The 72,089-nt window shown below is 35.1% G+C and overlaps 1 protein-coding gene and 1 long non-coding RNA gene across 4 annotated transcripts; one reads left to right on the top strand and one right to left on the bottom strand.

Annotated features, from left to right (window-relative positions):
• Window positions 1-22,280: 22,280 nt before the first annotated feature.
• Window positions 22,281-25,185, top strand: LOC113322738 (monooxygenase 1-like). The gene is made up of 6 exons (XM_026570880.1): window positions 22,281-22,442; window positions 22,529-22,675; window positions 22,951-23,001; window positions 23,291-23,459; window positions 24,113-24,341; window positions 24,452-25,185. Exons 1-6 carry the CDS (start codon window positions 22,342-22,344, stop codon window positions 24,976-24,978), a joined length of 1,224 nt encoding a protein of 407 aa, XP_026426665.1. The 5' UTR covers window positions 22,281-22,341; the 3' UTR covers window positions 24,979-25,185.
• Window positions 25,186-26,020: 835 nt separating this feature from the next.
• On the bottom strand, window positions 26,021-30,592 carry LOC113320310. Of its 3 annotated transcripts, XR_003346028.1 has the most exons (7): window positions 30,486-30,592; window positions 29,603-29,664; window positions 29,423-29,460; window positions 29,018-29,058; window positions 28,821-28,938; window positions 28,028-28,069; window positions 26,021-26,723 (listed from the first exon to the last, which is right to left on the bottom strand). It is a non-coding gene; the product is annotated as an uncharacterized LOC113320310 (long non-coding RNA). The 3 variants fall into 3 exon arrangements; XR_003346027.1 differs by having other exon boundaries at window positions 26,021-26,206; window positions 26,678-26,723; window positions 29,018-29,664; XR_003346026.1 differs by having other exon boundaries at window positions 29,018-29,664.
• Window positions 30,593-72,089: the final 41,497 nt, after the last annotated feature.

Below are 72,089 nucleotides of genomic sequence, written 5' to 3' on the forward strand. Positions count from 1 at the left end.
AGTTCGACATTCTATTGCAGGGGTGTGAGTTGTCACACAAAATAAAACCCACTGACAGGGGATTCGTGGGTGGATAGAGTCTTACCTCCCGTACCAGACGGGCGATGAACCGTTGAAGTCGACTCAGGCCACCGACTCCGATGTCAGTGTACGAACCCGAGGGGCCGAGACAGTATCGTAACTGTCGTCCTTCCCTGCAAACAGTTTATATTTAATCTTAACCCTTCCGTAGGGTTTTAAAAAAAATAATGTCCAGTCCAAAAATAAAGTCCAAAAAGTGTCCAAAAATAAAAAGAAAAATTACAAAAACTAAAACCCTATTTACAGTTTCTAAAAATAAAACAAAATAAATATATACAAAATATTCTTCTTCACTCCTTTCAGATTCCTCTCTTCTTTCCTTCTTTGGCGATGCTTTCCTTTTATAGTACTTTTTTCTTTCCTTGTAGCTTCGCTCGAAATCTGAAAAGAATCAAAAAATACCAAAGGCGTAAAAAAGAACAAACATAAAAATAAATCTAAAATCTAAAACCTAATACAAATCCGCGTCGGCGGCGCCAAAAATTGATGTAGTTTTGAAAGTGCTAGTAAAGTTCGTTCAACTCGGATTGTGTAAAGGTTTGATTTAAGAACTAAGAATAAAAATACTAAAAATATATTCACAAGGTTGTCACGAATATCGAGAGGTACTGAAACTTAGGATTTCACCACTAATCACATTCAATTGGTTCATATGATGGCTCATAACAATTCTAGCTCTTTTGTTGACTCTTTTATTTGCCAAAAGTAGATTTTATAAAGCATTAGATGTAAATCACAAGCATGACGCATCAAAAGTTCCTAAAACCCAGCATGCGACATCAAACAAAATCACAACTAATCAAGAAAAATCATAAATCGATTAAAACAAGTGCAAAAGTCATAAAGAATCAATTATAGTTACCAAGTGATTGTGAAATATGGCTTCCTCCATCATCCCAGTGTTGGGGTTTATCTCCTCATGTCAAAAACACGCTCAAAATATTTAATCATGGCTCAAATAGGTGTTTTTATTGAAGAAGTGAATCTGTAACATATATAGAATCCACTGTTACGGAAGATGCCCTTACAAATAAATTCTAACAGGAATAGTTTTTGCAAAGATGTTACAAAGGTATTGGATTTGAAATATTAGGTAACGGTTTCTTGCTAAGTTGCGAAGTGTTCTAAGACGTTGTTCTTCAGCAGCAGAAACGTCTTCTCTGCAACCCTTGATTTTCACCTCTGCAGCTTCACCAAGCCCTCAGCTCGGTCCCCCAAAGTCTCAACTCCCTTCTATGAACTCCCAGCAACTTATATATAGCCAACAGAGCGATTTAATCTCCCCAAAACTTCTCGAAATCTCTTCTTTGCTTTTCTTGGCAGTTACGGCAATAATCTTTTCTCTAAATTGTTCCACGCGTTTCTGAGCTTTCCCGATTGTCTCAAACTCTTCCTTAGATAGATATGTACCTTTGGGAAGAGTTTTAGGTCTTTAGTCTCTCTAGAACTTCTAAAAATAATCTCAATAGGGTCCGTGTAAAAACACTTTCCCTGTTTAGCTCCAACTCGGTTTCAAGCCTAATTCGATCCAAACAAACGACTATACCAGGCTTGTTTAGTTGAATCACGTCCAACCCAATCAATTCTGGCGATTGAATCTCACTAAAACACCTTCGAAATCAATCCCCAACTCTGCCAGTTGCATGCACAAAATTTCCCGCCAATTTCAGTTTTTTAAAACGATGAAGATGACCTCCCCCTATCCTGTGCTGGTCTCCCTTTAGCAGATTCCTGGAAATGGGTCACCCCTTAGTAATTAGGTTACCCCTTATCCAAAGTGAGAGTTCGTATAATAATTTTCTCCCCGGAGCGCAAAAACCACTTTTTTAGCCAATTTCGCCGCAAAAGCTTATTTCTCCAAAAATACCTACAAGGACATAAAAATCCATAATAAATATAAAATCGAGCACTAATAATATATATAATTGATATTATATAAGACACAAAAATGTGCCTATCACCTACAGGTGGAACTCGTTTGTCTAATCCTACAGTTTATAGAAGCCTTGTTGGTGGTTGACAATATATATTGCTTACTCGTCCGGAGCTTGCTTTTCCTGTTAACAAAGTCTGCCAGTTCATGCAAAATCCTACCGACAAGCATTTACTTCTCGTAAACGGATTTTACTTTATTTTCAAGGTACATGTACCTTTGGTATTACTCTTCGGAAATCTCCTTCACTGAAACTAAATTTTCATGCATATACGGATACTGATTGGGCTGGGATCCAACTGATAGACGTTCGACGAGTGGTTGCATCTTCCTAAGATCCAATCTTATTTTTTGGAGTGCTCGAAAGCATAAAACCATATCGAAATCTAGTACAGAAACTGAGTATAGAGGTCTTGCTACTGCCACCGCCAAGCTTATGTGGGTTAAATCTTTGTTGAAAGAACTTCGCGCTCCAGTGTATACACCACCTGTTCTATGATGTGATAACCTTGGTGCTACTTACCTTACTATGAATCCCGTTTTTGATGGTCGGACAAAATTCTTCGAAATTGATTATCATTTTTTGCATGAAAGAGTTCAGCGAGGACAGCTAAGTATAAGTTTTGTATGTTCTAACGATCAACTTGATGATATTTTCACCAAACAGCTTCCCAAAAAACATTATTCTTATCTTCGCTCTAAGCTTAATGTCACTGATCATCCGCTTAGATCGAAGGAGAGTATTGGAGTGATTACGTAGACAAGGTTTCCTAGTTTATTTTTTTGGTTTCTTTCATGTATTAGTCCGTGTTATATTTTTCAATGTTTGTTGTACAAGTCTTTCTGTCTTTGTATCCAAGCTACTGTCGATGATGATATATGTATAAATATATTTTTCTCTTTTGGTTTTCTCTAAGTTGAGAAACCATACCAAAATCCTATTCTAATTAGGGACCTTGTATCTCACTGAGATAATGTTATGAATAGTAATTAATAGAGATTGACCTGAACTCGGACTTGTGCTGCGGTCTCAAGTTGTAACCATCCTTTTTGTTCTCAATAAAAATTGGGGTGTTCAAGTAAAAACAAGATATGGAATAACAGAAGAAGGAAAATTCTATTGATTAGAGATAAGTTACATGTTACATAGGTCTAAGCCTCTCTGTATATATATATAGATTAGAAGGTAAACTCTGGTTACATCTATATGGATCATATATACATGGTCCCAAGGCCTTACAACACTCCCCAAAGACTAAATATACAATTCCGAATTTTTTGAAAATTTTACAGTTTTTTTATTATTTTTTTCATTTCAGAAAAATCGTTACATACTTTAGGTTTTGTAGCTTCAATTTAGAGCTCGAGTAAGAAATGATTTCCCTGACGCATTATTATTCTCAAGGTATTTTGTGATTTCTGAGGCTTGGGTTTCCTGTTCTTGTTTTCCATTGTGTTTTGAGAAGAATAAATAAAAACCAGAAATTTGACGAAACAAAATGAAGTAATTGCTTGGTGTTCTTGATTTATAGAGAGAGATTAGTGACTAAAGAAAAGTGGGTCGGGTTAAGATAAAGAGACAACTTCTGATAATGATGGATCATTACCACCAACCAACCGAAATGAAATATCATCGGGTAACTCATCTCCACCATCTCCAAATTCTAGTAATCGATCATAAGATTCACTTCCTCCAGACTCCAAGAATACCCCATCAGATTCTTGCTCCCTCATTTCAGTCAGATTCAAACAACTCATCCCCACCACCACCAGTCATATCCAAATAGAAGAAATTCACCGCCTTCAGATTTTAATAATGATTCAACTCAGCATATGTGAATGACGAATGTGCATTTAAGAAGGACCGGATCCGGGTACATTAATAGATGCGCAGTCCTCATTCACATATGATGAGTTAAGGAAATTTCTGGGGCATCATCATATCATGTACTTCACATATAGTCCTTCAAATATAGTTCTCTCCTCGATGACCACCGTGTCTAAGTCTATTGCCTCATTAAAACCTCGCTAGAAAAACCTAGAAGGAAAAAATATGAACAAATAAAAAATAGTACAATATTAAGAAAACTTAAAACAAAGTTGAACTCGCATATGTTGCCTCGTTAAAACCTTGAAAAGGGAACACCCGGTGGGATAAAACCTTGAAAAAAGGAAAAGAGTACAACGCGATAAGTCTGAAAGTATGCCTTTGTTGAATAACAATATATAATATCTTATCTATGTTTAGAGATGCATATTTATGAATACTTAGTATTGATACGCCATAGTATTATCAATACTACTAGTTGACTTGTGACGAAAACTGTTGCAATGCAGTCCTTGCTTTGTTGTGTTGATTCTAGCAGTGGTTTCACTTGATAAACTATCGAGTTTCATTTCCTTGATTCTGATATTTTAAGCAATTATATCAATGCAATATGCATGTTTTCATCATTTATCATGCGGTTCGTGTTGTTGTGGTTGCCTCACTAGAAACCTTGTCGAGTAACAAAAACCATGTGGGAAAAACTAATCTCGATCGAAGAGAAAAAGAGTACAACACAACATCACATTTTAGAGTTAAATATGTCAACATCATATCCTTGAATCCTCCCCCTGAAGTCGGCATCTCCCTCTGATTCCATTCCGAGAAATTTCCAGAAAGTTCTTTTGATCATATGACTTAGTATATAAGTCAGTCATGTCTCCCCCTGATTACTTTCATGGGAGAAGAGATTATTATTCCTTTATAATCAACAACTTTTGCATTGTAATTCCATTAGCAGTCCTCTTTATGTCTTTGTAGGGATAAAACAAACTCATGTCAATGGTTCCTTTTTAAGTAAATGATTACATTCATTATACTGTTTTGTTGATATTGCGTCGATGTTGAGCTATATCTATCTAACAAGTTCATTGAGGATAAAATATTTGGTCGAGTACATTATACTAAGTACAACAATGCGTTTATTGCACTTAATATGGGAATTTTATCTCCCATCATCTTTGTCATATTCCTTTGGAAGAAATGGTCATTTACTTACATTTGAACCGCGACTAATCTTGGGAGTACTAGTAAGATGCATGTCCTTGTTAAATTGCATGACGATTTGGACATATGTAAACTAGTGGAATAATATACCACAATCTCGGTGTTCCATTGAGCTTTTCCCAGATTTTCATCTCAAATTCGAATTTCAAGAATCTCATAAAATCTTTTATTTCTTTGAGAGTATATATCATGTCCAGATCATCTACTTAGATAGATACAATTCCAATTCAGGAACTTTCTTTATAAGTACGCAGGGAATAATACCTTACTTGTTCATCCCTTTCCAATCAAATAGTCACTTAGAAGGGTATACCAAATCCTCCTGATTGCTTCAATCATTAAATGAGTGTTCTACTCTTATTTCAAACAGACTTTGTGGTTTAGAGTCTTTTGATTTGGGAAACAAAAGGCTACCATGCACTTCGATAAACATTTTTATCCCTCAATCCTTGTAGAGATATGTATTAACTAAATAAAAAATGTTGCACTTCAAGTCCTTTTGAAACTACCAAGCTAATTAATGAGTAGATAGCTATAACGTTCATTACAATATAGTAAACAATTCCAGGGATTTGTGAGATACCTCGTACCACAAGGCGAGTCTTTATACTTTAAGACTTCGTTTTCACTACGCTTTGTGAGAAATAATCATGCATGTTCCACATGCATTACACTTGGTTGGTTAGCAATACCACACCAAACACATGTACATTTTGTCAAAAACCAAGTTCTACCTGGATCGTGTAGGCAAAATATGCTATTTATTGATTTTACACAGTAAAAAGCATGGTTCGATCTTATCGTGCTCTATTTGCTTGAGCAACTATATATAAAAATAATGATCATTAATATCTTCGCACAATCTTTCCATTGACTCGTCTATGTTCTGATAACCCTCTAGGATTTCCTTGTTTTCTGGAATCATTAAACTTCGGAGCGTCCTCCGGATTGATTAATGGAAATAATCAAAGATAATATAACGAGGTGATTTAATTAGTGATATATTAAGTTGTTCCTTTTTCACCTACTTTCTTTCTAGGTGAGCATTGATCGAACCTGGTGGTTTCTCTATATTCCTTTACGGAGAAACGCCCTCAACCACACTTCCACCAATTGTGGTTGAAACACCTTACTCTATGGTGTACCCCATACTGAGGATTTATAACCTCGCAAGCACATTTGCAGCTGGTACGTTTGATCTTATCACTTTAGCGATACCAATGCATACAATCTGAAAATCGATAATTCTTTTTCACTTCACAATTAAACTTATAGAGAACAAATATCAATTGGAGACAAAGAGGGAACACACCACGTCAATTCATGTCATTTCGTTGGAAAAATCATTTCCTTTATCTCCCCCTAATGATGGGCAGACTGTCTCATCAAGTGACAACCCGTAATTATAGCGATTAAGAGATCGCCTGCCAAAGTTTTCAAAATGCGGATAATTATCGGTAATCCGTATCCAACAATACAGTTTAATCATTTTTATGACCCATTATAATACAATATGGAGTCGTAATGGAACATATAACACAACCAAAAATGCGTAAGAACATAAATGTCAGACTTATAATCAGTTAACAACTGGTACGCAACAATGGTTGACTAATTGTGGGTTCTAAAACGAATAAGTGAATATGCATGTAACATTTCCTATCCCCCAAGAATATATAGGAAGGTTACACATAACCTATCCTTAGACACCATCTGTAACTTTTAATGGTAGCCTCTGCGAGACCATGGGGTGTAGGATGTTATACACTTATCCTATTAAAAATGCAATACTCATCAAGTCCTTTTGATGTAAATATCTAGCATTGACAAGGTTGGTGAGACCTTAAATTGTATAATATATGCTAGTATTGTTTCAAAAACGCATAATTTCTTGTGAAAAATAATTAATACAACTCTTCAAATTATCCACCAGAGACATAAATTACTCGAATGGGTCGTATTCTTCATGGATATGTCCACAAATATCTGCTTGTTTTTTTTAAAAAATTAGTTGGTTATCATTTTCATCTTAGGATGGTCTCAATCATGTTTACAAAAGAAAGACTTTGTAAAATGAGTGACATCTTTATTACTTTAAAAGCATAATGGGAGGGGAGGCGGTGTTTCTAGTATTTTAAAAAATGTTGATTGTGAGAGATGTTGTTACTTTGCATTCTTTCAATCTTCGTAATTCCCATTTTATTGTTCACTCAAATAAAAGGATATCCGTGTGAGTTCTTTGAAAATGGAACGTCATGTAGCAACCAAGGTGTGTTAATTGTAATCTCAATTATCCGAGTATTGTTAGTGATTTACAATTTACTAGACTAATGGACTCATTATTTTCTCTAAAATATGTTTCGTTTCACATTCATTAGATGTAATATCTAGATGCATTCCTATTCTCATAATAAATTTTCCTTGCCTTGACAAATCTTGCCTCTTTGCTAATACTTGGAGCATTTGTTCCCTTATATCCCAATCCTTGTGTATCACGATGATTTTAACTTGCTCCTAGCATAGTGGTTAATTTACTTGAACTAGTATTGAACTTTTTCAAGTCATCTTACAACATCTTGATTTTATCAAGAGCAGCAGCAAAATCATCCTCAAGGCGTTTTTCTCGAGCAAGACAAGCACTTTCTCTGTCATCAAAACTAATTTGTTGAGAATTAAACCTTGCTTCAGATTTTGCAAGTTTCTCGTCCAACAGAAAGTACTTTTGATAAAGATTATCACATTCAAGTGACTTCATACGTAGGTTTTCCTCAGAATCCTTGAGGATCGATTCGTTAGAACGATTCGAAAAGTAAACACCTGCGTAACATCTTCTCAATTTCTTGTTTTCTCGACAGAGAGGAGTCAGAAGAGGTGAGACATGAGAAGTTGTAATCTTCTTCATCTTCCACGAATCCAAAAACTTAACATACTCCGAGACTTCCTCATCAACATATCTTTCAATATCTGAATCTCCTTCATCAGAAAGTTCATCCAACTGTTCTTCTAGGAGAGTTTCCCAATCAACAGTATTTACATAAAGAAAATGTTTAGATATTGACTTAGATGTGATAGTTCTCTTAGGTGAATCCAAGCTTTTAGAATCATTTGGTAATTTCTGAACTGGTACGTTATTAGAGATAAACTCGTCCATAATCAGATCACTACAAACACGGACTTATAAGGTCTTTAACGTGTTTGACTTCTCTGATACCAATTGAAAACGCAGGGGGTCTAACAACACCACCCAATATTTCGCTTACAAATCTATATGGACAAGCTCGAATATACTTTTAAGAGAATACACAAGACTCAATCAATTAAAAGTATATCAACGAATTTATATCTCTCTTCTTGATTTGATTTACTCAAGCAAGAACTGCGAGTTCTAATCAAATACAAGGAATAACTTGGATGGTACCGAAGACCAATATCCAAGGATCAATCAATATCAATCAACAACCGAAGGTCGAATTTCCAATTGATTGATTCAAACGCACAACCTATATTATTTCAATTATATAAACAAATATAATGCGGAAATAGAAATAACACAGACACCAAAAATTTTGTTAACGAGGAAACCGCAAATGCAGAAAAACCCCGGGACCTAGTCCAGATTAAACACACACTGTATTCAGCCGCTACAGACACTAGACTACTCCAAGATAACTTCGGAGCGGACTGTAGTTGAACCCAAATCAGTCTCCCACAGATCCAAGATACATTTGTACTCCCTACGCCTCTGATCCCAGCAGGATACTGCGCATTTCATTCCCTTAGCTGATCTCACCGACAACTAAGAGTTGCTACGACCCAAAGTCGAAGACATGACAATAAACAAATTTGTCTCACACAGACAAGTCTATCAAAGGATCAATCTATCTCCCATAGATAAACCCTAAAAGTTTTTGTTCCGTCTTTTGATAATAATCAAGGTGAACAGGAACCAATTGATAATCTGGTCTTATATTCTCGAAGAACATCCTAGAGTTATCAATCACCTCACAACAATCTTAATCGTATGGTAGTGAAACAAGATGTTGCGGAATTACAAACAACGAGACGAAGATGTTTGTGATTACTTTTTATATCTTGCCTATCGGAGATATCAATCTCAATCCAATCAATCTGATTGTACTCGTACAATAAAATTTACAAGATCAAATCACACAACTACGATAAAAGTAGTATCGGTCTGGCTTCACAATCCCAATGAAGTCTTTAAGTCGTTAACCTGGTTTTAGAAGAAGAAAACCGAAGGTTAATGGAGAACCGACTCTAGTATGCAAACTAGTATCACACGTGAGGTATGGGGATTAGTTTTGCACAGATTCTAGAGTTCCCCTTATATAGTCTTTCAAATAAGGGTTTGCAATTACGTTACCTTGGTAACAAAGCAATCAATATCCAGTGTTAGATGAAAACCTGATTTAGATTCAAGCTAATATTTCTCAACTGTTAGATCGAAAACTTAGCTTGTTACACACACTTGACAATGCATGCTTCTAGGTTTGTTAACCGTACCCAAAGGTATGCACTTGTTGGTTCAACAATAGTTAACCAAATGGTTAGCCATATGAGCATTCCATATCAACCACGTTCTTCTTCACCATAACTAGTTCAAATGATTTCAAATGAACTAGTTATAGAGTTGTTCAACTGCAAGGAAATCTCATGTACTACACAAGACACAATTGAAGAAAAGATGATTTGATTCACTTGAATCAGTTCCTGAACTTTTATAGACACGGTTTGCAAACTGCTGTTTGAAGGTGAAAATCTTCTGATTTTGGTAATTTCGGTTGTGTGGGTGAGAAACGAATTTAAACCCTAAACAATGTACTGCAAGGGAGTACTTTAGATTCGAGATATCAATCTGTACAAATCCGTCCTGAACCAACAAATTGCCGTTCCAGAATTGCTTCGGTCACAAAGTGAAGTAGAAGGGTTGGTTTTGGGGAGGGAAGCGAAGAAAATGTTGAGACCAGAATAGCTGATTGTGGAATAGTAGTTGTTTCACGACTTGTATCAGAAAGTGGGAAGCTAACAGATGAAAAGCTAGCAAATATTTTCTGAGTGTTGTATCCTCCTGACCTGAACTTGTTGTTCGGTGGAAATAAGTGATGCCTATTTATATAAGTCGAAGTGAAAAGTACTCTGGTATCATTAATAAATGGAAAACAGGTGAGTAAATGTGAGGAGGTGGTAACCGATAACGCTTGGAATTGATGTTCCATAATTCCATGTATTTACTAACCGCCTCATCCTTATGACACTTTCTTATAACGAGCGTAGTGTACGCCGCACGATGTAAACCGCCAAACCAATACCCAATGAGCATCCCCCAGTTTATGACACGTGTTGATGTCTCGAGTTTTTTCGTGGAAAACATGTAGCATGTTGTTGTTGTCTGGCAAGTTGAGCTTGGGAGACTTGCCGGCTCGGTGGTGAACTTCAACGGTCGAGATTTTGCATCTTAAGAGGAAGGTAACTGTTGATTATTGCAACCTTTCGTTTGTTAGCCAGTGGAATGAAAGTATGATCAATATGGATTTAATATGGCCCAGTTTAGGCGCGGCCAAAAGTTAGGGTTTTGGATTTGTTTAGGCGCGACCAAACTAGGGCCAAAGGTTGCCATGTGTTAGCTGGTTAAGATCTGCATCTTAGATGAAAAAGTGGTCGTTGATTGTTTTAGGCCTTCGTTTTGGTAGCCGCACAAGGAAGGCCTGCATGGTATGGAGCGACAAGGTGGTTGGCATGCCATTGGCACATGTGGCATGGCATGCCTTGGCGCGGTTTGGTGTAGCCAAAACTAGGGTTTTGGGCCAAAGGTTACCATCCGTGTTTGGCGACCTTGGACGACTAGGATTTTCATCTAGGATGGAAGGGTGGGCGTTGATCGTCACACGCCTTCGTTTTGGTATCCGCATGGGGAAGGCTGGCATGGTATGGCGCGACAAAGCAATTTTCAAGATGATTGAAACATATCATGACTTTCGTCACATGGTAAAGATAAACTTGGTTAAAGCGAAAAGCTTACCAACTCGTATTTCGAGATATAGATAGGCGAGGTATACTCGGGCCGAAATACCAAATGTGTATAATCAAAGTCTATATATATAGCATACGACTTCTTGTCTCAAAGAGTAAGAGATAGAGTAGATAGACTTTTGATTGATAGATAAGTTCAAGTTTTCACATACCTTTTTGTCGAGAAGTTCCACCGGTTCCTTGAGTAGTTTTTCTACTTGTATGATGAATCTCCATGAAGTCCTTGATCTCAACTACATTGACAAACATGCTTGAGATAGCAACGCAAGCGAGTTCGACCGAGCAATGCTCTAACAGAATACAACATCTAGAAATCATCTGATATATTTTCATTCAGCTAGCCAGTTCAATTTTCTGATACAAGTCACGAAACACCCACATTTCCAGAATCAACTATTCTGGTCTCAACACTTTTTTTCCTTCCCTCCCTAAGACCAACCCTTCTCCTTCACTTTGTGACCGAAGCAAGCCTGGAATGGTCATTTCTTAGTTTAGGCCAGGATTGTACAAATTGATATCTCGAATCAAAAGTACTGCCGTGAAGTACATTGTTTAGGGTTTATACTCGTTTCTCATCCACACACTAAATTACTAAAAACAGCAGAAACCGTTTTCACCCACAAACACTCGTATTGTATTCCTTAATACTATGTATATCTATAGTTTAAATATGCTTCGCAATTTTTTTTTCAATATGCACGTCTTGAAAGATACATTAGGGAATGAAACAGTTCAAGTCAAATATCACTAACCTCAAGTGGAAGGATGATTGTTGTCGTTGTAGCTCCTTGCTTCTTCACATCTTCAAGTCTTCGCATGAGTTTTCAATATGCACGCCTTGATTGTTGTGGTTGTCATATTTATAATGTCTCATATCCTAATACTTTCAAGATAACCTATACGAGGTTGACTCTAGTACATAATAAAACGACTCTTAACATGAGTTTTGATTTACAAAAATATGACAACCAAACTTGACATACCAATGCTTGGTGGGTTCAATCGAGATATGCTCTAACATCAAGCATAAACAAACTAGTGCAATCAAAGTTCAACAACCGTTAGTCAATCAAATCAATCGAAAACTAATAATAAACTGAAATTATCTAGTTTCCCCCCAAGGGTACTAATAGAGATTCTGAATCCCAAAGAAGTCTTTAAACCGAGCGGCCGTAAGAGATTTCGCCTAATTAGGTTACTTTCCTCTTCGAATTAGTTTGTTCTGAGGATTAGTTTGCTCCACCAGTAACAACACAACTAGGTAGTTTTGCTGGCTCTGAGGATTAGTTTGCTCGAAATCCAAACTTTGATATTTATAGACCAAGGAAGTTAGTACACCAAGGAATTTCAAAAACCGAAAATATTCTCAAGATATGCAATATATTTCCAAATTCGGTTTCCATAATTCCTGGAAATGCTTTGTCCAAACATTGACCGAAAATATCCAACTAGTAAATGCACATTACTAAGTTTCATTTTCCAAAATAAAATTAAAAACCTTAATTAAAAGATTCTCAATTTATTTTTAGATCCGGGATTTTCCTTTAGCTATTAAGGAATATCTTTGAACAATAAAAGATAAGCGTTACAACACATGTTCAAAGTATGTCGACATCTTTACTTTGTAAGTCCTCTTTCATACTTACAATCTTGAAACTGATTTTCCACACTTCTAAACAAGTTCATCTGACTTTCAAGAACTATGTGATTGATTAACAACACTCAATTACCAAACATGGGTTTCACGGTTCTACCAAAACAAGTTTTGGTTCTACCTCCATGTGGGTACTGAAATTAGTCACACTATCTTTCCAAAATTCGGTTGACTAGGTACTAGGATAGGTTCCCACACATATATGGTATCTAACTTGTACTTGTTGCACATGTCCATATGATCGGTTCCCAGTATCTAAAAACGTGTTGTACATGTTCATAGGATCGGTTCCCAATATCTAGAAACTTGATGCACGTCATACAAGGATCGATCCTATCTTGTGATCGGTTGCACCTCTTACTAAGATCGGTTCCCCTTTTCCTAGAGTTGGTCATACCAATTACAACAAATCGATCATACCATCTCAGGTGATTACTTAAGATCGGTTTCACAAATAAAAGTCATACAAATACAAAAGTCAGGCCTTGTGAATAATTTACTCAGAATATAAACAAGTCATGAGACGTTATACTAATTACACATATTGTTAGTTCAAAATATATGCAATGAATAACAATACCAATAAGCCTAGCGATTTCCCTTCGATTCACGAAACAAGTTCATGAATATACTTCATTTAAACGAATGTAAAACATTGTTACTTAGGATTAAATCTTGACCTCATACCCATACATAATCACAATAGCATACAAACGATTATGTCGATGTCATATATACGAAGTTCAAAAGATAAGCGTTATACTTCGTATTGTATTCCTTAATACTACGTCTAACTAGAATATAATCATTCATGCTTCGCAGTTATGTTTTCAATATGCACGACTTGAAAGATACCTTTGGGAATGCAACATTTCAAGTCAAATATTATTAACCTCAAGTGGATTGATGATGTTGTCGTTGTAGCTACTGTTACGTATGTGTTAATATACTTGATAGCATGTTTACTAGAGAAGAAAATAGACCTCTTGCAATCCAGGGATTATTCTTAATTCATGTTTATTATTGATACACAGTGGCATCACATCTCTACTTCAATATTGAATGGTTCAGTTTTAATTTATACCATTCAGTTGTGTTTTTTCTATTTATCTTTCTTTCCTGTTTATATGAACCTTGATTCTTCTGGATGCAACACAAATGTTATATCGTTACGACATGTGATGGAGACTTGAATCGAAGAATTCACAAGGTATACAGACACATTTAAGTATTGCTTCTTCTGGATGCAAGTACACTCGGGATGGTTCGTCTCCAAAGTCTCATAGCTACATCGGAAGGTATTGGGTTCTTAACCTTTATCCTTTAAAGTAGCTAGATAGCCTTCTTCTGTTTTAAGTATTATTAGTAACAAGGTTATTTGTTAGTGGGAGTGGTTAAATTTAATCGTAATCATGGTTTTGCAAGATTAAATGGTGTGCTTAATGCTGGCTAATTCTGTTTTCAGGAAATGCATTAGGCTTATGATACGTTCGTGCAAATACAAGAAGATTGGGGGAAGTCTTCTTTTGCTGATCCCTTGACTTTGTTATTAAAAATTAAGACATTTAGCTTTCTGTTCACTCAATCATGTGATATATTTTGAACTATGAAAGGACATTATCCGTTTCACCAGTTGCACTAATTTTTTTCTCAAATGCCTATTTGGTTCAGGCATAAACACTTGAAAAAGAAAGGCAAGGAGAATCATGTGACTCGGGTTTGTGTCTCTTAATTTATTTTTTTAACTATTTTTGTCACCTGAAAAAGTTTACCTAGTAAGTAGCATAATCTGCATTACTGCTTCGTCACTTATGATTATCATGCACTCAAATTAGGTCTACGGTGTTAAACTCAATCAAGATTCACAAACATATATGGTATGCTCAGATTTTCCGAGATTGCACCATGTTCAGATTACTAAGCTTGTTAGGTTTCCGTTTTTTTTAACACATTTTGTAAGCTGTTCTTGGATGTAATATTGGGTTACAAATTTATCCAGAACAACGGGGATATATCGAAGTAATAAGTATGATGTTTTTTGTATTATCTTTCTTCTTTCTTGTGTGTCCGGACAATTTTTATGGTGGGTGGTATTCTCTAAGTTGCGCGGTTAACATTTGTTCATACGTTTTCGACGTTTTGGCCTGAATTGCAGGGAACCTTGACTAGGTTAGTGTTTTGGCCTGAATCGCAGGGAACCATTGACTAAGTCAATAAAATATTTGCTTGACTTTTTTTTCAGTTGCAAAAACTTAAGCAGCGGTTCCCAACTGTTGCAAAATCTTGAACCAGAAGAACAAAACCCAATCCGGCAAAAAAAAAAAACTGTTCTAAGGTTTTTTGGTTCCAAATTTTGCAACGGCTACATGACGGTTGTGAATTATTAATTTCGCAACTGCTTGAAGCAGAAGAGACAAAAACATAGGAACAGCAGTGAGTGTAGCAAACCTATTCACAATAGTATGAAACAATTGCAAAGTCAAGAAAAAAACATTTGGCTCAACCAGAACCCATTGAGAAAACAATTTCGCATCGGCTTATAAGTTGTAGCAAAAAGAAATGCAACGCCACATTTCACAACGGTGGTCTGCCGTTACAAGTCCCTTTTGCAACTGCGCGCAGCCGTTGTTAATCCCAAAAAATGGTGTAGCGACTAAGCAAGATCTTACATTTAGTAATCCTTGGGGAATCCTACCCTATATTTAAAAGCCGTCCTTCAAGGTTTGTTAGGCTAAGTCCTATGGGATAGATATCCAACTGCTAGATTGGCCATCCACGTCAGCTAAAACAACATCCTAAGTCCTATGGGATGGCTAATATAGCAGCTAGATTAGAAGACGACGTCAGCGAGACCACCATATAGCGCTGAACAGTTAAGCGTTGAGCGCTGTTTGGTTCAGTGCTTTAAATCTCAGCCGTTAGATCATAGAATTTTCTCTCATCGCTGAATGGTTCAGCGTTTTGGTTACTTTTTGAGCGCTGAACGATTCAGCTTTTGACACTAGCTGCTAGTTGAACAACGAGAAAATGCTAGGAGAGAGAAGTAGCAGGTACATGTGTTAACTTTTTTCCCACACTTTTTTTTTTGATTTGCAACACTTTTTGGCCAATCTAGCAGCTCAATCTAACCCATAGGACTTAGCCTTAGGTCCATGGACTTCAATATGTTATTAAAGCAACATATTTGTGTTGAATCTGATATGACCACACCTACTCTACATAAAGATTAAATATCCGAGTATGAAACAATTGCAAAGTCAAGAAAAAAACATTTGGCTCAACCGGAACCCATTGAGAAAAAAAATTCGCAACGGTTTATAAGTTGTTGTAAAAAAATCAATGCCACATTTCGCAACGGCTGTCTGCCGTTAAAAGTCCCTTTTGCAACTTCGCGCTGCCGTTGATAATCCCCAAAAATGGTGTAGCGGTTAAGCAAGATCTTACACTTAGTAAGCCTTGGGGAATCCTAACCTATCTTTAGAAGTCGTCCTTCAAGGTTTGATAGGTCCATGGAATTCAATATGGTATTAAAGCAACATATTTGTGTTGAATCTGATACGGCCACACCTACTCTGCATAAAGATTGAATATCCGAGTATCAGACCCAACGAGATTACAGGTGAGAGAACGTGCATAACAGTCCCATATAGTGCAGAGAAGTTACGAGTCTACAAAGAAATGGCGTGTATCATGGTTTTTAAAAGCGTACGCTTCGCTTCAAATTTCAGCATTTCGCTCTGAAGCGGTCATGTGAAGCGCATCTTTCATGAAGCGTACGCTTCACGCTTCAGAGCATACGCTTCGCTTCAAATTTCAGCATTTCGCTCCGAAGCGGTTATGTGAAGTGTAACACCCGATTTTAGGTCCCGGATTCTGCCCCGATCCCATGCCCGAGAACCCGCAGTGTTACTTCGATACCATAGCCGAAGCCCGGCTACTAAGCCCAAGCTCGTTAAGTAATTCACTTGGGCCTAATTAATTTAGGTTCATGTTATCATTTCAATCGCAATGGAAAACTTAGAAAATTTATTTGGGAAGATCTAACCGTTGATTTAACCTAACTTTAAAGCCACCGGAAACAAAACACATTTGGTTCTCATATAAAAATATCAACCACGTTCAAATCTTAAGATTTAACTAATACCCAACGATTTCAATACTAAATTGTAAAACTGAAAACAGACAAAGGTAGATTCATGGAATTTTACTGGCTTCATACGAGTTCCAAAGTTCATGATATTTATAGGGATTGATCGAAACTGTATATACTATTAGTTATAAATTTTCCAGGATTTTTAAATGAATCTAAATATTATGTGACCTCGGTCAAACACGAAGTTGACCAGCACTACTGAAAATTAAAACTTTGATAGTCTGTTTTAGAAAATTCACATAAAATAATACACAACTCAAAATTGAACCAGGCTTAAAATTTTAGAAAGATAAAAGATAAATAAAGATCTTTATAGAAGACACCAAGATCTAAAAAATCAATGTATCATAGTTTTAAGGTAGGATGTTTATGAGGCATTTAAAAATATAGGATATTTGTTGTATTCAATACCGGTACAAAGAGTTATTTTAAAAATACGTATACCACTCAGAAAATTCTATAGTTTTTACCAAATGTTTCTTAAGATGTTTTATATTTATTCAAAAAATAATAATATCAAAACTTATCGGTAATTTAAAAAGAAAATCAGTCAACTCAACATCATACAATATTTTACTGCATTAAACAAAGATTAATTACATCTTAAAATAGAAATTTAGGCATAAATGATAACTTTAAACATCTAAAATCATTCTCTAGGCTCCATGTTGATCAACTCCTTGTCATGCATCAAATATAGAATTTTTGTCATAGTACGACGTGAGTTGTGATACCCAGTAGGAAAAGAAGCAACAAAACATTTTATGAAACATTTTTCAATTCCTTTTGAAAACCAACTAGCAGGATCAACAACACCGCAAACACATGGAAACCCATACACAATAATAAGTTCAATCAATTCGCTCGCCCCAGGGAGCCCCATGTGGATTTAGGGAAACAAAACCGTTCCCAAAGATATCTCATATCCCGTCAAAAATAATTTTAAGGATAACAACCTATGGACCGCGGCCTGACATTCATAATCAAGCTCACATCATCATCATCATCCATAATAATAAAAACTTGTAAATATGAAATTAATTAAAAAAAACATAAATAGGAAAAGATTTTTTGATTGTATTACGCCTACCCCAAATCGCAACCCAAAATAATATAAAGCACCGATGCAATGAATCATATGAACCGAACGGCAACAAAAAACAATACTATCTTTAATCTACCGCCATGAATACTCCTCCTCGAAAACAGTACCGTGGCACAAATACTAAATGAAGGATCTAAAAATTTGGTTTTTTAGTATTTTTTTCCGATTACAGAAACTGATATTCTAACGGCTCACTAGGTTTTGTTCTTTTTACTTTTGCCCTTCTTAATACGTTTTCAAAAGCATTATATACTAAAAACCTAGGAGGAGCTCGTCCCCTGGTCGACAAACTAAGTGGGTACTACTTGGTCGGCCCATGTGGATTGAATTTTTTAGTTCATTATATGTTAGGCCCATGAAAGGAAGAAATGATTAATTCTTATTAGGCCCATTAGAAAAATCCCTAGCTTTACAAACTACTCAAATGAATTATCAAGGAAGATACCTTTATATACTAAATGACAAAAATACCCTTGAAATCAGACGAATATTACATGAAGTGCGCTTTTTGACCTAGTCAACTCCTTTCCCGCCTAATTTTTAAAGCTTTTAAAAGAAAAATATGAATGTTTTAAGGAGGAATCAAACACCCCACTTCCCACTCGCCTGGAAAAAGTTGAATTGATGTGCCCACTCATTATTTTTGATAATAATTAGACTTATGTAGAATTTATATAGATATTATCTTCCTAATAAATTTATAATTACTAGTTACGACTAATTTATTTATAACAAAACATCTGCTTCAAACATCGACCATGCTTCACGCTTCAATATATGCATCGCTTCCTAAAAATGAAAAGCGCTTCACGCTCGGCTTCACCTTGGCGTGTAGAATTGTCCTACTTTAGCCAAAGAGAATTGTCCTACTTTAGCCAAAGACCCTTTAATTAATTTAGTAGTTTAAAAAAAAAAACGGAAATTCTTCGTGAATAAAAATATTCATTAATGGAATATCACTAAACCTTCGTGGAAGCAAGTAATTTTAAGGGTGTAAAACATTCCGGCCCAGCACAACCCAGCACCCAAAGTTATGTGTTCAATGTGTTGCGTGTCGTGTTCTGCTGCGCCATATTTTAAGGATTGCGTTGTGCTGGACCCGTGCTAGTTGTGCTATGCCAGAAAAATAAGTGTTTTATGTCGTTTGTGCCGTGCAACACACATTTATTCTATGTTTTGAAAGAAATTTTTTTCTAAATATTTAGGTATTATATGTTTTTCACTAAAATACATCAACATATGAAGATACAATATCAAAAATTGGTTAGAACAAAGACTCTTTGTGAAATATACACAAAATGTCATGTATTGTGTCATATTGTGTAGTTATGCACATTATGACGTACTTTGTTTACATGTTTACCCATGTTGTATGTTGTACCGTGCCACAGTGATTAATCTAGCCTAGCCATGTCCAGCCCACGAAGCTACCATGTTGTACCGTGATGGGCTGGTATCAAATTTTAGGGTGCCATGCCGGGATGTGCTCATGCTGGCACGACTCAATTTACACCTCTACATTATCTCTTTCATGGCTACACTATATTGTACATATATATATACTAATAGATATCATGGAATTGCGATATCGCAGTAGTACAATGGAAAAGTGCTTGGATAATAATATGAATAGCCTTAACAGGTGTGGAGCCATAAACCTCAGTAAGAGGGAGCAAGTAGCAAAATCCAACCACCGGGTGTAAAAAAGAATAAATGGGCTTGAAAACCCAAATCTAAAAAACAAAAATTAGGCATGGAAACCAGTTGGGCTGGGTGTACAACTTATTTTTAACTGGCTCTGTCACTAGCCTGAGTTCGAAACTAGTCAACACTTAAATTCTCTCCGGATCAAAAGAGATCAACAGAAAATCATAAAATTAAATAAAAAATGTGATGAAATTTAAGGGGAAGTGTTATGGCTCAGGGGCTTAAAGGCTAGATAAGTAGACAGGAGGAGTTTAAATCTCCTGAGGTACTTTTTTTTTTGGTTATATCTCCTAAGATTATTTTTTGGTTATATATATATATATATTTAAGGAGGATGGGTATATTGACCGGTTAATGGTCAAAAACTGGTCAAGAATCGAATATTGAAAGGATATTTCACGATTTTAGGCTTTCTAATCATGCCCAAGCTTCCTTAGCATATCCATTTACGTGGTCAGTGGTAAACAAACATATCAATATACACGCATATGCATAAATCCAGTAAGGCAAGCTTTGCTCAAAACAGAAAATAAGGCCAATTTGTATGGATGACTGCTTTTTTACAGAAACTCTGATTCAAATTTACACTTAAGAGCCGTCCATGTAATAATGCATTAAATAAGATTTATTACCTGACAGTATCTGACCACGAGTCTACCCCCTTGATTATTATCTCACTAGCAATCCAATTCCGTCCGTTTGTAATAAGTCTTAATGGCGAGTAAGACTTAATACGAACGTGCACTTACGTTGTTTACAGACATTAATGTCGGTTGCTCAATAATTTGATCCGTTGTTGGACAAATTTCATCCTTCGATCTGCTATCCATCTGGAAATTAATGTCCAGAAAAATTCATTCCAGAATTCGGACCCAGTAGAACCTACGTACATGTACACAATTACAACCACAAGTGTGCTCAACAAAAAGGAACCGTACAGATTACCTAAAAATATTGTCGCAATGCAATTTATGATGCAATCAATTGAATGGAATTAGTTACAATGTGTACGATGGTCTAGTTGAACCTGCATATGCACGTTAGAACTACAAGTCTTTTTTAACAAAAATGAACTTGGCGTTGAGAATGCCAAATGGGTCGTGACAGTTGCAATTGCTATTTAAGATGCAATCAATATATGGATGGGTTAGTTGGCATGTATACAGTGGTGCAACAAAATCATAACACTTGCAAGTTGCAACACAATTTATTTGATGCAATCAATATGCAGATAGGACATACTAATTAGCACGTATACAATGGTCCAGTCCACATTTAAACCACAAGTGTCCTTGAGAACGAAGAACCACACGTATTACCTAATACTACAGTTGCAATGCAATTTATGACGCAATCGAATGGAATTAGTTAACATGTATACAATGGTCTAGTGGAACCTGCATGTACACGTTAGAACTACCAGTCTGTTTAACAAAAATAAACTTGGCGTTGAGAATGCCAAAAGGATCATGATAGTTTTTTTTTTTACTTTGAAGCATAAGGATCATGATAGTTGTATACAGGGATGTTTTATCACGTATTTTCGAGTCCATTTTTGTGACACTCCTGGACTAGTCTACGAGTAACATTTCAATCTCCACCACTAATACAATTTAAGAAATTATGTAACGACGATCGAGATTTCAAACATAGAGAATAATGAGGTCAACAGTTAACTAATCAACCGATCAAAAGAACATTTCAAATATACACTCTTTAAAGCAGCGTGCACAAAATCGAACTCCAAATCCCCTTTAGTAAACGGATTTCGTGTAAATTATTTAAAGAGCCCACTAGACTATTATAAAGAGGGACAATCCCAAACCCCTGTAGTAGAATACACATACATATGTATTTTAACCAATGTAATCCTTAGGTATCACAAAATCTTATGAATAAGGACCCTTAGCCTCCGGAATAAGGGTTGGTCAGCTGATTCTTGCTTTCATTGGTAACACACTTAATGCTTCTTTTACACTATCTAATTGATCTTTCACTATTTGTATAGAGATAGTCTTTAGATCCTGGCTAGCAATCCCGATTTGAGAAATGTTGACACAACTCGAGTCTAAAAACTACAATCTCTTTTACTTTTTTCAACTTGTCACTATTCCTAATTGGTAATGCTGATAAAAATAACTAAATCATTCAATGACCATTTGAGAGTATCGTGTTCACCTGTGACCAGATGAAGGAAACTTAACCCGTTCCATAGGTCCGCTCATCCACTGAGCCTATCTTACGTGTGAATACTGAAAATCACTCCCAGTAGGCTCACTCAAGTTTTCGGTTTCTATATTCCGAGAGAATTTGAGAGGAATACGAGAACTTAACCGTTACAGACAAAAAGAAATATCTAAAGCGAAAATAGACCTGTAATAAAGAATCAGACAACACTAACAGAAAATAGTGAGGTAGCTGAGCTAGAAACTATTGACAAGCTGTAAGGACAGCTGTATGGATCAGAATGACTGAAGAAAAACTCCCACCTGATCAGTCCGAGCAATATTTATACAGAACATATTTGTGCAATTATATACGCAGTCCGAGAGCCTGTACGAATAAGATCAAAGAATTTTAAATTTTGAGGGAAGAAAAGAGAAGGATGTCTACTATTAGAAATAACAATTACATAGAAGCAGAGAATAAGATTGTAATAGTTGGAGGAGGAATTTGTGGACTTGCAACTGCTCTTGCACTTCACAAGTATGTATATATCTTATTCTTATCACAACACCATAAAGCATATGCGGTTATCTTTGAAACGTTACAATCATATATAAATCTTGCAGGAAGGGACTCGAGAGTATAGTGTTAGAGAGATCCGACAAACTAAGAACCACTGGAGCAACTATTCTTATCCATTCCAACGGTTGGCGCGCACTAGATCAACTTGGTGTGGGTGATCAGCTAAGAAAGATAGGCAATCTCATCACAGCGTATACCAGCATAGTCATTCCCTTATCATTTTTCTTTTTTTTTTGGACAAAATAAATTCTTTCAAAATAGAAGTTCTAAGGAAGCACTTAAAAGAAACATATAACTAGGCCAGAATTTAATAGGATAACGAATCCTTTGCCTATTACAAGATGATACTGGTTACCGTTTAAAACCCGCCAATCGTGGATGAAGTCCACAAACTTAGGTGGACGTTTAATTTGCGTTGCATTTTATTTAGATTTCTATACCATTAGTTTAATTGTGGATTGTTCAGGTACTCCGATATTTCACTCGATGATGGCAAAAAAGAAGAGGCATCACTAATGTAAGTTTGTGAGATGTTGGTAAAACTCTCTCTTAACTAAAAGTTAACTGCAAGGTGCCATTATCAATTGGTTAGAACAAAATGTAAAATGTAAAGTTAACATTTTCAAAGAGATTGTCGAGGGGTGTGCGCTTTAATTACCCTTGTTTAGATGGAACCCTCCAAATGTTTTGGAACATCTGAGGGTTCATTTGAGGGGCTAAGAGGGGTTTCGTTTCCAACCATCAATTGACGCGCCTTAGTTAATGCACCACGTAATTAGGTTTGTTTTTTTTTTTTGCTATTGCAGGGAAGAAGAACTTCGATGCTTGAAAAGGCTTGAACTTGTACAAGTCTTGGCTGATAATTTACCGCTTAATACAATTCGTTTTGGATGTCACACAGTGGCTGTCAAGATGGATCCCTTAACTTGTCAACCTATTGTACAACTAGATGATGGGACTAGCATCAAGTGTGAGGTAATTCATTTTAACCTTATTTTTGTACACAGAAACGGTTCTACAAAACTCTTCTTACATTACAAGAAGCAATTAGTTAGAAGCCAACCAACTCTCAAATCAATGACGTAACAAGTTGTATTAGTTCTGGAGAAATCAAAATAACAACAAAACTTTGGCTCTCAGATGAAATCGATTTAAGTTTTACCAAAAAAAAGTCTTCTTTTTAAAAGGATCCATATGATTTTTTCCTCCTTTTTTATTTGTAGAAGTCAAAAAAGAAACGAACTTATAAATCATTTTCAGATGCAAGTACCTATAACTTTAAATATAGCTATTAGTAATTATTTGTTAACTGGCAAATGCACAAAAGTTCGTCTCACAGGAAGACATTAAGACTTCTCGAGAATGGATACACGATCCAATTCTCAATATCCGCTTCAAATTCCTGTTGTGGGCATCCTAGTTTGCTTCAAATTCTGATCAAGCTTCCCTTGCTGCATTTTCCATTAGGAGACCCACTTTACAAAAGGGGATTCGGTGGGTGTTATGATATACATAATTTCAAATCAGTACCTTAATTCTTATTAAAGAGACATTTAGAAATTTCAGTCTTAGATAGAGAGACATTTTTTCGATGAAAAGATATGCGAGATTTGTTTTTTGGATAGTAGGTTGTGATTGGATGCGATGGAGTAAATTCAGTTGTCTCTGAGTACGTTGGATTAAAAACTCCAAGGAATTTCTCTACACGTGGAGTTAGAGGTTTCACAAGTTATCCATCTGGTCATGGATTCAGCAATGATTTTATTCGAATTCGTAAAGGCAATCGTATCTTTTGTAGAAACCCAGTCAATGAGAATCTCATGTATTGGTTTGTAGGCCTTCCATGCACATCTTGTGGTAAGTTCAAACAAAATTATTACTGTTCTTTAAAAAATCAATATTCGGATCAATATTGCTTGCTAAATGTTTTTAAGATATTACAATTCTTTGTGTACTGATAAAAACAGATTTAGGAGTCTCAAGTGAACCGGAACTCATCAAGCAAGCAACCATTAAATCGATCATGGATTTCCCACCAGACGTTATAGAATTTGTACAGAAAACTGATCTTGATTCATTGACTCTTACAAACTTAAGATACCGCCCACCATGGGATCTATCACTAGGAAATTTTCGGAAAGGAACAGTTGTTGTAGCAGGTGATGCCATGCATATTATGGGTCCATTCTTAGGCCAAGGTGGTTCCGCAGCTCTAGAAGATGCTGTTGTCTTAGCAAGAAATTTGGCAGAAAAAATGTGCGGGTCTGAAAGAAGCGGAAAACAAAGTCTGCAGGTGGAGATTGGAGTAGCGATAGATCGTTATGTGAAAGAACGTAGAATGAGGCTAATTCAGCTGTCTTCACAGACTTATCTCATCGGAATGCTGTTAGAACCATCATCTGGCAAATTCACAAAGTTATTAATTATTCTTGCCCTAGTTGTTTTCTTTAGCAATCCAAGTGGCCATGTTAAGTACAACTGTGGTCATCTCTAATTTCACAGATGCGTACACAAGGCCAAGAAATAAGTTTAAGACAGACTCACTGTATGTCAGGAGAAAAAAGGAAAAAAAAATAAAAATAAAAATACAAATTCTTCTTTGAGTCTGGTATAGTTAGTTTACATATGTATGGGTCGTCTGTAATACGCACATGTGTAGGTTGTATTAGTTGTTATTTTTGTTGTAAGCATAATTCGTTTACTACGTTGTTATTAGGTTACTAGAATTTGTGCCCGTGCTACGTATCGGGCGGATCCCAAAATCATTCACCATCATTTGGTCCATGCCTGCAACGCGTCGGGCATCTTTTTCTTTCAAACATATTTTTCATTTGATAAAGATCGGCTTCGGCTGTGGCTCGGCTTCGCCTCGTCCTGTTCTGTCACTTAGGATTTCTGATTTGGTGTAAAAACCCATTACTAAAACTTACAGGATCGTGCTATCCCGCGCTGCCGCGCAAGAAAGCTATATAAGCTGGCAGGTCGCTAGCCATTCAATTCATATTTTGCTTTTTAGATTATGCTTTTTAGATTAAAAGGTTTATTAACTGCTCCTAGCCAAGTGTCCAAAAGCAACTCTGACCAAAAAAAAAAAACAAAAAATCATCGATTATTTCGCAAACAATCTATGTTCTTCTTCTCAAATACAGATACAGTTCTTCACTACCTCCATTAATGAATCATCTAATCGGAACATTTTTACCGACTCATAATAACAGATTGGAATACTGAATCACGTTAGTTCTTGATTAAATTAATATTTCAGGAATAATCTGAAAACTACTACTCCCTTCTTTCCACTTTAGATGATGTTTTTGGAGTTTTCACGCAGATTAAGAAATGAAGAGAGTTATGGAGATTTTTCATCTATACCCTTAAGAAAAGTCTTCAAACATTAATTGTTATTAGGGAACTTAAAAATAAACCTATAGTTCCAAGACAAAATGTTAGGGTGTTATTGGAAGTTTGGTGGAAAACCTTCAAGTATTATGGAACAAAAAAATAACCCTAAAACATCATCTAAAATGGAACGGAAGGAGTATATTATAGCATGAATCATAATTACATCATAAATCATAAATTTTTCAATACCTAATCAAAAATATTTGCAATATATCTCTTCACTACCTTCATTAATGGTGGCTCTGCTAAGAACCCATCCTAGAATACTCGGCTAAGAACCCATTTAGAAATTTCAATTACAATTGCTCATGCACCACAACCTGCAAGTACATCAACAACACCATACATGTGAAATTGAAGGACTTAAAATAATTAGAAAAAAAAAATTGTGTGATGTTATATGGAGGTGCCTCTTTTGTACTCTGATTATGCTAGAGTTATGCTAATTTTTATCCTTATTCATCGGTTAATGAAAATAATCTTTGGATTTTAGTTGCGGAGGAAAAACGTTAATGCAAAAAATCACAGAAGGAAGAACAAATATACAATAAGAATAGAATAAGAAAATGTTTTGACTAAAATATTGAGATAATATCAAAAAGACTTGGTTACATTCCTATTATATAAAAATTGATGTACGACGGTCTAAATCATAGAATTGTTTGATCCAACGGCTGATGTTGGCTAGCTTATAGTGCTGCAACACACTGTCGTGCGTGGTAGCATATTACAAACTTAATTGAATTAAAAAGAAGAAAAATAAACAAAAACCTAACCTGCAACCCACACACCTTTTATATCAAAATGATGTTCGGTTCGGTTCCCCTTGATGATTCCCTGGTCATAGTAGAAATTATAGAAAATCATCAAACTGAAACTCAACCACATATACAAATATATGTCAAAACAAAATAAAAGAATTTACACGTAAAGAAAAGTCTATAGGTAAAGCAAACAATATAACGGTAGAATTGATTCTCTGTCAATCTCTACAACAGCCAAGGTTGATGAGCGCACAGATTCTTCACCCATATTATGTACTCCTTTTTCCGACACCAATAATTGAACTAGGATAATACGCTAAAATCCGTGCTATGTACCTGGCATATCAAAACTATTCTCCTTTTTTTATTTGTAAAATTCTAACTTTACAGTAAGCCCCGTCAACTGGATTTTGTTCCTTTGTCGAAAATGTCAGAAATTGCATCTAAATATTGGAGATAGTGCAACACTGTCGACAAATTAAACAAAACAAACCCACAAACAGGGCTTCACAATTCTTTATAGTCTTTGCATGTATTGTGAAGTTCAACCAATTTAACAATTAAAGGAAAGCTTCGACCTTCCAGCAATATGCATGCCAAAGATGTTTTCTTACCTGGCCTACAAAATAAAGTTTTTCCATTTTGCTGGTTATTAAGGTATGACTTTCATGCATCACAACATGAGAAATTGTCATGTTGCAGGACATAGCTATATAGTTAATTTTCATATAGTAAATCTAGGTTAATAATTACTGGTAGGAGCTATATTTTCTCTAAACAGAATTAAGGGAGGTGTTTTTTCATTAACGTGGGAAAGCTTTATAGGGGAAAGCACCAAATCTTTCTAAATCATTGATCCAAACATTAACAGTGGCATGGAAAATCAATATTAAGACTAACATATAACTGTGAGATCAATGATAATACGTGTTGCTCCATAAATCTGATTTATCTTAATCCAATAACGTCTTCATATTCACCAACAATGACGTCATTTTCGAGCCAAATTACAAAATATTCACCAACAATGACGTCATCTTCGAACCAAATACGGTGAAAAAAATATTTATCGTTAAAATTGCTTTCTGTGATGGACTGACTTTTTAGCCGGCAAATGTTTTTCCTGACGGGGATTTACCGATCACAAGATGACAAATTTTTTTCCATCATAAAAAATTTTTAGGGACAAAAGAAAAGGCTTTCGTAACAATATAATTTCTCGTTAAACATGGTTTTTTTTGTAGTGGCTTGATTTCCAGTCTTTAACTTGACTTGAGACGGAAAATAGTGACATGTTAATCCTCAGAGAAAGAAAAGGTGAGTTAATTATGTAAAAATATCATAATCTAATGATAGATAGGGAAAGCAAGAACTCACGTTACCATCACAACAGACACATCACACCATGACTGAGCAAACCTGGTACACGAAAAAATGAATGAAAACTTTGGTCCATAATACCTTGAGGCAAGGGGACTAACTATGTTGTTGGTAAATTAGCTCCAGAACAAAAAAAAAATGCTCAAGAGCCATTAACATCAAATTTGAAGTTAAAACCAATTGTTAAACCGAAGTTTTCATGTAATCAATATTTTTCTACCTAATTTTTAACCCATTAGGACTACTACCATAGTGACATAGGTAAAGGATAAATAAAGCTCTCAAGATGTGAGCAACAGTTTATAAACCTAACTCTAATTACCCCAAGATCTCGAAGCTTCCTCCTGGCTATGCAATATTTAAAAAAAAGGACATTATCAATCATTCACATATTTACAGTATAGTCAAAATATTTTTTTCTATAAACGGAACATGGAACAACTATCTAATTTCCTCAATTACTTTCCAGCAGAACAACTATAAATTGTGCTTTCAATAAACCAAGTAATTGAAATAGCTTGGTGGTAAAATTAAAAAGTGCAGTATTGTTATCATGGTGTATACATGGAGTACTTGAAAGACAACATATCCAATGACAATTTATCTTCTATCATTTTGGGGTTACACATGTACAATAAAAGAAGAATTGTCATCTGATGATGTGTACCCGTGCACTACTTAGATATGGGCGGATTTGAATGTGAAATTTTTATCTTGAGTATTTATAACCATGTGGTAGCATAATTAATCATCCGTAAATACAAATATGATTTCTGTAGGACATAAGTACCTGGCAGTTCTGGTAACCCATCTCTTTCCGGAATAATGGTGCCTTCAAAAAGAACACATGAATTCACCATAACATTGGATTAGAGTTCTTCCTTTAAAGAACTGGAAGTGTGTCACACCTATATCATATATATTTACAATTATATAAATGTAGAGCCATGCGCTTCAATCAATTTTTATTGACAACAGTATACTCACATCCAAGGGAAATAATTTTTCTTCCAGGTTCATGGAGAAGGCTGATTTGGTGAGGCAATGTGGAGTTTCCCGTGAAAATCATAAATGAATTGGTTAGTATGTATAGTGCAATCATAAAGGCCCTAAGTGCAACAAAATTAAACAAAAACATACTAAGTAAATGCAGTTATGTTACATCGCAGTTGTTGTAACATTAGCAGTAGGTTTACTCAATGGTCAGGTTTTCAATATACTGTTTAGGATATACAATGAATTAGTATGTGTGTCTACTTCTCTTACTTGCAATACCATGAAAAGAGAGCAGGTTAGCTCGTTCAAGTAAATGAAACACAAAGCAAAGTGCAATGAAGATACAAATTAATGGAAAGCTTAGACTCTCAAAGGAAAAAACAGTATCTAACTTACTTCTAAGTACAAATCAATGGAGCCCCATGTTGCACTATCTTCACTTTGATAGGGACCGAAAAGATCTCATGAGATTCTTAGTTAGCTATGTAATTTGTTTCTTAAAAATTGCAGAAATTCATCACAAAATCTGTTGGAATAATTAAATTTGAATAACGAAAATCTTTTCATTTAAGTTACCTTGTTGTTTTCAGCTTCTGCAAAATACTTGCCTTTGAAAGCATTGTGCAACAAAGCTCCAACTACAAAAAAAATTCGGTAATGGTTTTTGATTCACACCAAACCTCGGCAATTCGATATTGGGTTCCTTGTAGAATATATCTAAATTAAGGAAACCCCAATCTTCATATTAGTATCATTAAACCATAATGTTAATCAAATATGAAACACACGCATGAAAAACAACCTTAAATTTGAAAACCAATCCTAAGTGTTTAACCTCAAATCGATCCATGTTGGTGCAGCTATGAAGTGTCCGCAGTGGGAATAAAGAGAGTGTAAAATGGGATTATTATTTTACGAAAATTGCTACAAACACAACAATTTCTAGGTCACCCTATTTGCACCTAATTTTATTTGAATAAAATCCCTAGTGCAAAGAAAATCCCTGTCTTGGGTTCAATTCGAACTGAAATCAGAAATCAAAAACATGATTAAAAAAAAATCAAGCAATTAATGTTTTGTTTAATAACACCCTAAAGCAATGACCCAAACTCTTCTAAGAAAACATCGTTATAAGCAAATAAAAGAAAACCCATAGAAGAAGAGGAAGAACGAAAGCATTATGAGTACCGGAAATTTAACGGCAAAATGGGAACATATTTTACGGCAATTTTGGGTGGTCATGACTCTAAAAATCGAAATCTGAAAGGCTAAAGTCAGGTACAAAGATTCAAAGTAGTTTTATGACACACATAAACAAAAAGTTAAAAAAGAAAGTTCAGAGAAAAACAGCCACAAAGAATAAATAGTAAAAACATTGAACTGCAGAATATGAAAACCTATTGAAGCAACAACTGCAGTAAAGTATTGTGAATTTTACTAAAAGGCTGGGAAATCAAACCTTGATCTTCCCGGGTCTCTGATTTCTCTCCTAAGACTGGTGGTATTCACTGCTGAATCGTGATATATCATCATGGCCTTGATATATAACCTGTGATAAGTTTGGAGGCGCAGTCAAGTTGAATAGATCTGTAACTGTTGGGAGATATATATATTTAAAAACATAGTTCTTTAATTTATATCAAATTTAGAGAAATAGTGTGGTGGTATTATTTTGGGCTCCCACGCTAAAGTCTCACCCCATGCATTTGACTAGGTATATTTACATATTTATATTATTTATTTAAATGTGGAAGAGTGGGGCCTTGGAAGCTCTGGTGATTCAGAAACTAATTTTTTGCATATTTAACTCTTGATTTCCAAAAACGGTTTTTTCAACTTAATATTCTCCAATTAATTCTATTAATTTTTGGTAATTATATTGTTACCGTTTTGTGACTATTATGGAGGATTTTCAGTGAGCACTAATTGCAGAATTGATTTTCATTAAAACCGTATTAATTTCTTTTGAGTTATAAAAGAACAATTTCTGGGAAGATGAAACACAATTGTTTTTCATCTATTTCGAGTTCTGAGCAAGTGTAGAAAGAGTTGTTGTTGGTTCGATTTCTCACAGTGCAGAGAAATCGAACAAGAGAGTTATCAGTTTTATCCCATAGGGTTTTCGACAAGAATCGACTCCTAACACACATTCAAGAGGCAGGGTCGCGAAACACCTTAAAGATAGCGACCTAGTCCACGACTCAACTGCTTGAGATCCGCTTTGATTTTGTAAATTGTTTCCAACTATAACAAATGATGGACGCGAAATCATGTATTAATCTTCTGATTCTATGGTCATATTAGTGGCATCATATCATCACACACACACAAAAAAACAGAAAACCAAAATCAAAAAAATAGAGAGAAACCAATAAAATTCATACCTGATAAAAAAACGAAATCATGAGTACCTGTTAGAGGGGGGTTTTAAGAAGAGAAGATGTTAAACTTAGCCCCTCTGTACTCCTAGCAAGTTCTTTTTTATCGTCTAAATCATAATGTTTTTGCAACCATAAGTGGTTTTAGGTTTTGTTTTAGGATTTTTTCTCTAGGTTTAACTGATCTTTGTTTCCGTGGAAACAATTTTTTTTTCCACGGAATATTTGAAAGAAACTCGAAGCAAAAAGAAAAAATTTCTCTGCAATTTGGTGAGGAGAGAGAAATTTGGAGCAATTTGGTGAAGTGGGTGACGTTCACTTTTAACATCGAGGGAAGTTTTCGTCATCGCACGACGTGGGGCCTCATATGACTTAGGTTTTTAAAGGTGTTAGATAGATGTGTGAGATACTAAGTTTACATGATCTTATCTTATGGTTTCTAAAGAATATGTGGTTTTCTAAAAATAAAAATAAAAAGATAGGCTAGTTTCCGAGAAAATTTTAGATGAGGAAAAATACCAATGGGTGTATGGGGGACAAATAGGAATTCCACACTTGTCCCTCTTTTATTTACTGTTTTTAACTAATTAATATTTTAATTTTTTACACCCAAATTGCCCTTCCATGTAACATTGATATGTTTCGGTGTCTGAGGAGAAGTATCATCAGTTCCATTAGCTTCAGAAAATACTGGCCTTGGGCCTCCTGGCGTACAAGAAACCCATGATAACGATGAAAAAAAAATCAATAACAACTTCTCCGGTCTTCCTATCCGTATTTGGGATAATAGGATCAAAAGAAACCCTTTTATCAATTGGTTTTAACAACTCATTATCTTTATCTTCTTCTATAACTTTAATATTCTCTGGAAAAAAACTTCTCCTGGAGAAATCAATATCATTTTTGATCTTCTTTAAACAATTTTCATATTCCATCACTGAAACAAAATACACTATTTCGTCACTCACTCTAATCAACACACGACAAGAAATCCTTAAATATGCAAATCCTAGAAACAGTAAAATAAAAATAACCCATCCAATCTTCAAAATCTAACAAAAACTCCATCCTCCCAAATTAATTGATCTAATTGGTTTTGAATTTTTCTCCACAAATAATTGAGCTCTTTCACTAATCAAGGGATATTTCTAACACCACCATTTTATAATTGATTATTGTTACTATAAGAAATATGTATAATTTGATAGTCATGTTTATATTCGTTAGGTGGGTGTTTTTAAATGCTTTTCAATGGTATAAAGTTTAAACAAAAAATTGGTATAGTTTAAGAGATAAATTATTTCTAAGTTTTGATAGTTATTATCCACAAAAGTATAATTGTAAAAAATACTTAAACATACTCTCATTTTCTCCTTGCCTTCATAATTATGCAAATAATAAATATATCAATTAATTTGGGACAGAGGGAGTATATTCATCCAGCATTCCAATCAAACATAACCCAAACTAAATTGTTCCGTTTCGAAACTAAAATGACGACAAATCAATAATTTCTTGCATAAAACACTAAAAACAACAGTAGCAAAAAAACCCTAAAATTTGAAATCTTTACCAAATATAAGTCAAAAAAAAAACATCAACCCACCTTTCAATCCCCAAACTAAGATAAGTCTTTCCTTGATGTTCGAGGAGAAGAATCAACTTCAGCAATATCATCAGTTATGGCACCATTTGTCAACTGTTTGTGGAAGGGTATATAGGGTTTAGAAACAAAAGCCTTTAATTAGTTAAAAACGACAAGTATAAGAGGGACAAGTGTTAAATTCCTATTCTTCCCCCATGCCCCCATCAGTATTTGCTTTTATCAAAAAATTTCTCCTAGTTTCCATAATTGGAGACTGAAATGTCATGAGTTTATTAATCTGGCCCATGGATGGATCACTTCCATCTCTTCTTTTTCTCTCTTAACACAAATAGGGATCACTTATCTCTCATTTTTTTCCCTCTAATATCAAATGAATGGGACCAAAGATAATAAATGAATTGGACCAATGACAAATTAGGAAAGAGTATGAAAAATGGGCTATAATGATTAGTTTTCTTAATCCATTTTCACCGAACAAACCTATTTTTTTAGAAACGGAGGAAGTAGAACGTTCTTGTCTGAACAAAAATAAGTCTTGGAAATATTAATTTATACTCTCTCAGGTCCTAATATACTTTCAGGAGAATCAACTAGACAGTTAGACTGAATCTAGAGAAAATTATATCAAAGATTTTTATATCTCTATCTCTCAATTCAATCTTCAATCAGCAAATAGGAATTTGCGAGCCCGATTGAATATAAGAGAAATATCTTGAACGGTATCAACGGCCAATGTTCAAGGATCAATCAATTTCAATCAACAACCAAAGGATGGATTTTCCAATTGATAGATTCTACCCACAACCTGTCATATTTCAATTATATAACAAAATATAATGCGGAAAAGAAATAACACAGACACTAGAAATTTGTTAACGAGGGAAACCGCAAATGCATAAAAACACTAGCCTACTACAATGAACTTTGGACTGGACTTTAGTTGAACCGTAATCAATCTCACATTAATTCAAGGTACAGTTGCGTTCCTTATGTCTCTGATCCCAGCAGGATACTGCGCACTTTATTCCCTTAGCTGATCTCACCCACAACCAAAAGTTGCTACGACCCAAAGTCGACGACTTAATAAAAAAATTTGTCTCACACAGAAAAAAGTCTATATGAATAGATAAATTTGTCTCCCACAGAAATACCTACGAGTTTTGTTCCGTCTTTTGATAAATCAAGATGAACATGAACCAATTGATATACCGGACTTATATTCCCGAAGAAATTTCATCTAACCTTTCTTGTACACGTATTTTCCAGTTGTCATTAGTTTTTACATTATTAACAAGATTAATTTGTCTCTTAGAATCTCTAGAGATGATTTATTCATATATTGAATCGTAGATTCCATCATCAAGTGTTAATCCAAATCTCTTGATGTCTTGCTTTACGTTGACTGAATCATTCATTAGATTCGATTCTTATAGGTAGGATCGCACCAAACACAGATTATTAGATCTTTTCGTGTTTGCCTGCTCTGATACCAATTGAAAAGGAGAGGGTACCCAAATATACCTCAAGCTAAAACTTTTCTTACCTATAAGTCCTTTCTCCGAAAGTGATTTTCTATGGACTGAGTCGAGAAAATGCAACTAATCGGTTCACGCTTCGTGTGATCGTCTATGGATACGAGATCGAGACAATACAACAAAGAAGTATGTTTACTTGATAAAAAGGTTCGGACTTAACCAAACACAATAGGATTTCTTATCAAGTAAATAGGAATTAACGTTTGTGTAATTTACTTTAATTATAATAAAAAATGTGGAAATATAAAGTAAATGACACGGCAATATTTTTTTAACGAGGAAACCGCAAATGCAGAAAAACCCAGAGACCTTGTCAATTATTTAATACTCTCAGGATTAAGATGCTACACAAAATTAAACCAACTTCGTATAATTGAGACCAAGCAACTAAACCTATAGTTCACCTAGTTCCTTCTGTATTCCCACTCCTCCAACTTATGAATAAGCCACGTACTTGGAAGAATTCCTTTGGTTTGTATTCCAAACAGTAAAAGAACAATAAATCTGTTTGGTATCAACTCTCTTCAACCAAGTGTTATGAGTCGGACAAAGGCTCTTCTGCTTATCTTAACATAAACTCCTTCGTCAGGTTCTTAGATCTATATTATGTTCAATCACCGAAGTAATTGTTAATATTTTGCAATCAATACTTTTAATCACTAAGAATTGTATTGATGCCGATCTACACAACTAATCAATCCAATATACCACAAGGACAAACCTATTATAGTTGGATCCTCTTATACCGAAACAAGTATTGTGTACACCAAAGATTATGAACCCAAAATCATAAATCTTCAATATCTTCTTTGTCTTCAAATATTCTTAGATCTTCAATAAACACCTGCACACAATAACTTGAATATCTTGTGATCAATCAGCACAGAACGGAGTTTGTTAACAATAGATTATCGCGAGAACTTCTTTAGCACTAACAACAGTCTAAAGATCCCTGTCGAAACTTCGATCTAGTTTGAGTGAATCTTATATCATAAGATAATATTCTCAAGCATAAAGAAACTAGTTTCAATTAAAGTTCAACCACCGTTAGTCAATCAAATCAATCGAAAACACAAGATAAAGCGCAAGTATCTAGTTTCCCACCAACGTACTCGTAGAGATTCTTAATCCAAAAGAAGACTTTAAACTGAGCGTCCGTAAGAGATTTTTCCTAATTAGGTTACTCTCCTCTCAGAATAGGCGGCTACACTAGTAACAACACAACCGAGGAAGTTTGCTGTCACGAAGGATTAGTTTGCTAGAAATGAAAACTTCAAGTATTTATAGACAAGGAAGTCTGGACACCAAGGAATTTCCAAAACCGAAAATATTCTCAAAGATATTCAATGTATTCCAAATTCTTTTTTCATAATTCTTGGAAATGCTCTGTCCAAAATAATGACCGAAAATCTCTTTGGAGAATCTCCACTAGTAAATGTACATTACTAATTCTCATTTTCCAAAAATAAAATTAACAACCTTAATAAAAAGATTCTTAACTTATTTATATTTCGATCCTGGGATTTTTTTTCCTGTAGCTATTAAGGAATAACTTTGAACAATAAAAGATAAACATTATTGTACGTTTTCAAAGTATGTCGACATCCTTACTTTGTAAGTCCTCTTTCATACTTACAACCTTGAAACCAATTTTCCACACTTCCAAACAAGTTTAGAATTGGTTCATCTAACTTTCAAGAACTATGTGATTGATCAAGAAACACTCAATCACAAATCTTGGGTTTAATGGTTCTACCAAAACAAGTTTCGGTTCTACCTCCATGTGAGTACCGTGCATAGTCACACTAGCTTTCTAAAATTCGGTGGACTAGGTTCTAGGATCGGTTCCCCACATATATATGGTATATAACTTATATGTGTTGCATATGTCCATAGGATCTGTTCCCCTTTTCCTAAAAACGTGTTGCACATGTTCATATGATCGGTTCCCCTTTCTGCTAAAAAGTTGATGCACCTCATACAAGGATCGATTCCCATTTGTGATGTGTTTCACCTCTTCATAGGATCGGTTCCCCTTTACCCAGATTCGTTTCAACAAATCACAAACTCGATCATACCATGTCAGGTGATTACTTAAGATCGGTTTCACTAATAAAAGTCATACCAATACATAAGTTAGGCCTTTATGAATAGTTCTACCAAGAACACAAACAAGTCGTGAGCGGCTATACTAAAATCACACATATTGGATGTTCACAAGATATGCGATGAATAATAATCCCAATAACGCCTGGAGATTTCTTTTTCGATTCATAAACAAGTTTATGAACTTACTTCCTTAAAACACATGTAAAAACATTGTTTCCTAGGATTAAATCCTCACCTCATACTCATACATAATCACGATAGCATTTAAACGATTATGCCGATGTCTTATGTACATATTTTAATGGTTAAGAAATAAACTTCATATTGTATTCCTTAATACTATGTCTATCTAGAGTGTTCATGCTTCGCAGTTTCGTTTTCAATATGCATGACTTGAAAGATACGTTAGGGAATGAAACAGGTCTAGTCAAATATCACTAACCGCAAGTGGAAGGATGATGTTGTCGTTGTAGCTTCTTACTTCTTCACTTTTTCAAGTCTTCACAATACTTATAATGTCTCATATCCTAATACTTTCAAGCTAACCTATACGAAGTTGACTCTATTACATAATCAAGCGACTCTTAAAATGAGTTTTGATTTACTAAAATATGACAACCAAACTTGACATACCAACGCTTGGTGGGTTCAACCGAGCTATGCTCTAACAATCTCCCGCTTTGTCAATTTTAGTGACAAAACTCTTACAATCATATGGATAAACAAATTACAAGAATTCATTACACATACGCTTGATTCCCGAATTCAACAACACAATAACCTGCATTCATTTAATCCTAAAATTCCGCTGTTGACATTATAATAACAAATTTAATACTCCCCCTAAAGTTGAGATAGGTAGATTTCATCAATCTGCACGTCTTTGTTATACCAATTAATATGATATGCTATTCCCCCTTCGTCTATGCTTTCACTCTTTCGTTAGATAAACGTTTAAGCACAAATGTTCTTTTCGTTAATGATATCAATCAATATAAAATCAATACCAGTATCACTTGTTTACTCCATATATTTCTCCCTTTTTTGTCACAAAATGTCAAAGAAACGAAAAAATAAAGGACAACACGAAAAGAATCTTACAAATCTCAAAATAAACTTGCAAACCTATAGAGTTAAGCACAAAGTTTCCATACTCCATTTTTTATAACCAATATCAAAAACGAAACTACAATGCAATTTGTTTTGATATGTTATCAAGTAAACAATTTCCCGAAGCAATTTTCCAAATTTAGTTTAGCAAACCAAAAGTCAACTAAGTAACTTAGTCTCTTTCCTAAACCGATTGTACAAATACAACCGCTTCATTCGATAAGACCAAAATAAAGATAACTTTATTTTTCTCATTAGATTCTAATTATCCATATAACTTAGACCTTTCAATTTTAAACAAGACAAGTACCAGGTTAGTTAACTAGCATTTCTTGTTAAGGCATTTGATTAGACTTGAATAACGAAACCTCCACTTTGATAAGTTTAACTAAGATAAACTTAGCTTCTCTTATCCGGAATCGAATTGGACTAAACAACTCATCCCGTAAACCTTTTCTTTCGTTAAGCCATAAATAATTCATACAAACCAAATAAGTCAACTTGCAAAATTATTCACCTCAACCGGAAGAAATTGAATCAACATAAGCATTAAAACACCGCAATCGCACCGAAATTCTGTAAACCTAAACAATTGATACCACACAATAAAGAAGATAACAATAGTTTTTCTTAACCAGAACCAATTAGATCAAACACACATCCATACACACATAATGGGGGGGGGGGGGGGGGGGGGGGGTCTATCAACCACATCCAATAATTCGTTTGGCAATCTGTATGGACTAACTCCAATATACTTTCAACAGAATCAACTAGACAGTCAGACTCAATCCTAATAAAAGTATATCAAAGAGTTATATCTCAATTTCTTAATTCAATCCGCAATCAAACAAATAGGAATTTTCGAGCCTAATTGAATATAAGAAATAACTTGGACGGTATCAAAAACCAATATGCAAGTGTCAATCAATTTAATCAACAACCAAAGGTTGGATTCCCAATTGATTGAACTTACGCACAACCTGTGATATTTCAATTATAAAGATAAGAAAATATAATGTGGAAAAGAAATAACACAGACACCAGAAATTTTGTTAACGAGGAAACTGCAAATGCATAAAAACTCCGGGACCTAGTCCAGAATAAACACACACTGATTATAAGTTGTTACACCAATTTCCTGCTACGTATTCGGACTAGATGTAATACCTTGTTCAGAACTTATAGAACTCCTAGCACAAAACCAATTGTCTTTAGGAATTCTTCTCGTAAATCTTCTAGCAGAACCCAAGGCTCTCTTTAGAAGATACAACAACACGATTGATACAATTCGATATTTTGTTTGCACAAAACGCCGGTTTGATTTCCTTTTAGATATGAATCAAGGTTTTGGAAATCTTGTATTTATTTTGATAAAAACAATTACTAGGTAAAAGTAATATCAAAACAAACTTGTAGATTAGGGATTATTATACTCTTCAATAAAGAAAGAGAAACCTAATTATTCTACCACAAGAACAACTAGAATAAATTTAGAGATATCTTGTTTAAAACTTTAAAAGGATTTTTTTACGAGATACCTTAATCGAAGTTTTCTTTCTAACTTCCTATTTCGACTAACAAGTGTTGGTATACGATCGGAAACTGAAATCTATCAAAACCTAGGGTTTATGGTCAACAACTCTTGAATGGTTTTATATCAGAAGAAAAAACCTTAGAATAGACAAGAGGTGAAAAACCTAGATTACAAGTTGTATAATCAATCACGAAGATTTAATTCAACTTGGCTTTGTGATCCCCAATACAAAAACTTTTATCTCACTCTTGTTCACGAAGAACAGAAGACGTGGAAACAACTTACAAAACTTACGCCAATTTTTCAAAGGGGATGAAAACGTGTAAACTCATGAACCCTTTATTTATAGTGAAAATATTATGCATAAATAATTAATTAGCAAATATTTATTTATGTGAATAAATCACATTTTAACTTAGGCAGGAATTAAAAGTTATCACAAACACTTTAATATGGAACAAAATATGTTTGGATTAATAGCCATCTTGCCTAGACAAGGAAACATCACCAACTTGACCAAAAATAGCTTTTAGTCACGTTATTGGGCCCAAGTCCGTGAACTGTTACAAACATCCCATGGATTGTTTCCTACTAGCGAACTTCAATAAATCACTCATAACTTCATCGTTATAACTCGGAATTGAGTGATTCTTGGCTCGTTGGATTCGTAAGCTCATTCACTATAACATGAGATTCTTTATAAGGATAAAAGTTATTGTCCCCAAGGTCATGAATCAAATAACCTCGATTATATATACATACATGTACATTTACCGTCATTGGAATTGTTCCGTAGAGTGACCATTTATCTTGATAGATTAGAAAGGTAGAATTGAACAAGAATCCAAATGAAACCAATCACATACCTTTGTTGATGAAGTACTTGATGATGTCTTCTTGTAGTCTTCAATCTTCAATCTTCATCCTTTAAGGATAGCTTCGATTCAACTTCTTAGACCTAATCTAGTCCAACACTATCTTTAGTATGCTAAATCAAGAATGCATTTTGGCAACTAAAATTGACAACTAACTTGACATACCAACGCTAGTGGGTTCAACCGAACAGTGCTCTAACAATCTCCCCCTTTGTCAATTTTAGTGACAAAACCATTTTACATATGGGTTGTACTTGTTAAACTATGTGTGTGTTCATCCTGTACTTGTTGAAGATCCTTCATAGTATTATTACATAACATGAAAGTTTCATTGTATCACAACTTTGACAATAATACTACGGTGATATGTATCAATCCCCCTTAGTCAATACTCCAACTCAACATGAAAACCACTCCCCCTTACATAATGATCCGTAAACTATATGTATTTGTAGTGTGAACTATACATTAATTCTCCCCCTTTTGTCAATAAAATTGGCAAAGGTACAAGAACGGGATCCTAATGAAATTTACGAAAGAGACATTTCATGACCAAAAGAAAGCATATCATCTTATTTAGATGCAATCATACAGCCGAAGCTAAATGCATTCATCAAGGAGTCTATTAAGATACAAGATAACCCCTAAAATATTCCACAGCCGCACTCCCAACAAAGATTTGGCAATTAAGCACAAGTCCAATTAAGAACTCTCCCCCATAAACTGCCATTTCCTAAAGAACAACAAGAGTGACCTTACTCCAGGGAGAAGGATTTATACATTGGATTTTAGAAATCCTACAAGGAGATATGATTAAAGAACCAATCATTGAAAGTCTCTCATGAGATCGTGTTACTAAAAAAATTAGAACTATCTCATGGTAACAATACACAATATGTAATCATGGAGACAAAGTATTGTGATCATCTTTTCTAAGATACAAACTTGTATAAACAAGAATTGATATGCTTAGAAGGAAGAATAACCTTTTCTATAAGGATTTACAGCAAGAATGGTTACTATAATAGTATGAAAAAGATTCTTTGACAATAAAAACCCACATCCAATGGTTTTGATTATTGCTTCTAGCCTGTTATGCTTAAGAATTTCAATCACAAATCAAGTTAGGTAATTAAGAATAATATGCGTGGTATTTAACCATATTCTTCTTCGCCATAACTAGTTCAAATGACTCAAATGAACTAGTTAGAGAGTTTTTCAATTGCAAGGAAATCTTACGTAACTATACAAGACACAATCGAAGCAAAAACGATTTGATTCACTCGAATCGATTCATGAACTTTATAGCCACGATTGCATTTTGCATTCCTTAGTTAATATAAATATAAGTTCATAAAAAAAATCGTCTTTAGATATGACCTACTCAAGTTCGCGGACTTAACTTCCCGGAAGGAGTTCACAAACTCCAACAGATTTTCTCGGGTCAAGAACTTCCGCCAGTTCGCAGAATGAGTTCGTGGACTTAGCTCACGCACTATTCCGATTCACTTGATCAACAAAGTTAGCAAACTTCGGTTCAAGGAATAAGGACTTATACATATATGTGTTTCCACAACAATGCTTATATCCTTCAATGGTTATATAATCTAAACTATAATTTTAATCATTGAAACATTGTCAGAGGACGTTATATAGTTGTTATTCACAAACCATTTTTCGTCAGAGTAATTTTCAAAGTGATTGAAACATAACATGACTTTCGTCACTAAGCAAAGATGAACTTGGCCAAAGAGAAAGCTTACCAACACATATTTTTGAGAAATATGTAAGCGAGTTAAACTCAGCTCAAAACAATAAATTGTTCCACACATTTGAAATTACCCAACATAATATGCTCGCCCCAATTCTTTTGCAATCCTCACCGCATTTACTAGGGCTTCTTGGTGAGGATGCACTTTCAACACAATCAGGTTGTGTTGAGGTGAACAAAATCTTTCTCACCACAGGTATTCAAAACAAAACCATGCATGGACTCTAGGAATTCAATAACTTCCTTGAAACTTTCAATAATTGTTCCATACCTTTTTAAGATGTTATCCTTTTTCGAACTCTTGTCTGGGAGATTCTTCTTAATAGTACTCGTTCCTTTATTGGTTTTCTTTGGTACCCATTTCTGAGCAGCTTTTGGAGAAACGTAATTCTTTTTCTCCCCAATATAATTATGAAACTTCTTGAGGGGAATACTTGAAAAACTATTATTATGAGACACAGTTTTACTCCAGTTTGGAACATCATATCTTGTCATCTTAAACGAATCAAATATGATTTTATCTCGTTTAAGAAATATGCAATTCCTTTGCAAGTGACCTGGTTTTCCACAATAAAAATAATGTTCAGTAGAATGGAAAAGGTTATGTTTAGTGTTACCTGAATGTGTATGTGCTTGCTTTGGAACTTGACATGATTTCCTCTTTTCGTTATCAGCAGTTGATAGAGATGCTTTATTTTTGTCAACCGTGGAAGGTTTTAGTTGAGAAGAATCTTTAGCTTTGACAAATTTACCTCTTGGAAAATACTAAGAGCGTCTATTCCTTCATAGCCAAATCCTCATGTATCACGATGAATTCTACATGATCCCAATATCGAGGTTAATTTATCTGAGCTGCTATTTCTGGACAAACTCTCTTTTAAGCTCGAATTTTCTTCTTCCAAACTTTTGACTTTTTCAAGCACAATAACTAGATCATTATTGGATGATTCACATTGAACTTTGATATCTTCTCGTTCCGAATCAAATAACAAGTTCATCTCAATGTTCTTCAAGTTATCTAGCTTTGTTTGAAGAATAATTTCCCTATCACGACCTTCGGCAATTTCTTCTTTAAGCTTTCGTATTTCGATGAGATAATCTCTTGCACCACTAGAATCAAGTTGGTCTTGCAAGTATTTATTCCGTATATGAAGTTTGTCATATTTAACTTTCTCACTGAAAATGGTGTTTTCAACTTTCAAGAGTTTTTGATGACATTCCTTAAGAAGATTCTTAGCAACTGGATCCACATGGAACACTTCTTCATCAGATTCAGAATCAGTATCCGAAAGAATTTTTCCAAAAGCTAATGCAACCTCGCCTGCGTACTCTAGGGGATTATAATATTCACATCCATCATCAAGAGTAGGCAAAGCTTCTACGTATGCCGATTGTCTATGGCTCCAGCTAGGACATACTGAAGACAAGTGCCCGAAACCACGACAGTTATAGCATTGTACATCATCATTAGGAGATGATTTACTTTTACAAAAACTCTTTTTCCTGTCTCTCAATAATTTTTTAAATTTTCATGGAGTAACATCCTTAGTTTCTGGAGAACCAGATTTATCCTTAGAGGATTCAGAATTGTTTGCATCTTTAAGAGAAATCACCTCTAGATGCGTGTTCATTATCAAAGATCTTTAACTTTCCAGCAAGAGTATTTTTAAAGAGTGTAGAAATATCGTTTGCTTCTTCAATGTCATGTTTCTTAGACTCGTATCTTGATGGTAGAGACCTGAAAATTTTGCACACAATATCTTTCTCTAGAATAGTTCTTCCTAATGAATATGAGGTGTTAACTATTTGAGAAAGTCTTTGGTAAAACTAATCAAAGGTTTCATCATCAGACATGCGAAGGTTTTCCCAGTCAGATGCTATGTTTTGAAACCTTGCTTCTTTCTCTGCGGCATTCCCTTCAAATACGTTTTCTAAGATATCCCAAGCATCTTTAGACTTATTACACGTAGTCACGTGGTGCTGAGGATATGGGGTAATGGCATGGATGATATCATTTAATCCTTAAGAATTTTGCTTTGCAGCAAGAATCTCAAGATCACTATATTCACCAATATTCTTCGCAACAGTTACACCGTATACCGTCACTAATGGAGGATCATATCCATTAACAATACGAACCCATGATTGAAATCTCGCGCTTGAATAAAAGAACGCATAGCAATTTTCCACCATAAATAGTTCGTTCTATCGAAGACTGGTGGTACGTTTATAGAGATAGCAGTTCTGTCCATAACAATCAGATTGCTTCAAACACAGACTTATGAGGTCTTAGCGTGCTTGCCTGCTCTGATACCAATTGAAAAAGCGGGGGTCTAGCTCACTTAGCCTATAACTAGAGAATTGTATGAGATTGTGTTATGAGACTTGTGTGAGTATTTTGGCTAATATTTTAGAGTGCTTGTGTGATGAACAATTACTCTTTATTAAGAAAAACTGATTCAAAGGATGAACTAGTAGATTGAGGATCTCCAGGTAGGCGAGGCTTGTCATCAAAAGAGGTGCGAATCGATAACAAACTCTCTGAATATTGTTTTACAAACATATATATATATATATATATATATATGAAATGCATGCATATCTTTGCTATTATACGATATGTGTATGCATGTATTATTTGTATGTAATACAAACTAGTTTTTTTTTACATTTTGGGATGGGATTGGATCTTTAGAAACGATTAATATCTATGTTTTGGGATATTTTACTTATTTTCAAAAAGTGATTATTTCCATTGACTGGAAAGTGGTTACATTCTTTATTTATTGTTAGCATGAAAATGATAAGGTTACCTTTTGATTGGTATGAGATATGTTCCCCAAGTTTATATTGTATGCACCCAAATCGGCTTGGTAACGTGTTCAAGTTGAATATTATTTCCTTTTATGTCCGGGAAACTCATGTCTCATATATGAATGTTTACTGTTTCTTTTAAATTACTTTTCAAAGATATTATATTACGTTTTGGTGTTTAGAGAGAATGATGTTGAAAATCTTATATATGATTGTTGGATTTACGCGTGGGCTGACTGAGCACTCCATTGTGTAAGCACTTCGATCGAATATAATGTTGTTACCATTAGTTTCTTTGGATACTTGCATGTAGAGTGCGCGTACAATAAGGTACTGGTAAGGTCCTTATCTTTTGTGACTTCGAGGAGGAAAATCTCAGGGCGCTTTAATGAACATTGAAGAATCCGCAACAGTCATGCCTTGCTACTCTGAAGGATTACGTCGCTTAACTATTATTACTGTTGTGAATGTGTGCCGCAAGATTGGTTAGTAGACCTTTATATTTCAGTATAACTTATTATTTTATGTATGCTTTATTTGTTTTCCGTGTTATATCGGTTTTCAGTAAAACCTCCATTGTCTTTAATTCATTTTAGTGATTACTTGAAAGTTAGTTGTTATTTCTATTGGGAAAGCCTCTTAGGGATGATGTGATCACTCAATTCCCACTTTCAGTTTCAGACACAGATCAAGATGTAATGTGGCGATGAAAGCTTCGAGGAGTTGGTTAGTTTCCGTTATGCATGTTTGTTTTTTTTGTATTTATATTCTATTTGCAAACCAACTCATTATTGAATATGTATCATTTGAGAGGAGATCTTGTATTTATTTCATAGAGGGTTTAGATTCGGGTGAATCTTTGTTTAGAACTTATTTCTTAGTGTTTAATTAGATGTTTTAGATCCTTAGTACCTCATGTTATAGTTAATCTCTTGGATTAGTCAGCTGCTATCTTAGGGGGCGCTACTAAAAACACCTAAAAATTTCGGGATATATTTGGTATAAACTAAAAGATACTTTTGTTGAAAACTTATTTTTTCTAGTCACTAATATAGTGACTGTCGTTGGAACGAAACGTCGAGATATGATTCGGGAAACACAAGATGCTTGAGTTTATGAGGCAATTGATAGAGGTTAATTCTCTACAAGTCAAGGTTTAAATCAAGAATCTAATGTTAAACGAGATGGTGATACTCGTTAGAGTTCCCACCAGAATACTCTAATCAGTAAGATATAACGTTTTCAGTTGTATTTGACGTTCTTGATACATTAGCACATGATTCAGACAAAAAATTTAAAACCAGAGTTCTTCGAGATTCAGCTCAGACATATATACAATTTTTTTTTAGCTTACACTTGATCAAAAATATAATGGGTATCACATCATATTTGTCGCAATCTTTGCTACGTAAAGATCAAGATATTGTGAATTCCATGCAACTGGTTACCATAAGCAAGCAACGATTACAGAATATGGATGAGAATCTTTATTGCTACAAGTTTCTTATTTTTGTGAGCAACACCGAATTGAAGTTCTTAACATGGAAGACATGTTCCATTTTCCGGGAAAATCAAAACATTTATCTCCACATATCACTAATTTGCATCATTATCGTGTCGAATTCTTCTATGAAGTTATAGACATGCAATTCCTCAAGTTAAATTACCGTTTTTCAGATATGACTACTAAGTTACTTGTTTGTGTGGCATGATTAAGCCCCGTTAACTCATTTTCTTCTTTCAGTATTATATCTGGATGACTTCTCTGCTGTTGAACTTAGGATTCTTGAAGATCAACTTGAAACCTATATAATGGATATGAGATCAAGTGGTGAGTTTTTGGGGTTGGAAAGTATTAGTGATCTTGCTAAAGGAATGGTTGAGTAAAAAAAGATGTGCACCCATTATTTTATTTGGTTTTGACGTTAGCGTTGATCTTACCAGTTGCTACTACTACAATATAAAGGATATTTTCCTGTATGAAAATTGTGAAGACTTGGCTAGATAATCGAATGCCGGATTAGTGGATGAACGATAACTTGCTTTGTTACATCGAAAAACACATCTTTGATGTTATTAATAACGTGGTTATCATACGACGGTTCCAATATATGAAAAATGGTTGTAGAAAGTTACCAAATTTATCAATTTAATAAAGAGATTAATAAAAGAAAAATAAAATAGTGATTTTTTTTTACAAAGTGCCTCAACCAACATAAAGTTCTGCATCCGTCACTGACAATCTCTGTCTATATTAGATCACGCAAAGTATAAAACTTATAGGTTGATATCAAAAATATTACGGTGTACTTGGTGAGCTCGTCATTTCAGGTGTATATATGCTCTTTTTTTTTTTTGATAAAACCAATTTTGGTTTCGTCATTGTAATTGATGGTTTACTTATGTTTGGAACCAATTTTTTTGGTGATTTACTTACAGTTTTTGTTTTTTGTTTTGTAGAAACCAAATTAGGTTTCATTTGTTTAATATATACTATATTTGTCGATGGAACTGAATGTTGATGATGTCACTTTGTGTTGAAATATTACTTTGTTCCAACTATTGCAGGAAAAAGATGTCAAGAATCGTACAGGTACTCCTCGACAAAGGAGAATATTCACATATCATGCCAAAAAAAGTTCATCAGTTTCAGTTTTAGTGGAAGTTTAAACTACTTGTAAATGGTTATCGACTAATTGTAATGGTGACAAAGTACAATTTATAAGAAAATTTTCAATCATTTCAGTTTTGTAAACTAATTAATAGTGTTTTGCAACTATATATGTTTCCTTTCAAAAGTAGTTGAAGAATTCAAACATATCATTTTACATAGTAATAAATTGGATTCCAATATATTGCAAATGTTACATATCAACAAAAAAGATTTAATAATATCACATGACACCAAAAAAATAGTAGTAAAGAATGATGATTTGGTGACGCTGCATTCACGACCATGCATCTTGTTGTTGTACATATCATTTTCCATTTGCGGACACATATTTTCGTTAGTTGAATAAGGTTGAACATTCCTCGCGACGCACACCATTTGTTCCATAATCTTCACTTTGGTTTCATCAACCATGCTGGCTATAGGCTTCTCTCTCTATTCATGAGTCCAACCATTAAAACTCTCGACGATGTTCGAAAACAACTCACCCTATCGACGATCACCTACCATCAATACCACCACCAAAAACTTACCATACATATCATCAACATCATTGGTCTAAATGACAAAAACTATGCAAATATCCATCATAACTTTAGGAACAGACCATAACACTCCAACTTCCAAGTCAAACTGAATAAACTAAAAAAAAAATAAGTCGAAACAAAATTTGTTTTCAACATAAACTTACTATTTCACCGTTAGCACTTTGGTTTCATTATATGAAGTCAACAAAAATAAGATGAAACCAAATTTGGTTTCTACATAACTTACTATTTTCACCAACAAAAACATTGGTTTCAAAATGTTGTTTAATTTTGTAAAAATTTTGAAACCAAATTTGGTTTCGTCATTTTTCTGTCATTTCACCAACACAAACATTTATTTCGAAGATGATGATGTATCATCATTTTATAAGAAAGATTTCGACGATGACGATGTATCATCATTTTTTGGTGATGATACATCAGAAGAAGGTGTTGGTAATAGTGGTATAGGATAAAAAAAGATACGTGGGTGATTTATTTTGTCTTTAGATCTGGGTGTCGATAGTAGTTGTAGATGATAGAAATATGAGGCTTATGTACGGTTGGCAGTGTATATGAACATGTAGTACTGTGGGAGAAATAAAAGGAGCAGGTGAAGGAGGAGGTGTTGTTGATGGAAAATCAGGACATAAAAAAAGAAGGAATTGCTGGTGGTGTTGGTGGAGAAGAAGAACATGTTTTTTTTTTGGCGTATCTCCCTCTTCTAGATGTTTTGGTGGCAGAGATCTTGTTGGTGAAAAATTCGAACGTAATAGTATAAGAAAGAGAATGAGGTGTTGGTGGAGGAGACGGAGGTTGTTGCTATCAGATTTATGTATTTTCGGTTGTTTTGTAGTGGCGGAGATGTTTTTGCAGGTGGTGGATGTCACGGAAGAAAGTAGAAAGGAGACAAGAAGAAGGAGAATCAGAAGAAGAAGGGTATCTTTTGTTAGAGCATAGCTCGATTGAACCCACAATGCGTTGGTATGTCAAAACTCATCTAAGAATTTCTAGATTATGTACTAGAGACAACTTCGTTTAGGTTTAGACTAGAAATTCTCGGAATGTTGAGACATACAAGTATTACTCGAAGACCTGAAGAACGTGAAGAAGTAATGAGCTACAACGACGACATCATCCTTCATCTTGAAGTTAGTAATATTGACTTGAAATGTCTCATTCCTAACGTATCTTTAAGTCGTGCTATATTGAAAACATAACTGCGAAGCTGTGTATGGATATATTAATCAAGTAGTGAGATATGATCACATGATCATAGTATTAGGGAATTAGACTACGAAGTGTAACATTATCTTCTGAACTTCGTAGATATGACATCGACATAATCTTATGAATGATGTTATGATTATGTGAATGAGTAATGGTGAAGATTTCATCATAGGAAACAATGTTTTACATTTGTTTAAAGGAAGTAAATTCATGAACTTGTTTTATGAATCGAAAGGTAAATCGCTAGGCTTATTGGCACGGCTATTCATTGCACATCTTTGAACTACCAATATGTGTGAGATGGTAGAACCGATCGTAACCTTGTTATGTATCTTGGTACAAATAATCATAATTCCTGACTTATGATTTGGTATGACTAGTTTTGATTAATTAGTGTAACTGATCCTAAGTAATCACCTGAGATGGTATGATTGATATTTTTAATTGGTGTGTATCACAGAGTGTTTCATAATCGATCCTTGTAACTGGTGTAACCAGTCCTAGTAATTGGTGTAACCGATCCTAGTGACTGGTGTGACCGATCACAAGCAATACCATGAGTCATGGTAACTTGTGACCGACCACAAGTGTTTCGAAATGAGGGTATAACCGATCCTAGTCATTGGTAGAGCCGATTGGACCCGTGGATGCGATTTGATATTTGATCAATCACATAAGTATTCATCGAATACAGGTAAAAAATTCTAAACTTGTTTGGAAGTATGGTATACCCGATTCCAAGAATGTAAATATGAAAAATGATTTACAGAGAAAAGATGTCAACATACTTTGAACACAGACAATAACTATTATCATTTATTGTTCAAAGATATTCCTTCGTACTCAAGGAGATCCCGTACCGAAATTAATTAAGAATTTTTAATTAAGATTTTTGGTTATATATGCTTTTAATGACCATCATTTAAATGCATATCTCTAGAGAATAAAAATTTAGTAATGTGCGTTTACTAATTGGAAATTTTCTATTGAGAGATTTCGGAAAATATTGGACAAGCATTTTACTGGAATAATGAAGATCGAATCTTTCCATTCATTGCATATCTTGAGAATATTTTCGTTTTTGGAAATTCCTTGGTGCCTAAATATCCTTGGTCTACAAATACCTAAGTTTGCATTTCTATCAAACTATCCTAAGAGCCAGGAAAACTTCATCTTTTTGTTATTTCTGGTGGAGCCGTCTATCCGTAGAGGAAAGTACCCTAATTAGGCGAAATCTCTTACGACCGCTCGTTTAAAGACTTTTGTGGGGTCAAGAATATCTATGAGTACAGTTTGTGGGAAACTAGATAATTGCAGTGTTATTAGTTTTCTATTGATTTAATTGACTAATGGTTGTTTAAACTTTGATTGCACCTAGTTTGCTTATTCTTGAGAATCTTCTCTTCTGATATAAGATTCACTAAAACTAGATCGAAGTATCGACGAGATCTTTAGAACTGTCTGTAGATCTAAAGACATCTTGTGATAATCCATTGTTAACAGACTCCGTTCTGTGTATGATTGATCACAAGAGATTCAAGTGGTGTTGTGCAGGTTTAATTGAAGATTAAAGAATATTTGAAGACGAAGAACATTTCATATTGGTTTCTCATATCTTTTTGTTGCACAAACCTTGATCGGATGGGTGATAAGTGAATAATTCATATGATTTTAGTATCCATTCCATACTTGCTTTAGCTATTATTCTTGCATATTTTTGTATTATTACTTTGGTTTTCTCTTATTAGTCTCCAATAGGTGAATCATCCAAAAAGGAGCTACAAAATAATTAAAAGAGCTAGGAAGAGAACTATTCCAAGTATCCAAGTGCCCAAGTCCAAGAGAAGTGGAAGAAGTGCGACGAAAATGAGCAAAACACTCAAAATCAAGAGAAGGGAAAAAGACCGATCTTAACTCATTCAAATTAAGTATTTCTCATCACCATATTTAATAGAACTGAAAGATAAAAAGAATACAAAAAGAATAAGGTTATTCCGAGTTCGGATGAAGAAGTTGTGGCCAAAACAAGCTTTTATTGAATACCAAGACAGTGAAGTCCGCGAACTAGGTTCGCAGACTTAATTCCGAAAATTTCTTATGGATTTTGAAGTTCGCAGACTGGGTTCACGCACTTAGAAAATGGGAAACGTGTATTCACACCTCGGAAGGCCTAAGGGCACGTTTGGTTTCGTTATTTCGGGTCGGGTTCTTGAACCGAACTACATACTTGGAGACCAAGCAATGTAAACCTATAAAAAGGTATTAGGTTATGTAAAATATCAATCGATCTCATATTAAAAGTTCTATATCAAAACCTATGGTTTACCCTTTTATTGGGAAACCACAACTATTCATCTTCTTTGTAATATGAGTAGCTAAATCCTTTGTTGATTAAGGATGAATTCAATGTTCCATGAGTGAAGCTTTATTAATAATACAAGTCTATTTGAGGTTTTAATCATCATCGTTTGTTTTCATTATATCTAGGATTAATGATTGATTCTTAGATTGGTTTGGAGTGCACGCTAGATTAGTTTATTAATCTTTCTATTGCTAGTAGAGAGTTGAGAAATCCGTAATTGTCGTGCATCTCCTACACAAGTAGAAAACACGGGACATTGCAAATGGATTCTGTAAAGATATCATGTGTGGAAACAACACCAGCAAGTGAACCGAGCGTACTGAGTTTAACTGCTGTAATCAAACCTAAATTCACAAACCCTAAAGCGTTCGATTGAGTTACAACTTGTATGCGTACCTCAAGGAGGCTCAGTTGAATAGAATCGGGTGACTAAGCGGACCTGTTATCCGGTGATACAAGGTGTTTTGGGGATAGCTAAGCGTACCTGCTATTCTACGGTTGGTGATGAATGGTTTTAACGGAAGATAGATAAGTATTCTATCCTGCTATCGCTTGGGAACGGCGAAGGATTCCTTAATCATGTCTTTTCTTCTTTATTGTCTTTTATTCATATCATAACCAAAACCCCCTTTGTTATTTACTTTATTTTGCTGATCAAATAACCTATCAATTACACAGCTCTCTGTGGGAACGATCTCTTACTACTGCTATATTACCAGTTAATTAGTGGAAAATGTATTTATTAATTTGTTGTTCCTACGACAGCCCATACAGATTTTGGCGCCGCTTCCGGGAAGGAGTTTCTAATTGATTTGTTATTTGTTTAGCTTTTTTTTTGTTTTGTTTTTTTTTTGTATTTTACTCTTGTGAGTCGTTATATTTCCTTACAGAAATAACATGTACGGATCACAAGTTTAAAAATACAACAATGGTAATCATCGTATGTGTATAATCAAAACCAATATTTTGGCTATGATCAATATCACAGAGAACCTTATGGATATTCTCATACATGTCAACAACCTTATGACGGGCATGTAAGTGAACAATGACGAGTATGGAAGGATAGTTATGCTTCTGATCAATTGTTTTCTAGTAATGTCCAGACGAAAGGGAGTTATGATACTGAATCAACACCTACTCCTTTTTATCGTTCTTTTCCTCCACTCTTTCCAAAAGAAGAGATACGGACTAGGCGAGTTAATCTCAAAAAACTTTTTACGCAATACGAGCAGCTAGAAAAATCTGGAGCATCAGAAGAGACTCTTCAAGAAACTGAAAGAGCCAGATGAACCGAACTTCAACGCCGTTGGGATATGGAAGATGATGAGGTTGACGAAGATTCTGATGAAGATGAGCAACCTTTGGAAAGTTCTTGTAACAATCGTTCGATTACTCCAACTCAGGATCTTTATAATGATCATTCTCCTATTCAAAAGGAGGAGATTGGGTATGACATATATATTGTTATAAATGGTGTAACGTACTCAAACGAAGAAATTAGGAGTTGCATCAATGAACTAGACGTTTTAGAAGAGGATTCTGATTCCGATGACGAGATTGTTCAGGAGATTCAGAATGAAACCAAATTGATTAAAGTCGTGGAAGACACAATTGAGCTAGATAACAGTATTTTTATAAAGGACCAAGATATACTTTAGGTAAATAATTCATTGGAGATAACTAATGAGGATCCATTACAAGGTTTGTCTAATCCTTTGCATATTCTATATCTATTGATCCTTTTCCTCTAATCGAAGTAGCTTCTCAAAGAGTTGTTAACCCAACTTTTAAGAAAATACCTCACTTAGGATTGGAGTTATGTGCTTCCAAAGTTTTAACGGATTATTTTTCTTCTAAGTATCCACCATTTGATGTGTTTGATTCGAGTATTGTGCATGTTCAACAAACTGAGGAACCTTTTGAAGTTCCCGAATTCTATGTTCTCTATCCATTCCGAGTGTAGAAAGAACTAAGTGTGGGGGAAACTTCAATATTTATATTTTGTGCTAATATTTTTGTGAAGGTGTTATTTGAATTGCAGATTGTTATTTGTAAGGATTACCAAATTTTCAGATTGTTGGTGTATGGACGATAACAAGAACGTCGGGCTGACGACGTTAAACCAAGCGATATATGGGAGGCAACCCATCGGTTTTGTATCTCTATTCCTTTTGTTTATAGTCATTTTAGTTTTTCATTTCATGTATTGCATTCTCATCTTAGATTTTACAAGTCCTATATCTATAATGAAATTTTTGACGATTTCTCGTCAGGAAAATTCTGACTGTGCACTTGTCACGAAAACAGCTCCCGAGACTTCAACTTCATACGGAGTCCGATTTGAGTGGTTGACCCCAAATTTTAAAGAGTACGGAAATACCTTTCTTATCCAAAAATAAAATATAAATTCGGAGTCTGTTAAGTTTGAGCGATAGGCCTGGACTTTTGAGTTTCGGTATTTTTCAAATTGCATGTCAGTCAGTCCGGAGGCCATAAAAGTCATACCATTTATCAAAACACTGTGAACTTTTTACACCTTATATAAAAACCTTAGGTGAACAACTTTAAATTAGGATGTTTTTCCTAGTTCCCTATCCATTGGTAGAGGTTTTGAGTTTTTTAGGGATGTTATGTCATAAAGCAGAATTTTCGGTTTTGAACATTGAGGACAATGTTGAGTTTAAGTGTGCAGGAGTAGTTAAGGATGTTTGGATTGCATAAAATAAAATAAAATAAATAATAATACTCTTTGATTTCTTGCATACTTGAGACTTCATATTTTGGAGTTAATTATGAGTTATTTTAGGATGACACTCCACACCTCTTAAGGTTGAAACAGATCTTCAAGCTATAGATTAAGTTCCATTTATTTCAATCCTTAAATATATATGTTCATAATTGAATGCGAAAATAAGATATGGTAGTTGTTTGAAAGATTTATCCTCGCAATTAATCATCACTGAATCACTTTCTTTTTATTTTTGCAGTTATATGTTTCTCTAAAGTGATTTGGTGGGATCCTGATACTGCCGTGGATGTTGTAGAAAGGTAATCATTGGTTGAGTGTATTTAAAAGCCTCATAAGACAATTGTCTTACACTAATAAAGAGTGATCCACAAAAAAAAAAGAATAGAAAAAAAAAGAGATAAAAAGAAAAAAAAGAAAAAGAACAAAAACATATATATAAGGATCCTCTTCATTTATCGACAACTAATAAATGATAGGTCCGAAATTTCGGACTAATCATAGTCGATGAAAACAAAAACCATATCATCATTATATAGCAAGTCAAAAAGACTATTTATGAGGTTCTTGACACTTTGATAGCAGTATGTGTGAAACGTTGTCCCTGTCTCCGTCGCCTATGCAAGCGTGTAACGCGGGATTCAAGGCAACTATCATGTACTTGCTGAAAAGGAACATGCGCTTAGAGTATCTAATCATTTGGTCAAGTTAAATGGGTGCTTCTTTCAACTATTGCGCTATAAATAAAGATCCTTTGACGACATTCACACAAGTATTGTGCGTAACATCTTTAACTTAAGTCAACATTTGCACACTTCACTTTTCTATTTCCATTATCTTATATATCTATCCATTTCAGTATGCGAGTGTTGTGACAAACTTTGCAACAAGTACAATGACTATCTTAGTAAAGTTTTGCAATCAGGTTGAATGGCATACGTAAGTAATTACTTATGTGTGATGATTGGAATGTATGTGGGATGTTTGTAGCTAGAGAACTTATGCAAGCTAATTATTTGGCTTTTTGCTTTGTGTCTGTCTTTAGTTGTTCTTCCAATGCGAGAAATTGGGGTAGGTTTTGTGGGTATACCTCTTGTAAGCCCTCACGAGACTATAACTCGTCCACTAGGGACACCTAGGGGTTTAAAGGCGTGTTATTCATGCTAAGAGTAACCGTATCCTCACGACATGGAGTTGTTGTATTTAGGATTAGTTCTATTTATTTTTCTCGAGGACTAGCAAAAGCTAAGTGTGGGGTAATTTGATAAGTTCATAATTCATATGATTTTAATATCCATTCCATACTTGCTTTAGATATTATTTTGCATATTTTCGTATTATTACTTTGGTTTTCTCTTATTTGTCTCCAATAGGTGAATCATCCAAAAAGGAGATACAAGTGTTGAAAAGATCTAGGAAGAGAAGTATTCCAAGTATCCAAGTGGCCAAGTCCAAAACAAGTGGAAGAAGTGCGACGAAAAGGAGCAAAATGCTCAAAATCAAGAGAAGCGGCAAAGACCGATCTTAACTCATTCAAATTAAGTATTTCTCATCACCATCTTGAAGAGAACTGAAACATAAAAATAATGCAAAAAGAATGAGGTCATTTCGAGTTCGAAGGAAGAAGTTGTGGCCAAAACAAGCTTTTATTGAATACGAAGACAGCGAAGTCCGCGAACTAGGTTCGCATACCGGGTTCGCAGACTTAATTCCGAAAATTTCTTCTGGATTTTAAAGAGTACAGAAATACCTTTCTTTTCCAAAAATAAAATATGAATTCGGATTCTGTTAAGTTGGAGCGATAGGCCTGGACTTTTGAGTTTCGGTATTTTTCCAAAACTTTTTCAAATTGCATGTCAGTCAGCCCGGAGGCCATAAAAGTCAGACCATTTATCGAAACACTGTTCACTTTTTACACCTTATAGAAAAAATGTAGAATAAGAACTTTTTTTTAGGATGTTTTTCCTATTTCCCTATCCATTGGTACAGGTTTTGAGTTTTTTAGGAATCAGAATTTTCGGTTTTGAACATTGAGGACAATGTTGAGTTTAAGTGTGGGGGAGTAGTTAACATGTTTTGCTTGCATAAATACAAATAAAATAAATAATCATACTCTTTGATTTCTTGCATACTTGATACTTCATATTTTGGAGTTAATTATAAGCTATTTTAGGATGACCCTCTACACCTCTTAAGGTTGAAACAGTTCTTCAAGCTATAGATTAAGTTCCATTTATTTCAATCCTTAAATATATACGTTCATAATTGAATGCGAAACTAAGTTATGGTAGTCGTTTGAAATATTTATCCTCACAATTAATTATTACTGAATCACTTTCTTTTTATTTTTGCAGTTATATGTTTCTCTAAAGTGATTTGGTTGGATCCTGATACTACCGTGGATGTTGTAGCAAGGTAATCATTTGTTGAGTTTATTTAAAATCCCCATAAGACAATTGTCTTACACTCATAAAGAGTGAGCCACAAAAAAAAAATAGAAAAAAAAAAGAAAAAAAAAAAGAAGAAGAAGAAGAAGAAGAAAAAAAACATATATATAAGGCTCCTCTTCATTTATCTACAACTAATAAATCATAGGTCCGGAATTTCGGACAAATCATAGTCGATGAAAACAAAAACCATATCATCATTATATAGCAAGTCAAAAAGACTATTGATGAGGTTCTTGACACTTTGATAGCAGTATGTGTGAAACGTTGTACCTGTCTCCGTCGCTTAAGCAAGCGTGGAACACGGGTTCCAAGGCAACTATCATGTACTTGCTGAAAAGGAACATGCGCTTAGAGTATCTAATCATGTGGTCAAGTTAAATGGGTGTTTTTTTCAACTATTGCGCTATAAATAAAGATCATTTGACGACATTCACACAAGTATTGTGCGTAACATCTTTAACTTAAGTCAACATTTGCACACTTCACTTTTCTATTTCCATTATCTTATATATCTATCCATTTCAGTATGCGATTGTTGTGACAAACTTTGCAACAAGTACAATGACTGATGAGTGCCAAATAATGTATATATCTATCCCTTTTTGTTGGCATTTAACTCATCTTTTGTGCAGTAATTCTACATTTTATCCCATATTCTGTATTTTCATTGTTTTCAAGAATAAATATTTTTCTTACTTAATTTTGCATTTTTAGGTAATAAATAAAGTCTGGATGACTTGCGGAGCAGAAAAGAGCAGAAAAGTAGTGAAAAGCCGGAAGAAATTACGCAAGGAAGCCGCAAAGAATGGTGCGCACAAGTCCAAAAAGCTAGGAATGGGCTCAAGAAGGAAGAATTGTTCTTAAAGAAGATATGGGCTTGGCATACCCAAGGCCCAAAACCCTTACCCAAACCCATTTTCTATAACCAAAACCGCCTCCATTCTCAGCCGTCGGATTGGATCCATCTCATCATCCGATGGTCGCTCCTTCATCGCGCATCAAAATCTGAAGCTCCTATCAAACACCATAGGGCCTAAATTCCAAGCCTTCAGATTAGATTGTAGTTGAATCCAACGATCGCTTCTTTGCCTGCGCATCAAACCCAGATACTTCCGCTTAACACTACAACACCTAACTCCATCTGGCGCCGTTAGTTTCGTTGTATATCTGCATCCAACGGTCACTGCCAGCATCTTCACTTTTATCCGTTAGATCAATCTTCATCTCCACACCCCACGGCTAAGCATCACAAGACATCGAAATCTGATGAGCCCGCCTCACACTAGAACAACCTAACCCTATACCCATCAAACCAAACATACCTTACCCAAATTCTCATCTTCCTCCTTCGAGCAGTCGAGCTCTGCTCCTGCCATGTCCGCCACCTTACCCTGCCCCGCTCAACCACCACCTCAACCACCACCATCTCCTCTCAAATCAACCAAACACCATAACCCATCTCCACTACCATCATTACAACCTATCTAGCCACCTAATTTCCCATTTTTATACACGTTTTTCTCAAAACCCTAACGTGTGAAAAATTGGTAAATTAGGTGAGTTAGGAGAGCAATTGGAGGCGTGGGAAGCATCAGAAGACCGTAAGGAAGCATGGGTGAGAGCTATCAAGAGTTTGCAGTGATTAGGTAAACCTAATTTCTATTTCTTATAAACCCTAATTTCATAATTTGGGGATAATTGGGGGAACATGATTGTACGCCTAATTGAAGCATGGGTTGGTTGATTGGGTTGTTATCAGAAGGTTAGGTGAACCAATTTTGGGTTTAATTGTATTTTTTTTACAAACCCTAATTTTGCTGTTAATTGGGGATTTTTTGGGATTTCCATTGTATGTATAAATAGATACTGTGGGTGTGATGTAAAAGACTTATGCTGGGTTAGCCAGCTTCACTCTTGTAGAGAACTGGACTAGCCAGTTTCTCATTTGTTTCATGTTTACACTGTTGGTTCATATGTTTATCATGTTTTTGTATTTGCTCACCATATGTGTGTTGTTTGAATTGCCTTGTATGATATTTATTATTGTTTACAAGATTAGCATGAGCTAAGTTGCATTGCTGAGGCTCAGATGATGCTTTAGTGCACTGTTAGGTAGTGGAATGCTAGGTTAGAGCCTTAGGATGCATTGTTTTGATTGAGCAATGGGAGAAATTAGTGCTCATAGCAAGCTAATTCTCTTTCCATTCCATTTGTATGCTTAGGATGCATTGTTTTGATTGAGCATTGGGAGAAATTAGTGCTCATAGCAAGCTAATTCTCTTTCCATTCCATATGTATGCTTAAGATCCTAATTTCAACCTAGAATTGAATTGTTTGGCTAGGTCACAAGGGTGGATTCAATTGCCTTAGTAACTTCTCACATTGCTTCCTGATCAGTTATTTCCTTCACTGTTTTTGCACTTCACATCTTGCTGTGCACTGAAATCAGTGCACTGCCTTCCCTGCCCTTGGCTCATAGCCTTGGTTCCTTGTTGTTTTACCATCTCTGTTTCACTGTCACTGCAACCTTGTGACCTTGCATTTAGTTTTGCATCAATTATCAGCAGAGTGAAACTTCAACTATACACCCCAAGTCCCTGTGGAGATGACCTGTTCTTGCACATACACACTACAATGACAACTGTGCACTTGCAGTTTAACATGTAGGCCTTCTTATCCTTTGTCTTATTTTCTTACTCCTTCAAATGCCTACCAAGTTTTTGGCGCCGCTGCCGGGGAATGTTTTGCATTTAAATATAATATCTTTGAGGCCTACCAAGTTTTTGGCGCCGCTGCCGGGGACTTGGCATTGTGTGGTTGCTGTTTTTCCTTGCTTTCTTTTGCTGCTATTCACTTGCATATCTTGCATTTAGTATAATCATTTAGTGTAAGCATTTATCTCATCATAACTTGCATTCATTACTGCATATTCATCTTTGCATTGCATACTCATTGCATCTTGCTGTCCTGATTGCATATCATATTTGCATATTAGTCATCTTTACATTCTTGCAGTCAATCTTGCATTACAGTTCTTGTTCACTGCCTTTCTTTGCTGTCCTTGACATTTTTGTTGAGTGACCAGGTACTGTGACCTTGCTGTGAGGCTGAGAACAAACCTCTGGTGCTGTTGTGCTGCTGTGAAGCCCAAATAGAGCTGCTGCTGCCAAGCCTGCAACATTGCCCCTGTTCAGCTACTGCTTGTGGTGCTGCTGAACTTGTGGTGCTGCTGTTGCTGCTGAGCTGCTTCTCTTGCTGCTGCTCCTGGTCCTGCTGCTGTGCCTCAGCTGTTGCTGCTGTGCAAAGGCAAGCTGCTTCTACCTCCTGCTGGTGCCAGGCCAAATCTGCTGCAACCCCTGCTTCCTGGTGCTAAATTGAGCCATCAAGCCCAACTCGGCCTGCTGAAGTTGCTGCCAAGCTTAACAAGTTGAGCCAAGCCCAACTGGGCCTGAACAAAGACAAAAGCTTAGGATGATCCAAAGCCCAACTGGGCTTTTGCAACCAAACTGAGCAGCTGGGCTGTGCTTCAAAGGTAAGCCTAAACCCATTAAGAGAACCCAACCTGTGGGCTTCCATTTTTAATTTGTGGGCTTGTAATAATTTTTGTTTTTCTTTATTTTTTATTTGGGCTTGTAATAATTTTTCTTTTATTTTCTTTTATTTTTCTTTTATGGGCTTGTAATTATTTATTGTTGTTTTTTTTTCTTTTGTGGGTGTGATAATTTATGCTAGGCTAAGTTCATAAAAAAAAAAAAAAAAAAAAAAAAAAAAAACCAAAATTTTCTTTTGCTCCCAATTTTAAAACCAAATTTCTACTTTGCTCCCATTTTTAAACCAAATTTTCTTTTCAAATATATCCCATCAAAACCAAAATTTTCCCAAAAATCCAAACCCATTAAAACCAAATAGTGGGCTTTGTGTCTTTTCAAAATGGGCCAACCTCGTGCTCTCCATGAATACATGTATCCGTCATAAAAATTCCATTATCATGTATTGTATTACCTCAAACCAATAACCCTTTTAAAATAAATGCAAGCATGATACAAATACTTCCTATATTTCGAGGGTTCGATTCTGAGAACCCCTATACTCATGTAAGAGAGTTTGAACAAATTTGTCGGACTATGCAACCTGATCATATGTCCGAAGACTCTCTGAAATTGCGTTTGTTTACATTTTCTTTAAAGGAAAGGGCCAAAACATGGTTTTACGGTTTGAGACCACAATCAATCAACACTTGGGACCAACTCACAGATCTATTTTTCAAAAAATTCTTTCCACATCATAGGACCATCGCTATTCGTCAAAGTATCAATTGTTTTGTCCAATTGGATGAGGAAACTGTTTTTCACTATTTTGAACGTTTTAATGATTTGTTGAGCGAATGTCCGCACCATGGATTTGAGAAGTGGAGACTTGTCGTCATCCTCTATGAGGGACTAGACTTTAAATCTCGAACCATGGTTGAGTCTATGTGTAATGGTGAGTTTATTGATAAATCTGTGGATGATGCATGGAATTTTTTAGCCGAGATTGCAGAGAAAACCCATCAATGGGAATCCGTTAGGGAAACAGGAACAACACCACATGATATGAGTCACCCCCATGAATTAGAGTTTTATTCTTGTAATAGCTCCGACCTTAGGATTGAAAATTATCCTAGATTGCAAAATCCCTATCATGATGATGATGATGATTATGATGTTATGTTAGAAGAACATGTCTATACTGAAAATGTTATGGAACCTTTGGGTTCAAATACATTAGGCTTCTCTGCCCCGACCTTAATGCATGATATTTCTTCTAGTATTCCATGTGATGTTTCCCCTGATGTGCCGATACACGAGAATCAATCTGTTGATGATGTTGAGGATTCTGATTGTGATCTTGCCAATTTGATTGATGATTGTGAGCATGATGTGACATGTGTAGATGAGTTAGGAGATTTTGATTTGATTGATAATGATATGCCTATTCTTCTACCTAAGTCACAATCTGATGGCCTTCCACCCAACCTAGATTTGGTTTGTACCCATATTGTCAAACCGATTTTTCTGAAATTCCTAATCTAGGATTGGAACTGTGTGCTTCCCAAGTCCTCTTGGACTATTTTGCTTCAAATATAACACTTTTAAAGAGCCACAGTTGGAATGCATTTCTTTGCCCATCCCGAACAAAGTCCATTTGAGTTAGACCTTGTGAATCCTGAACCCCTAAAATGTTAGATTTTGTGCTTAAAAGTGAACCTGTTGAAAAATTTGGTTTAGGGGTGATTCATTCGGTTTTTCACTCTCACTCCCATTTAAGTCCAATTTTAGTGTTTTGAAACTTTCTATGTCTCTACACTTTTTCTTTTGGGTTGATCCTCAACTCTTTAGATTTTGGTGTATGGTGAATTTTTGTATATAATCCAGTAGATAAATTTTAAAAACCTTTTTTTTTTGTATATATTTTGCTAATCCAATATGATCTCGGCTGAAATATGTTGGATTTTTGCCTTGAATAACGGAGTTTTAATTCTGCTTTCGCCGAAATCGGGTATTCTCTCTCCTTTTACTCTACTCAGCATGTCCCTTTCCATATGTTGCATTTTAATTCTTTCCATATTTTGAAACATTGAGGACAATGTTTAGTTTAGGTTTGGGGGTATAGAGTAGATACATGATAATATGCCATAATTGAAAACGAACTCTTCTTTTTGAAAAAATTGAAAAATTCCAAAAAAAAATTGAAAAATCAAAATAAAAAAAAAATTAAAAAATCATAAAAATGGAGCTCATTTACCTTGAAATGTTGACTCTTGTGCAAATATGTAATTATTAGGAGTCTTAGTCTAGATATTTAGGCACCCTGATTCTAGCACAATTCACATAGTGATAAGAAATTTGCACGCGCACGATCTACCAATACATGTATGGCCTCGATCTTCAAGGTGTTTGATAGGAAGTTACGATTGCCAATCACTTTAGAATACTGAACGAAACTTGACTAGCTTGTTCTTTGGTTGGTTGGGATAGAAGGTGGAGGTTACATTAAGAAAGACAACCATCGAATTTAACTGGGTGCATCAAAAAGGGCTACCTCTTGCAAAGTGTCATGTAATCTTTTGTTTCCTTTTGTATTTGTATCAAAAGTGTTTTCTTTTGCAAAAAAAAAAAAAGAGAAAAAAAATATATCAGAAAAATACAAAAAAAAAATCAAGTATTTATCAATTCCATCATCTCTTGTTCCAAAAATAAAAAGAGAATAGTCAATGTAAATAAGAGTCATGTAAATAGTCATTTTGTTGTTTCATTGTAATAAGCAAGGAGGGTGTATGCCATTGATGTACAACGCGAGTAATTGTGAAATACCTCCAACTCATTCACAATTCTCGTAAAGTCCGGACAGCTAGCTAGATTTCGACCTTGGTTCTTAGCCTGAGAAACTATCTCTTGGTGATTAGTAGTCATAACTTCAGATCTTTCTTTACACATGTGTAGATACACTTTACACTCTTATCACATGTCTTTTTTTGTTATCAGTGCTAGGATTGTGCCTTTGATAGCTAGATTGACATCTCCATTTTGCTGTGAGCTTAACTGACTTGCACATGTCACATTTGATGGAATCTGAGCTTATATTTTGACCTAGAACTTTGTAGGTACGTTCTAAGCAAACCTTCACGAGACTTCAACTCGTCCACTAGGGACACTTAGTGGTTTAAAAGGCTTAGTGCATACGCTAAATGCATTCGAGAGACTAGCGACAGTGGTATAGTTAGGATTTCCTTAGTTTTGTTTTACTTGAGGACAAGTAAAATTCAGGTTTGGGGGTATTTGATGAGTGCCAAATAATGTATATATCTATCCCTTTTTGTTGGCATTTAACTCATCTTTTGTGCAGTAATTCTACATTTTATCCCATATTCTGTATTTTCATTGTTTTCAAGAATAAATATTTTTCTTACTTAATTTTGCATTTTTAGGTAATAAATAAAGTCTGGATGACTTGCGGAGCAGAAAAGAGCAGAAAAGTAGTGAAAAGCCGGAAGAAATTACGCAAGGAAGCCGCAAAGAATGGTGCGCACAAGTCCAAAAAGCTAGGAATGGGCTCAAGAAGGAAGAATTGTTCTTAAAGAAGATATGGGCTTGGCATACCCAAGGCCCAAAACCCTTACCCAAACCCATTTTCTATAACCAAAACCGCCTCCATTCTCAGCCGTCGGATTGGATCCATCTCATCATCCGATGGTCGCTCCTTCATCGCGCATCAAAATCTGAAGCTCCTATAAAACACCATAGGGCCTAAATTCCAAGCCTTCAGATTAGATTGTAGTTGAATCCAACGATCGCTTCTTTGCCTGCGCATCAAACCCAGATACTTCCGCTTAACACTACAACACCTAACTCCATCTGGCGCCGTTAGTTTCGTTGTATATCTGCATCCAACGGTCGCTGCCAGCATCTTCACTTTTATCCGTTAGATCAATCTTCATCTCCACACCCCACGGCTAAGCATCGCAAGACATCGAAATCTGATGAGCCCGCCTCACACTAGAACAACCTAACCCTATACCCATCAAACCAAACATACCTTACCCAAATTCTCATCTTCCTCCTTCGAGCAGTCGAGCTCTGCTCCTGCCATGTCCGCCACCTTACCCTGCCCCGCTCAACCACCACCTCAACCACCACCATCTCCTCTCAAATCAACCAAACACCATAACCCATCTCCACTACCATCATTATAACCTATCTAGCCACCTAATTTCCCATTTTTATACACGTTTTTCTCAAAACCCTAACGTGTGAAAAATTGGTAAATTAGGTGAGTTAGGAGAGCAATTGGAGGCGTGGGAAGCATCAGAAGACCGTAAGGAAGCATGGGTGAGAGCTATCAAGAGTTTGCAGTGATTAGGTAAACCTAATTTCTATTTCTTATAAACCCTAATTTCATAATTTGGGGATAATTGGGGGAACATGATTGTACGCCTAATTGAAGCATGGGTTGGTTGATTGGGTTGTTATCAGAAGGTTAGGTGAACCAATTTTGGGTTTAATTGTATTTTTTTTACAAACCCTAATTTTGCTGTTAATTGGGGATTTTTTGGGATTTCCATTGTATGTATAAATAGATACTGTGGGTGTGATGTAAAAGACTTATGCTGGGTTAGCCAGCTTCACTCTTGTAGAGAACTGGACTAGCCAGTTTCTCATTTGTTTCATGTTTACACTGTTGGTTCATATGTTTATCATGTTTTTGTATTTGCTCACCATATGTGTGTTGTTTGAATTGCCTTGTATGATATTTATTATTGTTTACAAGATTAGCATGAGCTAAGTTGCATTGCTGAGGCTCAGATGATGCTTTAGTGCACTGTTAGGTAGTGGAATGCTAGGTTAGAGCCTTAGGATGCATTGTTTTGATTGAGCAATGGGAGAAATTAGTGCTCATAGCAAGCTAATTCTCTTTCCATTCCATTTGTATGCTTAGGATGCATTGTTTTGATTGAGCATTGGGAGAAATTAGTGCTCATAGCAAGCTAATTCTCTTTCCATTCCATATGTATGCTTAAGATCCTAATTTCAACCTAGAATTGAATTGTTTGGCTAGGTCACAAGGGTGGATTCAATTGCCTTAGTAACTTCTCACATTGCTTCCTGATCAGTTATTTCCTTCACTGTTTTTGCACTTCACATCTTGCTGTGCACTGAAATCAGTGCACTGCCTTCCCTGCCCTTGGCTCATAGCCTTGGTTCCTTGTTGTTTTACCATCTCTGTTTCACTGTCACTGCAACCTTGTGACCTTGCATTTAGTTTTGCATCAATTATCAGCAGAGTGAAACTTCAACTATACACCCCAAGTCCCTGTGGAGATGACCTGTTCTTGCACATACACACTACAATGACAACTGTGCACTTGCAGTTTAACATGTAGGCCTTCTTATCCTTTGTCTTATTTTCTTACTCCTTCAAATGCCTACCAATGACTATCTTAGTAAAGTTTTTCAATCAGGTTGAATGGCATACGTAAGTAATTACTTATCTATGATGATTGGAATGTATGTGGGATGTTTGTAGCTAGAGAACTTATGCAAGCTAATTATTTGGCTTTTTGCTTTGTGTCTGTCCTTAGTTGTTTTTACAATGCGAGAAATTGGAGTAGGTTTTGTGGGTATACCTCTTGTAAGACCTCACGAGACTATAACTCGTCCACTAGGGACACCTTTGGGTTTAAAGGCATGTTATTCATGGTAAGAGTAACCGTATCCTCACGACATGGAGTTGTTGTATTTAGGATTAGTTCTATTTAGTTTGCTCGAGGACTAGAAAAAGATAAGTGTGGGTGAATTTGATAAGTGCATAATTCATATGATTTTAATATCCATTCCATACTTGCTTTAGCTATTATTCTTGCATATTTTCATATTATTACTTTGGTTGTCTCTTATTTGTCTCCAATAGGTGAATCATCCAAAAAGGAGATACAAGTGCTGAAAAGATCTAGGAAGAGAAGTATTCCAAGTATCCAAGTGGACAAGTCCAAGAGAAGTGGATGAAGTGCGACGAAAAGGAGCAAAATGCTCAAAATCAAGAGAAGCGACAAAGACCGATCTTAAATCATTCAAATTAAGTATTTCTCATCACCATCTTTAAGATAATTGAAATATAAAAATAATGCAAAAAGAATGAGGTCATTCCGAGTTCGGATGAAGAAGTTGTGGCCAAAACAAGCTTTTATTGAATACCAAGACAGTGAAGTCCGCGAACTAGGTTCGCATACCGGGTTCGCAGACTTAATTCTGGAAATTTCTGCTGGATTTTGAAGTTCGCGGACTGGGTTCGCGCACTTAGCAAATGGGAAACGTGTATTCACACCTCGGAAGGCCTAATGGCACGTTTGGTTTCGTTATTTCGGGTCGGGTTCTTGAACTGAACTAAATACTTGGAGACCAAGCAATGTAAACCTATAAAAAAAGTATTAGGTCATGTAAAATATCAATCGATATCATATCACAATTTCTACCTCAAAACTTAGGGTTTACCCCTTTAGGAGGAAACCACCATTATTCATCTTCTTTGTAATATGAGTAGGTAAATCCTTTGTTGATTAAGGATGAACTCAATGTTCCAAGAGTGAAGCTTTATTAATAATACAAGTCTATTTGAGGGTTTAATCATCATCGTTTGTTTTTATTATATCTAGGGTTTATGATTGATTCTTAGATTGGTTTGGAGTGCACGCGAGATTAGTCTATTAATCATTCTATTGCTAGTAGATAGTTGAGCTTTCCGTAATTGTCGTGCATCTCCTACACAAGTAGAAAACATGAGACCTTGCAGAGGAATCTGCAAAGCTATCGTGTGTGGTAACAACACTAGTAAGTGAACCGAGCGTACTGAGTTTAACTGCTGGAATCAAACCTAAATTCACAAAACCTAAAGCGTTCTATTGAGTTACACCTTGTAAGCGTACCTCAAGGAGGCTCAGTTGAATAGAATCCGGTGACTAAGCGTACCTGTTATCCGGTGATACAAGGGGTTTTGAGTAAAGATAAGCGTGCCTGGTATTCCACGGTTGGTGATGAATGGTTCTAACAGAAGATAGATAAGTATTCTAATCCTGTTATCGCTTGGTAACGGCGAAGGATTCCTTAATCATCTATTTTCTTCTTTATTTTCTTTTTAATCATATCATATCCAAAACCCCCTTTTTTATTTACTTTATTTTTCTTATCAAATAATCTATCAATTACACATCTCTCTGTGGGAACGATCTCTTACTACCACTATATTACCAGTTAATTAGTGGAAAATATATTTATTAATTTGTTGTGCCTACGACAGCCCATACAATAGGATCCAAATAGAATCGTTTGATTAGTTTCGTGAGATCGACATCACTTTATAGTTTCTTGTTGGAATCTATATTGATTGATTGTGAATCTAAACTTGGGTACTTCGGTAGTTATTGGATAGATTGATCTAACCAGGAAAAGGAGTTTATTAGATTAAACGAAAGATCCTTTGCATATGACTTGAGATATCTTATCTTAAAGAATCAATAGCGTTGTTCCCAAACAGATTTGTTGTTCCTTTATTGTTCAGAATACGATCCAAAGGAATTGTTCCAGTGCGCGCACTCAAGTCGGAAGCGCAGGGATACTAAAGAAACTAAGTGAACTAGGGGTAGTTGCTTGGTCTCAACTATACGAAGTTGGTGAAGATTTTGTATAGCGGCTTAATTCTGAGAGTATTCAATTCTGGACGTGGTCCCGGGGTATTTCTGCATTAGCAGTTTTCCTCGTTAACAAAATCTTGTTGTGTGATTTACATTTCTATTTCAGCAATTATATTTTTTCATATAATTAGAAGTAAATTACACAAACGTTAACTCCGCTTTACTTGATAGTGAGCCTATAGAGTTTGGTTAATTACGAACCTATTGTCAAGTAATCATACTTTGGTTTCCTTATTGTCTCGATATCGTATCCATAGACAATCACACAAAGTATGAATACCGATTTATAATATGGTCTCGAATTTGTCCATAGACAATCAGTTTCGGTAAGAGGACTTATAGGTGGATAAATTAAAGATTGTGGTGTATTTGGGTACCCTCATTTTTTCAATTGGTATCAGAGCAGGAAAAAACAGAAAGATCTAACAATCTGTGTTTGGTGCGATCCAACCTATAAGAAACAAAGTCAAGGTTACAAACCCGGTTTTATTATTTTCTCCAATTTCATTATTGTGAACACCCTTTGAGCAATAAAAATGAATTTTGAGCGTGTTTCCAATATGATGAGAGGCTAAGTACCCGGTGACTGAGGCAATGGATGAAACTATTAACTCATGCTTGATTGGTAATTTCTTTTTAAATTTTCTTTAATTATTTGTTTTATTTAATTCGCATGGATCAACAATAAAGATAAAAATGGTTTTCTTAATTAGTTGTGAATCAATTTGATGTATTATGCTTAGAATTAATTCTTTGATAATTCATGCTCAGGGACTACAATTCAATATTTGGACACCTTATAGATTAATAGTGAATTAATGAGAAAAGGGCTTAATAATAATTTTTGAAATATTATTTCAAACCAATCAATCAGAAGTAATAGTGGAATACGGAGCCTTAGTCTACTTTTAAATCTTGAAATCAAATTTTGAATTAAATTTTGTATATTTTTAATTTTCATTAAGTCTAAAATCTATTGCTTTCACAAGTCTTGAACGAATAATCTTACTACGACAACATTGAAATCACATCAATTCATCCTCAAATTTCTTCAAGTTATCTTAATAAATTTCCTCAGTCATCGACCAAACGATCTTGTCTCATGCTTTCATAAAAAATTTCCACTTTATTCCATCATCTTTCTACTTTTCTTCAAATAACCTTTTCTCTTCCTCTCGTTCTTCCACGGTTAATTTACAAATGCGCTCATCCTCTTCCTTCGACCTCTTGGTACCCTTCCTTGGTTTTCTAACTTGGAAATGATGATGTCAATTGGATTTGAGGTTGCATTGAATTTTCCACGTACATTGCAAGTTTTGAGATCCCGGAAACACCACCTCTATTGCATTCATTAAGGCTTGATCATTATCTGTTACAATAATCCTTGGAAAATTATCGCCGTTATAAATGGACCTCAATGTCTCCAACATCCAAATGAAACTCACATTGTTCTGATGATCCATTAAACCCACATGCAAGCGTAAACGTGTTTTCGTCTGAAGTGTGGCAAGAAATGTTCGACAACGGCATGTTATATTTGTTTGTCTTGTAAGTAGAATCTATCAACAAAAAATGATGAAAGAATTGAGTCAATTGGATCATTTCGGGATGTGCCAAGAAAATAAAAACCACTTTACCATCCTTTTCTTCCCTTCTCAACCTGTAGTGGTGTAACTCCACTAACCACTCCGATTGTTGCATGACAGTTCTACCATCCCATTTTGTCCTTTTGATCGTAGCTAGGGCCGACTTAATTGTAGACAAAGAAGACAAGTTGTTGGGGTCGTCCTTCTTTATTTTACTTAAGATCGTACTCTCTTTTTGGATCCGCATAGACCTCACCGTCTCCATTTCATTTGGTTTTAGCTTGGAAACCGTTACATGTCCAATTAGAGTATTCGGATCATCGTGGTTGTGATAACCATTATCAACTTTAAACATTTTCCACTCTTTACCTTCCCTACCCTCGGGCTTATAGAAAACAACCTTAAATGGGCATCCTATCTTCTTTGTGTTGCTTCGGTAGTTCCTCTTTGTCTTCCTTACTTCCTATTCTTTCCCTCGTGACTCTTTAGCTACTCACCTCGCTCACAAATCCTTTCAAATCGAGTTTAACCCACATGATTGTTTTGAACTACCACGCACATCTTCTATTTTTTTCTTGTTCATAACCCATTCCTTTGCGTCCGCCTTACTTGCAAATGACTAAACACGCATATAACAAAAAAAATCTCATAAGCATAATAATTTAACATCCATAATTTGAAAAATAAAAGAGTATTAATGAGTATATCAAATTGTTTGCATAGTGTAGGGAATTATCGGTCCTCAAATAGAAATCATCAATAAACGCTACAACGTCCTGCATAAGGAAGCAACAAGTTACACTATAATGATCGCAAGACATGTAGTAAGGTTGTTTACCGATTGTCCCAGAATCGGTAAGAGATTGTGTGCCCCAAACAACCGATTTCAATATAAAAATATAGACAGTTAACTGAGTACAAAAAATATCACAATCGGAAGAAAAATATATAACAAAACAACCGAATATTCTAATCGATATATGTAAACGATATAGAACCAGGCTTTAAAATTTTAAAATTTTGAAGTAAATTCAGTTTTGGGGCCACATATATAATCAGAAGATAATGGAATTAATCAACTTATGATTTTTAAAGATGAAGAATTACAATTTAGAAGTTTGTGGAAATTTGGTTTTGGGGCCACTGAAATATTCGGAAGTTATATAAATTTACAATATTATCGATCGTAAAAGATAAGATATACGAAGTTTTATTATTTTGGAGCATTTCGGTTTTGGTACCAGTTTTATAATCGGTAGATAACGGGAATGGAATATAGGCATTAAAGGGTAAACGTGATGTTGTGAAGTGGACAACAAACTTTGTCATCTTGGACTACTTATATTTGCCTAATTCTTTTGAAAATTAGAGTTAGAACATTTAAGTAAATATCAACATTGAATGGGTTTAAGATGTAAAATGAGCCAGATGTACATACCTCTAAGATCATCCACATGCCGTTGAAAGCCTTCAATTTTCTACTAACCTCTCCCAAAGATTTATAAAGACAAGCCAATGTGGGAGTTCCCCAATCAAACTTATTTATGTTTTTTAAATCTAAATTCTCAAAGTTACATAACCATCCTACATTTATGGTAGATACACTATTTGGCATAAGCACTTGACCAATGTTTTAGAGATTTTTTTTCAAGCATCTTTTCACCCCAGATATATCTCAAATGCTTTAGAGATTTTTTTTCGTCTCTTGATAATGATATACTTTTCATAAGTGTTGAAAATGGGTCTAGTTCAACTGAAGTCAATTGGCTAGGTGAAGTTCTTCTTGCAAATAAAGTTGACATCTAAAATGTGATCTTCCTATGGAAATCGATTTTTTCTGACTTTTAGTCTTTTTCCTACCTTAGAAACAAAGTTTGAGCAGTACGTCGCTCGATGATCCAATCATCGTAGTCACACTATATTATAAGGAATTAGTTAAATAACTAGTGTATATTCCTTAAGTTAGTGGGAGGGAAACCACTATCAGTTAGACATCGAGTCTTAAGAGATTTAATAAGTGGTGTGGACTTATTACTTAACAAAAGTGGGGATCACTCAATTACTTTAGAGTCTATGTTATGATTCAGAGGGGATAATATACTTTTCATCCAGATATATTTCAAATGCTTTAGATATTTTTTTTCGTCTCTTGATATTGATATACTTTTCATAAGCGCTGAAAATGGGTCTAGTTCAACTGAAATCAATTGGCTAGGTGAAGTTCTTCTTGCAAATAAAGTTTCCGTCTAAAAATACGATCTTCCTATGGAAATCGATTTCTATTATGGTACCTGCATTACATTTCTTGTACCAATACCAGTAACAAGATTCATTGCCAACTATTTTATTTTGATGCGAGCTAGAACTACATCTTAGCTTGATACTATGTTCGTTTGATGCCTATACTTTGGTGTCATTACTACCGTGTGAAAAAATACATGTTTGTCTCATAATATATATATATATATATATACCTTTTCACATGCTTCACATGAGTCAGTACGCCTTCATTACTTCGGAGTTCTTTCT

Source organism: Papaver somniferum, chromosome 11, assembly GCF_003573695.1.
Source record: "Papaver somniferum cultivar HN1 chromosome 11, ASM357369v1, whole genome shotgun sequence".
In the NCBI taxonomy this organism is placed as follows: domain Eukaryota; kingdom Viridiplantae; phylum Streptophyta; class Magnoliopsida; order Ranunculales; family Papaveraceae; genus Papaver; species Papaver somniferum.

What these genes read in the sequence shown, in the direction of transcription:
- LOC113322738 (XM_026570880.1), top strand. Translation starts at nt 22,342, where the DNA reads ATGTCTACTATTAGAAATAACAATTACATAGAAGCAGAGAATAAGATT. An exon ending in ACTGCTCTTGCACTTCACAA is followed by an intron (nt 22,443 to 22,528) that starts GTATGTATATAT and finishes TAAATCTTGCAG; the next exon opens with GAAGGGACTCGAGAGTATAG. An exon ending in GGACTAGCATCAAGTGTGAG is followed by an intron (nt 23,460 to 24,112) that starts GTAATTCATTTT and finishes TTTGGATAGTAG; the next exon opens with GTTGTGATTGGATGCGATGG.